The sequence below is a fragment of the Gossypium hirsutum genome, chromosome A09 (assembly GCF_007990345.1).
Source record: "Gossypium hirsutum isolate 1008001.06 chromosome A09, Gossypium_hirsutum_v2.1, whole genome shotgun sequence".
Taxonomy (NCBI): Eukaryota; Viridiplantae; Streptophyta; class Magnoliopsida; order Malvales; family Malvaceae; genus Gossypium; species Gossypium hirsutum.
In genome coordinates, this window is record NC_053432.1 from 61,130,490 (window position 1) to 61,202,578 (window position 72,089).

The following is a 72,089-nucleotide window of genomic DNA, read 5'->3' on the forward strand; positions in this document are numbered from 1 at the left end:
ATCCAACAGTAAAATTTCAAACTTCAAAGACGCCATTACCATGACTGAGATGAACAACCCGGAAGCTCGGATACCAATTTGAGAAAATAAAATAAAATAAAATAAAAATAAAATAAAGAACACACAAATTTTACATGGAAACCCTTTTGAGAAAAAAACCACGGGCAGATGAGAAGAAAAATCCACTATGTCGAATTCGAATAATTACAAGAGAAATAGACTATGTCTATTTATAGGCTTGTAAAGCCATATTCTAATAGGAGTGTAGTAAGATTGAAACATCTTATTCTAATCAATATAAAATGGATAATGTTCAATAAGGTTTAAAAAACTTTATTCTAAAATAAAATAAAAGAAGTGCAGTTCTATATGGATTTTACTTTTATTTTATTTTACCACTGTATTTTATTTAAATAAGGATTCGGGTCACTTAATTCTAACGGAAATATTTTGCTTTCATTACACGTGCGAACAAACAATTAAGCTGAGTAATAATTTTCTATCCCTACTTCACCAACAGGGTTGTATTAAACGTTGACAAATTCTTAAAACCCAACCCTCCCATCGTTTTGGGGATACACATATCACTCCACTTGCACCAGTGTATTCTTTTATTGGTTTTGGGATTACGCTACCAAAATTTACACATAATATTTTCAAGTTTATGGCAAAATGAAACTGGTAATTTAAAACATTGCATTGCATAGATCGGAATAGCTTGTAAAATGGATTTAAGAAATATCTATTTCCCCTCGGCCGATAAGTAGCGTACACTCCAGTTGTTCATCAGCTTGTTAAACCGTTCTTTAATCTCAATAAAAGCTTTTTTTCCTTCGACCAACCATTGTGGGTAGTCTAAATACTTTTTTGGATTATTAGAAATTCGTACTCCCAAAATATTACCCAATGTTCCTGTATTTCTTGCTCCACATTACCACTAAAGTAGATCAGAGATTTGTCAAAATTAACCATTTGTCCCGATATTGCTTCATACTTATTGATTACGTTTTTCATGATATTTGCACCTTCAGTCGATGCCTCTCCAAACAACACACTATCATCAGTAAAAAATAAATGTGTCACTGTAATATGACATCTCCCCATCCTTGCCCCTAAAAGCCTCCTCTCTTTCCTAGCCATGTCGATTAAACGTGAAAAGCTTTTGGCATAAATTAGAAATAAATACGGGCTTAGTGGATCTCCTTGCCTTAATCCTCTTGTAGGTTGAAACTCCTCCCCATTTTTTCCATTGATCACCACTGTATATGAAACACTAGTGATACACCTCATTATAAATGAAGTCCATTCCTCACAAAAACCCATTCTTGGCATCAGCCTCTCCACAAAATACCACTCGACCCTGTCATATGCATTGCTCATATCGAGTTTTAAAGTAAAACCTTTATTCAAATTCCCTCTTCTTTTCTTGAAAGAATGTAAAATTTCTTAAGCCACAAAAATGTTATTTGTTATTTGCCTTCCTATTATGAATGCCCATTGACTATCATCAATACAAAAATGAAGTGTTTGGCGAAATCTGATGACAATCACCTTCAAAATTATTTTATAAATCACATTGCAAAGATTAACGGGTCGAAACTGACTCATGTCCTTCGGTGAAATCACCTTAAGAATAAGAACTATGCTTGTATGACCTCCTCAATGTCTCGTCGACCATTAAAAACATCCAGGCAGTACCTAGTGATGTCAATCCCTACTATATGCCAATACTTTTGAAAAAAAAATTGCAGGAAAGCCTTCTTTGCTTGATGCTTTAAGAGAGGCTATAGATTTTATTGCTTCTACAATCTCTTCTCCTTGAAACTCCGTCATTAATTTCTCATTAAGCTCTTTTGTAATACATGGTGATATAGCTGAAATTAAATCGTCACTGTTTCTTACCTCTTTTGACGAAAACAAGTCTTTGAGATATCCTGTAGTTGTTTTAGAAATTTCTTCAGCATCAGTAACCCATCTCATGGAAGCATTCTCTAACCCCTTGATCATGTTTTTTTTCAAAAATAAGAAGCCTACCTATGAAAAAATGTCGTATTTCTATCCCCCATTTGAAGCCAATTGACTTGCGCCCGTTGTTCTTAAAAAAGTTTCTCCCTATCAGCTTTGAAATTCATCTCTAATTTAACCTCTGTAATTTCTATTAAAACCTCATCATTGATTTCTTCAGTACTTAATTCAACCATTTTAGAATTTAATTCTTTTGTTCGACGTTCTCGTAAGCCTTTCTCCTTTTTTGCCCATTTGTTCAATTTTACCTCCAACTCGTTTAGTTTCACCAAAATATCTTTCTCATTCAATAACCACCCATGTTTAACTTGCTTCTCGAAATCTTTATCCAGTACCCAATCAGCATTGAAACGGAATTGCCTTTGTCAGTCTCTAAATTGTATTCTCCCATCCACCTTCGTATCCACTAACACCGGACAATGATTAGAAAAACCATGTTGCAAATGATTCACTGAATACCTTGTAAAAATATCCCACCATTCTTGGTTAGCAACCCCTTTGTCTAATCTTTCCCTAATATTATTTCCAACCAACCTACTTCTTTCCCAAGTGTACCATTACCCAGAAAATCCTAAATCACTCAGTTCACAATCTTCTAGCACCTCCCGAAAAGCAACCATCTGTCTTTCCTTCCTTATTCTTCCCCCTTATTTTTAAAAAAAAAACAAAATTTCATTAAAATCTCCCAAAATTAGCCATGGCTTATTATTTCCATTCTCAGATACCATAATAAATTCCATGACTCCTTTCTATCATTCTCCACAGGCGCTTCATAGAAACCCGTGAATCTTCATACAATTTTTTTTGTTCCCTTCATCCACCTCTACATCAATATGAGATTTCGAAAAGCTTTTTAAAGTTGAATTAATTCCTTCTCTCCATCCTAATGGTAATCCACATGTTGTTCCTTCTGCTTCAACGTCAATTCCATGTTTAAATCCACACACCCTTTTTATTTTCTCTATACGCTTACTAGCAACCTTTGTTTCCAAAATATGGGGCTGAATGTGTCTCGACTTGTTTTTGAGACAACTGACTGCTCGTGGTTGCCCCAAACCACGAACATTCCAATTGGATATTTTCATTGTGCTTGGTCGGCCTGCTTGTTAGCTATCGCCAATATTGCATTTTCCAATCCTCCCTCTAGCAATCCCCTCCTGTTATCAGGACCATCCACTTCTAGATTAAATCTTTGTCTTTTCTTCCCATCCACAAATTCTACAAGCATATATTCTAACTCTGCTTCATTTCCCCTTCCTTCAATTTATCCCATATTATCTTCAATCCTCAAATCCATAGATTTTCTTGTATATCGCATAAACTGCCCCACCAAACTCGTGCCTCCTTTATGTTCACTTTGATTGGTTACATATCATCATTAAATCTTCTTGTTGTATTCTCCCTATCGATATCCATATTTGCCCACCTTTCATTTTCAGATTCCTCCCGCAACCATTTGCTCATCAATTGCCCTCCCCTTCTTGGTGTAGCCCTTAGAGATAGATCCCAACCAAAATCCACTTGTTGATCCCTTAAAGTTAATCGTACTGGGTAGAAACTCTCTCCATGACCAAGATGACAACATAAAAAACAAAATAACGACAATTTTTTATATTGAAACAATGCATATATGAATTTATTTTGCCCAATACCATTCTGTTTCTTCCTTTTAAGTGGGATCCTAGTATCCATTGTAACACAAATCCTCATATATTTACTAATCCCCATTGTGACCATCGACGTGTCATACTTCATAAATTTTCCAATAAAATCCCCTAATTGCCGCGCCATCCCTTCTATTATAAATCCAGCTAGTAAATTGTGGATTTGCACCTAGAAAACTGTATTCCATAACGGAACTGTTGATAGATCTTGACCCCTTATTAGCCTATGAAATGCTATCAAATGTCAGTTGAAAAAACATGGCATGCCATCCATAACCCGTTTTAAATCAATTTTACTATAGAACCGAAACAAAATACACTTATCTTCAATTTCCATAATAGATACTCCTCTTAGCAGATGCCACAAATCCACCAGCGTATTTTTTAAAGATGGAAAATTCACAATACTATCTGTGAGAACTCGCCAAACCAGACATAACCCATATCCTGGATCAGTATATATATCATCGCCTACCACCACCAAGGGATCTTCCTCCTTATCTATAATATTGAGATTTGCCAGATCTGCCCCACCATATTAAGATTAGCCATTACATACACCTGAATTTGAGATCTAACCTTTCTGCAGACGACGAACCCTAACAAAATAAACTCAATACGCAAACTTGTGCAACAAGGTAGGCAAAAAAACCCTAATACGTGCCACAAGGCAGACTAGTCATCTTAACATTTTTAATGATTACATATATACTACATTATTATAGATTTAATTTTTATGTGTTATAAATTATATAATATATAAAAATAACATAATATAAAATATTATAAACTTAAAAAATGGGTCAGACCAGGTCATGCTCGAGCATTGAATGTTCAAGCCACAAACTCGATCCTTATTATAAACAAGCCTAATTTTTTTTGTCAAAGTCTATTTTTCGAGCCTAATGTTTTTGCCTAAACCCTCTCAAATTTCGGGTGGACCTTCGGGTTTGGACGAGTAACCCGACCCATGTACATGTCTAAATTTCTTACATATTTAGTTTTAATTGATAGTATTTTCTTTAAATGTTAATATTTGTGGTATAAAAGATATATTGATTTATTCTTACATATACTCTTCAAGAATATTTAATATGTCTTATATTGCAATCGAGTCTTAACTCGATTGGCATCAATATAGTTGCCAGTGTAAGAAGATGTGAGTTCAAGTGCATTGAAACGTATTATCTTACTATTCAAGGGTTAGGGACGGGTTATGGATAATTTTAGGTATTGTATCAAAAAGAGTAAATATGATAATAACCTATTAATTTTAATGTAAAAAAAAGTATTATATTGCTAATTTTGTAGAAATTCATATTTTATTTTTAATATAAAATAATTAAAAAAGTATTGATATGTTTTTTTTCATTGAAAAAAATTCAAATTTAAAAAATTTAATAGAAGTAAAAAAAATCATCTTTGACGAAATTAATATATTTAGCAGGAACTTCCATTCTGGAGGAAACACATGTAATTTTCATTTATCACAAAAAAGGAAAAAATTGCAATATATTAAGGGTTAATTCTATTAACACCCTCAAACTATTATTGAAATTTTAAATTAATTCTCAAATTTCAAAACTTTCTAATAGAGTCCTTAATATCAATATTGCATCAACTAAATTATTTCATCAGCCCGCCATTAGCTTCGGGGTTAAGTGCATGCTCAAAAACATGGAATATATTTAAAACATATGAATTAAATTGCAAACACGTGTGTACTTATTATTTGAATAACTTGAATTTTATGTATTTAAAAAGAAATAACCCTATTAAATTTTAATAAAACTATTGTTTTTTAATACATTAAATCCAAATTATTTATGCAGACAAGTGTATATATATTTATAATTTAATTCTCGTATTTTAAAAATACTTCATATTAGATCTGAACTGTCATTTAACGCCTAAATTGACAACTTAACTAAAGAAAACACTTAATTAATAAAACACTAATATTTTGAGAACTCAATTAAGAAGCTGTGAATGAAAAATTCAGGGACCAATTTAGAATCCAAGCAATAGTTAGGGGACCATTGGTTGTACTAATTCGTATATTAATTATATGCCGCGACTTGACTCCTGAGTCAATTCTTAATAATCCGAAAGAACAGGGATAACCTTGTAATTTCGTAAAACCAATTTAATATATAAATCATAAAAAAGAATTTGTGTCTATTTCTTTCGTACACTTAAAAAAAGAAGCAGTGAGAGAGTAGCGAAGCGCCACCCTCCGCCTCCAGGTTATTTATCTTTATTTTTTTTCCTTCAATTTTTTATATATAAAATTTAATAGATTTAGTATTTGATTCTTGCTTTTTGATGTTCTAGCTTAGATTAAAAAATAGAAATTGAAAAAAAGGAAATAAATTGATGGAATTTTGAGCTTGTAGAAGAGGTAGGGGTTTCGATTTAAATTTCGAGGAATTTTAAGCTCCAAGCATCTAATTTCGAAACTTTTGGGATTCTTTGGCTAGTAACTGTATATTTTCTTTCATATATTGCAGATTATTAATTTTTTGTTTTTTTTAATCCTTGGAATTTATTTTCTAGGTTTTTTTTGGGTGAAAGATTGAACTGATTCTTTTTTTTTTTTATAATTAACATATTTATATTTGTAGGTTGAAGGTATGATGAAGGAGATAGTGTCTCCAGGATATCATTAGAAGATAGCGGCTGTGATCAATTTGTTGAGCACAAATTTACCTACCCGACACAAGCCAATCACCGTAAGGTTGGTGGATGATGAATAATTTTCAGATGAAATCTTTTTATGAGATTTTGTATCTATTTTATTTAAAATTGGACTCGGTTTTATTAGATTTTCGGTGTGTTTATTATATGGGGAGGATTTGTATAACTTTACAAATTAAATATAACTAAATTCAAACTCCTTAATTTTCTAAACCATAAATTTGAATTAATTCAAAATCTTGAATTTGAAATATTTTATTTACCGAACAAAGATTTTTAAATCCATGAATTTGAAATCCTAAACTTATCTTGAAGATTTCTAGTTAGAGTCATGAGATTTTGAGTTATGGCTCAGTTTGTGTTATCTGTTGTCTGCCTTTGAATAATTCTGGTATATTTGATTTTCTTTTTTTGATCCTACTGCTTGTTACTCTCTCTTATCTCAGACTCTTCTGTCTGATTACTGTTTTTAGAAGAATTATTTAAAAGGTTTTGGTTTAGAGGAAATAGTGGACCGTTACCTCTGTTATTATCCACTACATTGTCATTTGTGGTCACGATCCACCGCTATTGATGTGAAATTTGTTCACACCACTATTAATTTTGAGTTATGGCTCAGTTTGTGTTATCTGTTGTCTGCCTTTGAATAATTCTGGTATATTTGATTTTCTTTTTTCGATCCTACTGCTTGTTACTCTTTCCCATCTCAGACTCTTCTGTCTGATTATTGTTTTTAGAACAATTATTTAAAAGGTTTTGGTTTAGAGGAAATAGTGGACTGTTACCTCTGCTATTATCCTTTACATTGTCATTTGTGGCCACGATCCACCGCTATTGATGTGAAATTTGTTCACACCACTATTAAATTTGGTGGCAGACACTGCTATGCCACCGCCATTTGGAACCCTGGTAATTATAATGGGGTGCTTTCCATGTTCATTGTGCAGCATTTTTTTTTTCTAATTCATGTCAACATAATGTCTTGCATTGTTGTCATTTCTCTGATCAGAATAGTTCTAAAGGCTGGTTATGAAGAAATAAAGTCCTGCTCATTTTATAGGGAGTTGTCTTTTGTTGGAGGTGTCATAGTGTTAGGAGAGAGATATAGCCAGAATGTTACCTGGGGATTCCTCGCATCATTCGACATCTGATAGCGGGCCTTCTAGAAATTCTCAAGATAAGCAAGAGGAAGTCCGTCGTTGGTATTTTTCAAGAAAAGAAATAGAAGAAAATTCCCCATCAAGAATGGATGGTATTGATTTGAAGAAAGAGACATACTTGCGCAAGTCGTATTGTACATTTTTGCAGGATTTGGGCATGAGGCTGAAAGTGTAAGTTCATGGTCCACATTCGGATGCCAATGGGCTGATTTATCGTGTTGAATGTGAATATTGGGTTTCATTAGTTGCCATTCTGAACATCAAGCATCATTTATAATGGAAATAGAAAGTTAATGTAATTCGCTGCATGTTTTATGTGTAACGCACATGCATGTCTTTCCTGTTTATCGTCAATGTATGTATTTAATTTCTTCATAAAGTTTATAGCTTCAAAAAATGGAAGTAATACTAATGTTATATTAGGTAGAAGGTTTTTAAATTTGTTTATTCGACGTTATAATTCATTTTGCAAACATTGAGATGTTATTTACTGCAATTTGCTGGTTGTTTCAATGCTGGTATCTGGATTGAAAGTAGAATTTGAATTCACCATATCATAATTATAGAAATGAAATAAAGTTTTTAATGTTAGCATTTTTCTTTTTAAAGTATATATCTTTATTTTACTGTCTATAATGTAGATGTTTATAGCTGCTGTTACTAATAATTTTGGGCAACATTTCCTGGTTTGGATAGGATGCCTTTGGTGAGCGATTGTTGGATCTCTATGGCTTGCTGTGATGAAACTATAGAAGAATCTAGACAAGTGGTTGTTTGGGAGTAGAATGACGTAGGAAATGGTATTGTGCATGCATGTTGGCACTCATGCATGTGTGTGTCTGTAGTCTGTCAATTCTTTCTATTATTGGCGATCTTTTGACACTCTGTGTGGTTTAACTCGTAGTAAAAGCTACTCATGCACATATACGTGTAAATTGTGTGTGTCTATGAGTGTGAATATCTGTCATCCTTTTCCACCTTATATTTCTGGGAAAGGTGTCTATATCAGTTATAAAAAACTAAAGGGTGTTGTTCAAGGACGGCTTTTTCATATTTGACTAGGTTTGATCTATGGAGAGTTACAGTGTGACATTACTTGTATTGATAATATTTGGATCTTTGTTGGCTTTGATTGAATGAATTTGACTCCGTTTCTTATCTGATAAAGGCCTCAGGTAACAATAGCCACAGCAATAATCTTTTGTCACCGGTTCTTTATTCGACAATCACATGTGAAAAATGATAGAAGGGTGAGTTGTTATTCTCATTGTCCAGTTAATCTTTCTTAAACTTTATCAAGGTAATTGTATTTACTCTTTCCTTTTAAAATTCAAAGCTGTCCTCGTATTTTGGTTCCATTTCACTATGCATTTTTATTGGGTTGCCATTTCTTTTGGATGGTATAATGCTGGTATGCATGCTAGAATGACTGAGGGTTAAAACCATGAAAAGTGTTATTATACTAGCTGAAGATTTTTTTTTTGTTATGATCATATGCTTAACTTCATTTCCTTGCTTGGCAGACCATTGCTACTGTGTGTATGTTCCTAGCTGGGAAAGTTGAAGAGACACCTCGTCCGTTAAAGGATGTTATTCTTGTTTCCTATGAGATAATACACAAAAAAGATCCTGCTGCAGCTCAGAGGATCAAACAGAAGGTGTTCTTTAACTTAATGGTGCTTTCGCCAGTTTATATGTATTCCTCGTACTGATGCTTTGACCACTTTTCCTCCTTGTCGTGTATCTTGCTCCCTGACTTGTTCAGTAGTTCTTTTGCCTGTTCTTACTTGCCATTCATGATCTTTCTTATTCCATTTTTTCTCTTTCACTCGTTTTCTTATTCATCGGACATATAAGACTAACCCCATATTTTCTTCTTAGAAAGCCTAATGAGCTAAAATTCCCATGCACGGTTCGGTATGAGGACTTCACCTTTGAGATGTTAGGCACGTGTAATATTTGTCCAGTCTGTTGATTATTGTTTGATATATTGCCCATGAGTGTAAAATCGCAATCATGGTGTGTTTCTCTTTCCTTCTGTCTGTTCCTCTTGAAATCAAAATTCTTGCTCAGAATCCAATTTTTTCCTCCAACAGCTGTGTCCTTGGTAAAATATCTCCCTGCTACTTTTTTTTTTTTCTTTTAAATTATTGTTAAAATATAACATTTCTTTATGCCCTAGTTAATAATTTTTTGTTTTTAATTTTCTTTTGTTTGCATAATGTAGTTATTAGGCGTTGCTCATTAGCCTCAATATCTCTTGCAGGAAGTGTATGAACAACAAAAGGAGCTAATTTTAATTGGGGAGAGGGTTGTGCTTGCCACTTTGGGGTTTGACCTCAATGTTCACCATCCATATAAACCTCTTGTTGAGGCTATAAAGAAATTCAAGGTTGCTCAGAATGCTCTTGCCCAAGTTGCATGGAATTTTGTTAACGACGGGTATGTTTTCAAGCAGTGCTCCTTCAAGTTTGAAAACAATCACTTCTGTTTTTCTGACTCATTGTGAAGCACCTTGCAGGTTGAGGACGTCGCTCTGCCTCCAATTTAAGCCTCATCATATTGCAGCTGGTGCTATTTTCCTTGCTGCCAAGTTCCTCAAAGTAAAGCTTCCGTCAGACGGTGAGAAGGTCTGGTGGCAAGAATTTGACGTCACCCCACGCCAGTTGGAAGGTTGGTGTCCTCTCCATAAATTTGTTTTTCAATAACTTGTGGATATACTATGTTTTCTGGACTCAAGTGTGAGCGTCGGACACAGGTATGTTGTTCTTTTTTCTTCAGTATCTACATGTCTGGATATGCATCGAACATGATTATTTCCAGAAAAATGAATATTTAAAGTATTTGAAAGATGTTGTTTCTCTTAAATTTAACCCATTGGATGCAAAATGGTATCTATCTGTTACTTGCAATTCATTTGGTTTGGTAGGCAGTCTGTTTATTGCCGCGTCGTGTGAAATTCCGTGGATCCTGCTGTGGACGCATAGTTATCTTCTTTTTCTTTCCCTTTGTGTGTTTAGTTTGGATATCGTACTAAGTCAACCATGGTTATTTTATTTTGAAGAGGTTAGCAATCAAATGCTGGAGCTTTATGAGCAAAACCGAGTTCCCCCGTCTCAGGGTAGTGAAGTAGAAGGAGGTGGCGTTGGTGGTGATACATCTCATCGAACACCGGCTAAACATCCATCGGGAAGTGAGGAAAAACAAGTATCTTCACGGTCAGTGGCCGACCACTCATCTGTTGACAAACATGGTATGTCAACAAGGACTGCCCAAAATCAAAATAGTGCTAATGGTGAGATTGGAGGTGTTATTACTGATCACAAGTTGGATACTGAGACCAAGGATGGTAATCAACATCATGAGCTATTACCGCATAAGGAGCACATGAGGGAAGTTTCAAATAAATCTAGGTCTGGAATGGAGCGAACTGGGGGAGAAGACCTGGAAAGAACTGGTGGAAGAAATGACACTGCAGAAACCGGTGAATGGAGAGATGAGGGAGCATCACGTAAGGGTAGCAGTGTGATTGGGCGAAACTTGGATATTCGGGAAGGACCTGTTGGCCAGTCACCAAAAGAAGCTATTAAAATAGACAAAAATAAGTTGAAGGCCGCGCTTGAGAAAAGAAGGAAGTCGCGTGGGGAAACGATGAAGAAAAAGGATGTTATGGACGAAGACGATCTTATCGAGAGGGAGCTAGAGGATGGTGTTGAATTGGCTGTGGAAGATGAGAAAATCAAGCGAGAACGACAGAACTGGTCTAGAAATGAGAATCAAGATCATACTAAGGACCATGGGGAAATGGGAGAAGCGAACCACTACATTACAAAAGGGCAATCATCTCAAGGATTCGAAACAGAGGCTGCCGAAGAAGGAGAAATGCTGGATGATGCTTCTCCAAAAGTAAACCCCCGAAAGCGAAAAGGTGGAAGCCCGCCAGAGAGGCAATCTGAAGGGAAGAAACGTCATGAGTACACGTCAAGTTACAACCACGACAATGTAGAAGATGGGCCAAAAAGTGGTCGTAATAGTTATCCGGATAAAGAATATCGAAGGCATGCACATGAGAATCATTTCTGAGGCAGTATTAACAGTAAGTCCACGCATTTTGATTTATTAATGAGCGTATGATATCGGAAAACTGGTTTCTGACTGATTTTCGAACCTCGCTTTCCATGTACTAAAAATTAAATTCTAATTTTGATTGCCTACACTGGCTTTTATATCTTGACTGTAACAGAATGTTCGGAACGAGGATGCTTAGGCTTGAAGAAGAGAAAGTAAAAGAGGCAATTAATTTATTTACTTCATATGCATGGCTTAAAGTGCTTTGTGAGGTCCCAATAATCCCCTCGTTGAGTTAATTTTTACTATATAAAAAATGTCTTTGATATTTCTTTTTTCAATTGCTTTTAATTCCGAACAAAAAATTTAATTTACAAAATTATAAAAATAATTTTTTGAATGGTAAATTTTAACTGTATTCTAATTTAATTTTATTCGGTCTTTTTTAATAGTATGTGTATTAAATTGATCTATTTAATAATAGGGTAAACTATTAAAATATTTATTTTTGTTTATCTTGCATTACATTTTAGTCACTTATGTTTGAAATGTTATGTTTTAATTATTTACGCTATTATGTTGTAATATTTTAGTTAGTGAGTTGTTAATTGTTGTTAACGACGTAATAGTAAGCTAATGTGGCATGTAAAATTATCATTTCAAGTAAAAATTTTAAGTTACATTGTATAATTAGTTCTCATATTTTTTCGTTTTGAACAATTTAATTTTTTTAATGTTATTTTAACCTTTTTTTTTCCTTCTCTTTTGCTTATTCTGTTTTCTTACAATCTCTATTTCTTTTAAGGTATCAAATAACAAATAAATATCAAATAGGATGGTCTTAAAATACAATCTAAGCCATAATAATGTAAGCAGCACAAAATAACTCTCTAAATTTTGAAATGAAAATTTTGAAATGAAAATATATCTTAAATAATCTTAATGTGCCACAAAAAAAATCATAAAAAATTTATTAGTAAGGGTTTTGATATAGCAATCGACCATTTCCTGCATAATAGCTTATTAAGGTTTATCCATAACGATAAGTCAATGCTTATAATTACAACCGTTAAAAGAATATAAAAAAATAAAAATTAATTTGTCTAAAATTTTTAAAAAATAAAGATTAATTGTATGATTTAATTTAAAATTTTTGTTTAAAATGATGACGTAACATACCACATTATCGTTACATTGTCAACGGTAATTAACGACTTAGTGATTAAAATGTTACACTACAATAATTTAAATATAAGTGAATTAGAATATAATTTAAGGTAAACAAAAGTGACTATTTTTATAGTTTTTTTTAATAGTAAAGGAATTAATTTAATTAATTAGGTTTCAATAATAGAGGGATTTCTTTGGTACAACCGTTGTGCATGTTTTTGTTATTTTTATATATATTTTTTCATAATTTTGAGATTGTTATTTCAGTGAAAACTTCATTTATTTTTATGAATATATTTTTTACATAAACAATAGCTGTACTAGTAGACATCAAATTGCTTTCAACTCGGACTAAACCGATTCAGATAAAAAAAATTCAATAGAGTGTTGAGTAAATCACTCGAAAGCGATAAAAAAAACATTGATAATCTAGAGCTGATTTAAATTTTTAATTATTTAAACCGATAATCCAACTGTGGATCGATTCAACTATGGAGTCAGTTTCCTAAACTGCTCAAAATCCTATACAACAAATAACAAACACAAAAGTTATAATGAAAATACAAAATCCAAAAGAAAATAAAAAATAAAAATATAATCGATTTCTTTCGTGATATTTTTTTTGGGTTAGAGAATCATTCGTAAGAGCGTTTGGTTTTGATTTTGTTGGAAGGTTGATTGAGGAAAATAAAGATAAAAATAAAAATTTCCCTTTACATTGATTTTATGCTTCTTCATCAACCTTCTCAACAGTCCCACAACTCTCAATTTTTCTTCTTAATTTTTTTTCCCTAAAACGTTCCTACGTATATTTCTTGTCCTGTTATTATTTTTGGAGCTTAAAAATCTGATCATCATCATCATCGTCGAACCACCTCATGGCCACCACTGCAAACAAGACCATCAATGCTAAAATAGTCAGTTTCCTCTAAACCCTCCTTAAAAATTGTTATTGTCATTATCAGTAGAATTTTGTGCTTTGGGACTCGTTTAAATGCGGAGTTACGATCTGGTTCTTTGTAAATTATGCGTCATTGCATGTTTTTTATGTGAAATTTTTATATAGATTTGCATGTTCTTGCATTTTTATTTTTAAAAATCTTTGTAGGTTTTGCTTTGATTCTCGTCCCCCCCCCCTTTTATCTTATTGCTGAATTAATTTGTTAAGTTTCAAAAAAAAAAATTTATGCTCATTTTATGGTGATGAGGCGTGTTTATTGTTTTATTATAATGAATGATCATTAACTAATAAATAAGTGTTCTGATTGAAAATTACTAAAATTAAAATCAAGTAAAATTTATTTTCAGATCTTTAAAATAAAATCAAACTGGTTGAGGGGATTTCCGTGGAAGGTCGATAAACCCCTCAATAGGTCCGATATGAGGCTCGGGGTGTCTATGTTCGGCTGTCTTCCGACTTCACCAAAAGCTGCGAGGAGTCCATGGAGTGGGAGCACCAATACCAAACCTGTTGAGGGGATTCGTCCGCCGAAACTAAATATAAAACATATAAACAAATTTAAATATATAAGCACCATTGTTTTCCCCCTTTTAAGTTCTATGTTAGAGAAGTTTTAGAAAAAGAATGAACGCAATATTTTCTGTTTTCATAGCATGCATTATAGTTGTCAACTATGTTACTCGGAGTCTGGTATGGATGTTGCCATATGGGTAATTGGTTATGTGTTCAATACGAGTAGTTTTCAACCAATTTCTGTATATATGGAGAGTCCTTGAAGGGTTATTTTCTCAAATCATGTTTGAGAATGTGTCCGTATCAAGCATGAGTATCTAAAAAAAACAGAGTTAACATAAATTGTTGAAAATGTGTTGTGTTCCTCAGGTTCTACTTGGGGATGTTGGAACTGGAAAATCTAGTCTTGTGTTGCGCTTCGTTAGGGGCCAATTTGTCGAGTTTCAGGTTGGTGATGTTAAGTATTTTTGTTAGTAATTTTTATATGTGCGTACATACGAATGTATGTGACTGTACATACGTATATACATTTAGAGGCCAACTAGTTAGTAATATATATAGCTTGACATTTATCTTATGATGTAGGAATCAACTATTGGTGCTGCATTTTTCTCCCAGACGTTGGCAGTGGATGATGCAACCGTAAAGTTTGAGATTTGGGATACGGCCGGTAAAGAGCGGTACCATAGCTTGGCACCAATGTATTACAGAGGAGCTGCGGCTGCAATTATTGTTTACGATATAACAAATCTCGTAAGTTCATTATGAGTGTTGGATATGAATATGTTTGAATATTTTTGGTAAGGTTTTCCATTTCCCAGACTTATGTATCGGACATGAGTGTCAGATTAGGTCATTTCAACAGAAGCAAAAGTTTAAAATGTGAAACTGGGAAATAAAGCATTAAAGCTTTGGGATTCCCTAAACATTCCTGCAACTTTCTTGCCATCCTGCTCGGGTTTTTGTGTGAGTGTTAGATACGAGAGTACATATTTTTAGGAGTATACCTTTGTACCTAGGTATGTATGTCGAATATGAATATTTTAAAAAATACGAAAAAACGCCACCACATTAAAAGCTCACATTCATTCATAAAGATTTAAAATTCGAGAGTTAAATTTTGTTTTAGTTTGAAGTTTATAACAATATGTTAAATTTTGTTTTAGTTTGAAGTTTATAACAATATGTTCTTATTTTGTAGGCATCATTTGAGAGAGCTAAAAGATGGATTGAAGAACTTCAAGCACAAGGTAGACCACCCTTCTTTTTTTTTTTTTTACGGTTTTCAAATTCAAATGTGAGTGTCAAATGTGAATATATGTTCAACATGAGTACCTTTTATTTTATTTTATTTTATTTTTAAATTCATGTATTTGAAGGACTGTATTCTCATATCCATGTTTAGGAATGTGTCTAATACGAGTGCTTAGCACAGATTCTTTAAAAAAGATGAAGAATCGAAGCAATATAAATTATTGGTGAAAACACATTTCCCATACCTATCAATTTTGAAATTGAGCAAATTGGTCCCTCTAAAAATTTTGGGCTATTTAATCCCTATTAATTTTAAAAGTGGGCAAATAAGGACAATTAGTTATGACCTTAATTTTTTGCAAATAAGGACAATTAATTATGACGTTAATTTTTTTTCTGTCAATTGTACCTAATTTTGATTTGTATAATAACAAATTTTACCTTCAATGTTTACATATCTTATGTAAATGTTGACAGATGTGTAAATTTTGCAGGTTAAATTTGTTAAATCAGAATCAAGCTGACAGAATGTGTAAATGTTGCAGGTTAAATTTGTTAAATTAAAATTAAATTGACAAAATGTGTAAATTTTGAGGGCAAAATTTGTTATCATATCAATAAAATACTTGTACAATTGATGGAAAAACATTAACGTTATGATTAATTGTCCTTTATTGCTCACTTTTAAAATTGACAGGAGTCAATTTGCTCCAATTTCTTTTTTAAAGAGGCCGATTTACTTAATATAAAAATTAAGAGGGACCAAAGAAGTTTTTTTACCTAAATTTTTAGATGTTTTATTTACTCTTTTTTCTTTTCAATGTGAAGGCAATTCTGATATGGTAATGGCACTTGCTGTGAACAAAGCAGATTTACTGGATGCAAAGAATGTGGAAACCGAGGTAAGTTACCATTCTGTTACTCGGATTCGAGTGTGTGTTTAATATAAATACGTCTTTGATACGGGGTACATTCATCTTGTTCTTAGAAACGTTTTTCATGTATTTAGAGCGTCATTAGAGGAGGACCATATCTTTCGCATCCATATTGAAAATGTATCAGACATTTCAATTTTTCGACTAGATGTAGTCTAGTTTTTGACTGTTTTGACATTTCAAAACAACTCGTTATCTACATAGGATATGGAAAAGGATCATATAGTTCTGTGGTTCGTTTTGTTTCAACTCCAATGGTCGGTCCGATAGACCGACCAGCATGCGAATGTCCAATTTGACTTCTTATTCTCTTTGTTCTTTTCAGGAAGCAAAAACTTATGCTCAAGAGAACAGCCTTTTCTTCGTGGAAACTTCCGCCAAGACTTCGTACAACGTTAACAACATTTTCTACGAAATAGGTGTTTCATTTCTCATTTATGTTACTTAGAGTCGGGTGCGAGTGTCCAATACCGAAATGTTCAATAACAAAAAACGGTTTTTTCATATATTGGAAGGTTTTCGGAGGGATCATCTCTCAATATCCATGTTTGAAAATGTATCCGACACAAGGTTTTGTCATACAAGTCAGAGAATTGATTGATTTTTTTTTTTCATTTTCGAACAGTGAAAAGGATACCTCGAGTGCAGCCGTCACAAAATCCAGCCGGAATGGTTCTCATGGATAGATCTGCAGAGCAAACAACAAGGGCATCTTGTTGCTCGTATTAGGCGATGATTATCTACGCTACCCAAAGTCAAGATCGAGTATCATATATGAATATGCGTTCAACAAGGGTATGTTTAATTTTTAAAACTTTTATTTTCTTCCATATATTAAAGGCTTGTACTTCATACTCCAGTTTAAATATATGTGGGACACAAGTATTTTAGAGAAAATGAAAAGTCCGGATGACATGGTAGTGCTTATATATTTTGGTTTCTCATTTATGTACCGATTCATTTCGGAATTGTACATGATGCACGATGTCTAGAGGTTTTTGGGGTTGGAGAGTGGGTTTTCCTTGCAAGTTCCATATATTCCTGACTTACATATTCAAATAAGAAATGCCATTTTTCCTGTTTTTATAGCCAGTTTTGGTTGCTCATTTATAAGTCTTATTCATTGTTCAGAGATTGTATTTATTCCATCTTAATTTATGGTAAACATACTGTACAAGTCCTTGTATTATAGCACGAAATGCATTTTGATTCTTGTAATTTTAAAATGAGAAAACGGGGTAAAAATACCATCTTACTCAAAAAAATGATTAAATTAGTGTTTGTAGTTAGATTACAAGTTAGATTACAGAGAAAAATAATGACTGTTAAAAATTTGGCATGAGATACATATAGCACGTCATAAGGTACTATTTGGTTATTCCTTTCATACACTTAATTTTTAATTGTATAAATAGATGAAATTTTTGACAACAGATTTAATCTTGGATATAACATATAAGAATTAATTTATGTATTTTTTTTCTGATAAAGAGAGCAATCTACAATCTGATATTAATGTAAATGCCTTGGAGGTACTTTTACCGACAAACAGATATATGTACGTTATATGTTAGAAAAACAAGCAAAATAATATATTTTTCTTGTAACATTCATCATTTAAATGCAACAGTTGAAGGTTTTTAAGTGACTATAGATAAACTCAATTAACAATTTTTTTTGCATAAATATTTTAGGTTTAAATTCAATAACGTGAGCTATATTCAAATTTATTTTATATAAAATTACATATAATTATTTATTTAGTTTGTAATTATAATTATAATTATTCAGACATATATTTTTGAAATTATATTTTGACTTTTTTTATTTAAGCTCGAATCACATTAAGCTGATAGTTTATTTTACTTTTAAACAATATGAAGATTTTTATTTAATTTTGATTATTAAACTTGAAAAAAAAATACATATAAAGAATAAAAAATAAAAAGTTCTAAAAATTATAATTCAATTAATACCACATAAATAATGATTTAGGTATCCAAATTGCTAAGAAAAAAAAATTGAGGATTAGGGCTCTAATTGGATTAAGAAAATATTTTATATTTTTAATCTTCAAAAAATATTTTTTATTTTTAAGATTAAAAAATCTTTTTTCAAAAGTTAAAGTACGTAGTCAATCTATGTACTTGAGCAAAATTTGATATTTAATTAAAAATTAAATCCTATTATTCATTCCATTTAAAAATATTATTGTTAATATTTTCTGTCAATTTTGTCAAATTAAAATGTTAATTAAGTTATCTTTATACGTTATGGTATATTATTGATGTAAAATAAAAATGTTAAATTGATAAATTTTGATGGAAAATAGTAACAAAATAAATTATTATGATTGAACGAAGACTTTTAATCAAAAAAAGAATTTAATTTTTAAAACATAAGAACTAAATCTTAAACTTTGTCAAAGTATAGACACTAACAACATATTTTGACATTTACAAAGATAAAAATACAAAAAACAACCTATTTTCTCATAATATAATCATAAAAATTCGGTATTCAAAAATGGTTAAAAGAGAGAGAGAGAGAAGATTTTTACTTTTATTTAAACTTGAATTAATATTAATTCATTATCAATTTTTCTAGTTTTGTAAAAATATTTTTAGTCAAAATAATGATTATTTTATTTTATTTTCACAAAATCATCTTTAATTTTTCAATCATTTTTTAATATTTTTCATTTTCTAAAAAGAATAACACAAAAATGACCTTTATTTTTTTTTCTAAAATCAAACACAGTCTAAATATTTCTGAATTTTCCTATCTTGATAATGATATTATTATATTTTATTTATTTATTTGTTAATTTTATATTCATATTACTTTTCTATATTACTTTATAATAGTTTTAAACTATTTCTAATTATATAAATTTTCACAAAATAGTTTTCCATGCTATATAGTTTCATTTTTTTTTAAATTCAACTGAAAAAAGGTTTTAAGTATCTAAATGAGAAAAATAGTATATTTCAGGGACTACATAAAATATTAAACCTAAATAAACATATGAAAATATGAAAAATAAATTAAAATTTTAACGGAGTTAAACCCTAACGTAGGGTTTTATCAAAAAGGCAAAAAACAGGGCTCAAAATTCCATTAAAACTCCTCTGATATTCATCAAAATCCCAATTTTTCTCCGTTGTTCTTCATTTTAACCTAAAGAATCTTGTTTGGGGATAAACCTCTTTATCAGGTAAGTAACCCCAATTAGCTTCTTTTTGCCAATATTCTGCAAAATCCCCAATTTTCTTTTGGGCAAAAAAAAATGATAAAACCCGCCAATATTTTCCCTTTTTCCTCTCAGAAAACCAATTTCAGCTTATCTTTTTTGCTAAATTTTGTTTAGGGTTTATGCTGCGATGTTTATATGCAGAATCAGGAGAAAAGTCTCTAAGTTGTCTAAAATGATTGCTAATTTGGACAAGATTGTTGTTTTCTCTCATGTTGTCTATGATAAATCCGATGTTCAAAACCCATGTTCTGTTTCATTGAATGTTAGATCTTTTAGGAGTTCTAGGCTTCTCTGTGAGTCTGTAAAATCATCGAGTTCGGGTTTAGCGATTCAGATCTCGCGAACGGCTAAAACCGGGGCTCGAGATGTTTTATTCGAATACTTGCATTCCACTAGGGGCTTTAGTTTCATGGATGCTGAACTATAAGCAAGAACTCACCTCATTTTTTTGAAAAATTGTTGTCCAAGTTTGATCCTGAAGAAGATGTGGTGAAATCTTTGTCTAAATTCCTTAGATACAACCCTATTAACGAGTTTGAACCATTCCTCGAGAGTCTTGGGTTGAGCCCTGTGGAGATAAGGTCTCTCGTTCCGCAGAGATTGATGTTTTTAACTGATGATAGTGTCATGCTCGAGAATTTTCGTGTCTTACGGGATTATGGGATTCCTCGTATTAAGATGGGAAAGATGTACAAGGAGTTTAGGGAGATTTTCGAATATGATTATGGGATATTGACTTCGAAACTTAAGGCTTACGAAAATTTGGGTCTCAGCAAACCAATAATTATAAAGCTTGTTAGTTGTTGCCCGTCTCTTTTGGTCGGTGGTGTTGATGCGGAATTTGCTGCGGTTCTCGAGTGGTTTAAAGAATTAGGAATGGAGAAGGATGAGATTGGAGGGTTTGTATCGGGTAAGGGCATATATGATTGGGGTAGAATGCTCGACACACTCGATTTTCTCGATAGAGTGGGTTATACTGATGAGCAGTTACATAATTTGCTTAAAACAAATCCAGCATTGTTGTTTCAAGGTTCCGGGAAGAAGGTTTATGTACTATTTGGCCAGTTACTCAAATTAGGTCTCAAGATGAACGAGGTATATTCCTTGTTTATGCAGAATCCGCATATCTTGTTGGTTAAGTGCACCAAAAACTTTTTTAAGGCATTGGATTCTTGTTTGATATTGCGATGCAAACCGAAGATATTGTGCACATTGTATCTACACGCATGGAACTAATGGGTTCTTATTCATTGAAAGGACCTAAAACGGTTTGTAGAGAGTTAAACGTTAAGAGAGATGAATTATGCCAAATTATAAAGGAGGATCCGTTGAAATGGTTTGATGTGGCTTCAAAATCCAAGATTCAAAGCAGTATCCAGGTAGCTTCGAAAGATCCAAGTACATTCCTTGAGAAAACAGCTTTCTTATCAAGATTAGGCTATTTGGAAAACTCAGACGAGATGTTGAAAGCATTGAAGCAGTTCCAAGGCAGAGGGGATCAACTTCAGGAGAGATTCGATTGTTTGGTAAATGCAGGTTTGGACAGCAACATTGTCAAGAACCTAATCAAACAGGCTCCGATGGTGCTTAACCAGTCGAAGCACTTGCTTGAGAAGAAAATCGATTGCTTAACAAACTGGTTAGGGTACCCGCTTGAATCCGTGGTGGCATTCCCTGCATATTTATGTTACGACATGGAAAGAATTAATCAAAGGTTTTCGATGTATGCTTGGCTAAGGGAGAGAGGAGCCGCCAAGTTGATGTTGTCATTGAGTACCATACTTGCGTGTTCGGATGCTCGATTTGTCAAGTATTTCGTATTAGTCCATCCTGAAGGTCCAGCCAAATGGGATAGTCTAAAGAATTCATTGAATACAGCGTAAGTTAATTTCTTCTCATTATAGTGTATATATAATATACATACACATACATATATATATTTGGTGTTCTAATAAGAGGATTCATTGAGTTTTTGTTTTAATTCTTGATTTTAAACTTAATTTATTTAATTTTCACAATAAGTCTAATGGTTCAAATGTTGGAAATTTTGTGACTTCTTCCTTTTATTGCAATATTTGATCACTTTTCAAGGTCTTCAAGTCATTTCGAGCTTGAGCATGTTAGGGTTTAAGATATTTCCGAGGGAAGTGATTCACTTACTTTGGTATAACACTTAAGTGGTTTTACATTCTTCTGTAATTTATCATACGTGTAAATTTATTAATAATTTGTACTTATCATACATGTAAATTTTTGTATTGATCTGATATTATTATAAATTTAATGGGTGAATTTTTTTTATATGAAATTAGTAGTTATAAATTTTTAATTTATGCCAGACTTGGAATGCATGATTTACATAAATGGGGCATGAAATATGACCTTGGGATTGTGAAAATATTAATTGTGTAAAAAATTACGAAAAGGTGTAACACTATTAAGCTTTACACCGATGTAAATGGATCCCTCTATGATGTGTTTAACATTTTTGATGAAACTATATAAGGACATAAGTAAAGGGATACGAGCGAATTAGTATCATTCAAATACTTAGCTGTTGATGTTGTTTCGGAATGGTATGATCCTCGAAGATATTTTTGGTCATGTATATTGCTTTGGTGATCTATCATAAAAAAAAAGTGCTTGATGCCTTTAGATTTGTTTAAAGCTCAAGTTATCCATTCAAACTTGAAAAATTGTCCAATATTTGAGAAGATTTTAAGCAAAAAGCTAGATCCAACGTTAGCTAAATTTATATTAAATTTATACGCGGAAAATTATATATACAATATAATGTAAATATTTAAAAATATGTTGCATATATTTAAAATTTAATAAATAAAATTACTAAATTTGATATTAAATAAAAGCCTTCAGATTCCATAAAAAATAAAAAAATAAAATAAAAGAGTAATCTAATTTCTTATCCTTGAACTAGACAATTAAGTTTACTTCGGTACATGTTTTTTAGTCCATTTTAGCATTTGAACTTGACAATTAAGTTTATTTTTTTATCCAAATTTAAAAATAAAATTTTTATTTAATCGGTTCAATCTATTCAATTGTTGATTTTTGTCTCAATTTTCGATTTTTACCAATTTCAAACAGTTTTCAAGTCAATCGATTCAATTTCTTTGTTTGGTATGCTATATCGAGCAGTTCTCAATCCGTCTAATCCGAGCCTATTCTAGAATCACTAGTCACATAATAAAATCTTTGTAAAATCAAAGTCTAGGGACCAAAACAGATATAGTTGTCAAATTCAAAGGTTAAAGTAAAGAAAAAATTATAAATACCAAAATGGAACTACTTATCAAGTTCAAAATAATAATAAAAAAAGTTTATAAAAAATAAATAAAATTAAAAGAGCTTCAATTAATCATTTACAAATATGAATAAATTTAAATAAAATTTAGTACTCATATTTCAAACCAAATTAAATCCTTGTGATATTAATACCATGATCAAATTTGTGCTTGATTGGATGAAAATATAAAAAAATAAAAAGGAGGAATGAAAAAGTGAAAATAAAAGAAAATTGGACTATGCTTGGTTGAAATAAAGAGAATGAGAAAAATATATTTTATTTCAAAATTATATATTTTTCCATCTTTCCAACCTTTTGTCTTTCCTACCAAGCATAGGAAAAATTATGTTTTCCATCCTTTTAGTTTTCTACCTTTCAAGTTTTCATCCTTATAATTTTCCTTTCACCCTATCAAGCAAAGCCTACAAGAATACATTTAAAAAAACCATCTCTATAGACATTTTAATGGTTTGTTAAACAATTAAAAACATTAATTTCACAAAATATATAAAAAAAAACCCAGACTTCTTCATAATTTTTGGAGCTTATACCGACCGCCATCTTTTAAAGAAGACGACGACGACGAAGTTAAGCCGTTGCGGTTAAACTCGGCTTTGTCTTTATTAAATGCTTTCTGCACATCCTCCTTCAGCTCCCTGAAACGCGATCTCTTTAACTTTTGCTCCTCGAGGCTGCCCCGCTCGAGGTAAAACAAATCGGGAAGGTCGTCTTCCATGAACTTATCTAGCACTTCCGAGCAATGCGGGAAATAACGCCGACCCATTTCCACTGTGTAAAAACAAGCATATTGATTAAGAATCGCATGATTTAAACCGAACATGGCAATGGAAGATCCACATGTAAGGGTATTTCGATCACCTGTTTTCATAAGGGCTTCCATCCTCGCAAGAAGTCGTTTCTTCTGCATTACAGGCGTCTCGTTCAAGTCAACTTGACTTAAGTTCCCATTTGAACCTTTTGATGAGAGACCAGAAAACTCGGAGGTTCTCTCTGCATGTGCGATGTCCATGGCAAGTTTCGCTTCACTCGGGAAAAGTAACCTTGCAAATGCCACTGCAATAGACGACAATACTTAGAGCTAACCTTCTAAGAATATGGACTCGTAATGAATCAAATGCATTCTTGATCTGTAACCCGATGATTTCAAACGAGCAAAAACTATATCTTAAACCAAATTATCAAGGAGCATGCACAATAGAAGAGATAAAGAGCCTCGGGAGATCCCGACATAGACTAATACCTCGGTTCTCTAGGTATAGAAGTCGCATGTGCATATCATCAGCCATTGTATGGGAAGTAACTGAAACATCTCCGGCCATAGGATTTCTCCTCATTTCTCTCTCCAAAACATCGATGCATATCCGATCTTTATTTGTTTCCTTCCCTTGCTCCGTTTTCGCGTGATAATCCTTCGGCCTCGTCAATCTCTGGCAGATGTTAAAAGCACTTCGTCCATCCAACGTCAACTCCGAAGCAGATGCCCCTTTTGCTAAAAGTAACATTATCACCGACGGTTCTTTACGCATTGCAGCTATGTGAAGAACTGTATAACCACGAGAGTTTTGCCGATTGACATCAGCCAGACATAGGGCAAGAATCTCAGAAACAACCTTGGGATCACAATACGCTGCAGCGTAATGGAGGGCAGTGGCATCATCCAAAGTTACATCGGACTCGGTTAAAAGCAGTTTAACAAGCTCAACATCGTCGGAGTCTAAAGCTTTTTGTATTCTCCGGATTTGTTTCTCTCCCAAAGGAACAACCACTGCCTCACTATCTTCAGCTTCAGTAGGAGGCTTGCAGCGAAGTAACCGAATGCTCTCCGCAACTTCATAAGGAAGCTCTTTCTCGATGGAGATGCTATCAAGATCCGACCTTGTCACTCTTTCAACACATTGAGAAACAAGCTGACTGCATTGACAATGGAAAGCAACCACAAGGATCGGAATAATGTCTTCTACTAGAGCCTTATCCACGAAATTAAGAAGCCGTCGCTGCAAATATATACACAGATAGAAAATCAATATACATTCATTTGGCCTAATCAAGCTAAAAGTTTGCCAAAATTCATCCATGATTCTCCATTTCAGTTACTATATGAACTTAATAGCTTCCTATTAGGTCAAACATCCTCACAATGTGCACTTAGAAAGGGTTAATTGCAGCAACAGTCTCTAAACTACAACTCAAATTCTAAATTGGTCTCTAAACTCCAAAACTTTCTAATCAAGTCTCAAAGAGTCAGTATTATACCAATCAGGTCCTTCCATCAGCCTAACCATTGGTTTACACCTTAATTGCCGGTTTGGATTTGAGGAATATTTTGAACTACATGAAGCAAATTGTAAACACGCATGCGTAGCTTGGATAAAAAAGATGATGACTACAGTTTTAAAAAGTTTTTTTTTCTTCTAACACATTGAATCTAAGTTGTTCATTCATGTGCTTTAAATATACTCCATAACATATTTAAACTAATATCTAACACCCAAGTTTGTGACGAGGCTTACGGAAGTAGCTAGTGGACACGATATTGATACTTCAAGGACTCAATTAAAACATAGCCTGAGTTGTATTTTAAGACATCTAGTGCAACTAACATAAAAGTGCTAAATTTCAATACTTTAAAACATGATAAGTCATCATTTATAGTAAATGGGCTAAATTAGAGGGACTAATTAGCTTTCCAACCTATAGTATAAGGACTCCTCAAGGAATTTAACCCTGTCTATTAAGAACCCACAGGCAATAATCTGTTAAAGCATTCAACATATCAAAAAATTTCACGCATCTAAACATATATTTACTGCAATTATACACAAATTTGCTAAAAAAATGAACTAGAAAAACCCCCTTTACTGACCTGAAAAAGTGAAACCATCTCAGGTATTTGAAATATAGAAGAAGCATACATCAATTCCACAGCAAAATCGATGGCGGGTCGACAAGCATCATGTGCACAGTGTGTATCAACACAAGTGGAAACCTCCATGGGAGAAGCTTTAAGCTTCCCAGTATATAAATAACTCAAGAAAACTTGAAAAGCTTCAAGCCCAATCTTACCATAAGGCAAGAACTCATTCATGTTATAACTGGGTTTCCCTTCTTTTTCAACACACCCATTATTATTATTCTTTTTGTCAAAAAGCTCCTTAAAGAACTTACTTCGAACAGCTAATATGCATCTATGAACACCTACCGAAACATCTTCAACCACTACGTCGGCGTCGCTAAACGGAGGTGAATTGTCGGAAACGAGGTGTTCTAAGCTGGAACTAAGCTTGGTCAAGCTTATAACCTCGAGGGTAGCAGCAGCAGCACTGGTTTCATGAGTGATTGAACCATTTGAGAGATGAGATGATGAACTGAAGCTTAAAGATGATGATGGTTCAGATAAATTAGCCATTTAAAGATAAAAACAAAAGTAAATAAAATAAATTACTATTGATCTTTATATGGAAATTTGAAGAACCCAGATTGGATTTTTTGTTGGTATTACTATTTTGTAAAGAATCACATGATTGAAAATGATTATACTACGGGATTAAAAGATGAACTTGCTTGAATTTCCAGGACCTTTTGATCAACATAATAAGGAAAAAGAAAGGAAAAATATTTTTTTTTATAAAAAAAAGACAAGGATTTTAAAGAAAGGTTACGAATCAGATCCTGGAAAAAAAAAGAAAAACCCAGAAATTATTTAGAGAAATTAATTTATAAATTGCAAGAAAAAGAGGAACTTGGCAAAGATCAAAGATAGAATTTGATTTTTTTTTTTTTAATTTTGGTTGCTTTTTTTTTTGTGATAAATGTTAAGAGAACATGGAGAGAGAAGACTTGAGGAGAAAAGGAAGGGAGTCAATGGAAGAGGAAAAGAACAAATAAGGTTTTGGTTAAATTTTTCTATTAGTCCCTGTGAATTTAGTTTATGTATTTTTTGTGATCAAATAGTATCCGTAATTTTTTTCTTCAGAACCTTACATAGAAAATATATTATTAAATAAATAATGTCAACTTGCTATTTTTATATATTTATCACAAAAAAATTAATTATAAATTTAATTACAAACATTTTTGTTAGAACTAAAATTTTAAATTTTGAAAAGTATGAACTAATTTTAAGAGTATCAACCAAATCAATAATTTTACGATAAAATTAATAGAAAATTTTAGCTAAACTGATTTAACTGCTACATATTTGAGTCACAATTGAAGTTGCAAAATTTGAAAAATATATTATTAAAAGTAATTAAATTAAAATACATATAATACAAAGATTAATAACAGAATTTGACCCAAAGATTATTGGGTCAAATAGTTTCAAATTATGATCTAATTTTAAAATAGCCTTTGAATTTCAAAATATTCTAATTAAGTCCTCAAAGTACTTGTATTGTATCAGTCAGACTTTTTTGTCAACCTTAGCCATTAGCTTAAGCGTTAAATGCTAACTCAAATACAACAAATATATTTAAAAGATATGAATCAAATTATAAATATATTTGTACCTACTGCATAAACAATTTTGATCTACTATTTCTTTTTTAAAAAGTAGTCCTCCTAAATGTTATTGTACTATTTTTTTTTGATATGTTAGATTTAAGTTGTTCATACAATAAGTAAACACATGTTCACAATTTAATCCACGTGTTCAAAATATTCATGTACATTCTAAATCGACGTTTAATATGAAAATTGATGGCTAGACTGAAGAAAAGACATGATTAATATAATATTGATACTCTCAGGATTTAGTTAGAATATTTTGAAGTTTAAGGATCAATTTATAATCTAGATGATAGTTTAGGGACACATGGTGAAATTAATCCTATTATAATAAATAAAAATAATTGCAATTTTCGAAAATAATTAATAATAATAATTACGCGGAAATTTCTATATTTCGCTTTCGAAGGAGCGATGAAGTGGTGTGGATGACTTAGAAGATGACGTGGTCAATTGGAGCTGGGTTCCACTGACGTCACCCATGACGTCATCTCCATGAGGGGATAGACTCTGTTGTCAATTATCAACTGTCATCAATTTTTCTTTTTCTTTTTCTTTTCTTATTATATTAGAAGAAAAAATAATTTAAAACAAAATTAATTATATATTTATCATCTATATTATTTATATATTTTTAATTGAAATAATCACACTTTATAGATTTTTTAGGGAAAAAAAATAGAATGTCAATTTTTGGTGAAATTACTATGTCAAGTAATGGTTTAATGTAAAGTTGACAAGTGATAAATTAATATTATTATTTTTAAAATTTTAAATATGACACGTATCGCACACAAAACGAATATGCTATCTGACATGGTGGGATCACTTTTTGAAGGGAGAAAGTCTACCATTCTTCTCTAAATAATCTAAAATCATAACTTTTTTAAATATTTTTCAGTACTTCTATTTTTTTTTTAAATTCAACGTAAAAACTCTATAAAAATATTGTTTTAAAAAAATAGAAAAATATGGTGGTTTTTAAATGTCATATGCATCAAATGTATAGTGAATCCGTCATCTAATATAACAATATCACTTTTTGGAGAGGAAAATATAATCTAAATATTTTTTAAATACAATACTTTTATAATAATTTGTAAAATGTGATGATAATATTAAGTGAATAAAAATAATATAAAATTCAATTTTTGGCAGTACTTTACCGTCATTTATTATTTATCGAAATAAACACTGAATCAGTAAGCATTTATTATTTTAGTATACGTTTGGTGGTTTTTTTCTATTTCAGATTTGTTTAAGATTGGCATAAATTTATAAAAAAAAAGTTTATTTTATTTTTTATTTAATTTTTTATATTTTTTAATTTTTAAGTTTATATTTTTTGTTCAATTATTTTAAAATTGATGAAAAAATTAAGATATATTAACTTTATTGATCTGATATATATGTTGATAACATGTTAACATTTAATTAAATTTTTAAAAAAATTTAAGTTAAATTAAATGAATAGTTAAAATAATTTTTTTTGTGAAATTAGAAAATTAAATAAATTATTATTATTGTATTTAATTAGTAATAAGTATTGAAGGACAGCTTGGAAACAAACAAAAGTGGGCAGCTATAGCTACAGTAATTAAATAAAATAAAAATAATAAATATGAATTTTTAAAAAAAAATTTAAGGGAATCTGTTTGACTTATCCTCAAACTTAATTATTTGCAATTTGAAAAGAATAAATATTTTTAAATGAAATAAAAAAACAATATTTTTGTGCCACTTCACTTTGTCATTGAAAATTAAATATAAATTAATAAAAGTGATAGTTTTAGGTTTCTTTAATTATATAATTTGACTTTGTCAATATGTATCCACCCAGGGGAAGTGCTGAGGTCAATTTTTAATATTTTTATTTAAAAACCTGCAATATATATAAATTTTTTTGGTTCATCAAATTTTTTTAGATTTTTTTGAAAATGTTATAATTTCTTAAACAATGAAACTTCAATAATTATAAAATTTCTTCAACAGATAATTATTTTATTATAAAACTTTTATAGATTATTGATAAATTAGCTATTAAATGATATTTTCATAATAAAATTTTATCTAAATCCAGCTAAAATTTACATAGAAAAAAAATTGCAAAAAAGAATTTCTTGCTTAGTGAAATCTAACTTATTTGACATTTAACTAATTTAAATATTTGTGTTTTTTTTACATATAATTAAATGTGGGTAAATTTTGATTTAATTCGGAAAATTTAAAAAGTCTTGAATTTCGAATTATTCGAGTTTCAAGTTCAAATCAAGTTGAAGTTTATAATTCGAATAACTCTAATAATTTGAATAATAAATTAGTGTAAATACTCTTTTGGTCCCTGTCAAATTTGAAAATAAGTAAATTAGTCTCTCTCTCAATAAAAAATATAAAATAATCAAAATTTATATTTTTTTAAAAATTTATAAAAAATTCAAAAAATTTTAAAAAATATATAAAGAAAGTTAAAAAATTAAAAATTTTCTAGAATAATAATTTTGGACCTAAATAAGTTAATTAATTATTCAAGTTTATCATGCTAAAATATTTTTTTATTATTTTACTTTTAAAAACTTTCAAATATACATGATGTCAAAGTGCTCTAACATAGAATTAGTTATACTGTAACAAGATTTTAATTTGACATGTTTAATATTTTAATTTAACTAGAATAATTTCACTCGATTTGACTCAATTCAAAAAAATTTTAATTTTTTTAATTTAATTCGAATAAAATAGGACTCGTCAACTCGAAATTTTTTTACCAGATTCGATCGAACACTTAGTTTTTTTTCTCAAAGCATTTATTAGAGTGAGCCAGTAACTAATCTTCCACATTTTGTAAGCCCATTAAGGGGATAGATGTTGGCCACAAGTTTTAAAGCTACTCTATATTCAAGGCGAGAATCTCGACTATTAGTTAAAGTGGGAGATACCCTTATCATCTTGCCTAACTCCCATGTTTAGTATTATATATAATTATAAAAAATTAAAAATTTTACTTAATATATTCGTAAGTTCTATTTTTTATTAAATTTGAGCTAAAATCTGAGATTTAATTTAATTTATTTTAATTTGACATAGTTTAGATTTTTATTTTATTATAATATTTCCAGTAAATTCAAATCAATATTTGTTAACATGGTTAGTTGTTGTGGTTAAAAACAAATACGTGGATTTATTATTATTTAATTACACAATTAGACACACATGAAAATTGAATTTATCATGTTTAACAAGTCAATGAATTCTTATGATTTTTTTAGAAAAAAAAAATCCACATCACCACCACTTTGATGATAGCAAATGACAATATTATCTGGACCTACAAATAACATTAATAAAGAATATTTAATTTTTTCAAATTAAAGTAAAAAGGTTAAATTTTAAATTTTGGCATTATAAAAAGACTTAAACAAAATAAACCTTTTTTTACTATATTGTCTTTGCTGGTTTCTTAGATCCCTTGCCTCTACCGACACCAATGGGACAGGTTTATTTTTTTACATTCTCAAGTAAAATGACTTCAACAAATAAATAAAAAAACAATTTTATTTAATTATTCAATTCAACACGTATCAATAATTTTAATTATTTTTAAAAACTAATATGTCATTTGATATTCGAGTTTGGTATCAATGTTTAATTTTTTTAATTTAGTACTTAATTTTTTGTCTCAATTTGATACATGAGTTTAGCTTTAATATTTAATTTGGTATCTAAATCGAACAATATCATGTGGCCTAATGAATGTTTGACACTTATACTTTAATAAAAATAAGCATAGATACTTAATTGCAACAAAAAAAAATTTAAGTACTAAATTGGATAGTCAAGTTAAACTCAAGTACTTAACTGGGTTAATAAAAAACTAAAAGTATCAAATTACAAAAAAGTAAAAATTATCAATACCAAATTGAACATTAAACCAAACTCATGTAGTAAATGACAAATTAACCCAAATTTTAAAACCATCCATAGACTTGATTGATAGGGTCCTAAGACCCTAGTTTTATAGATATTAGAAAATTATGTTTTGTTTACTATTGAATATCTTTGACTTCTCCACAATATAAGGGTTAAAATACCAACACTTGTGTCCCAAAATCACATGGATTATGATATAGATGCATGCACCTTTATTTTCCCCCTTTTCCTTTTTATTAGCATATATGTACAAACCAAAGATTCTCATCTAGGTAAAGAGAAAGTTCAAGAAAATTTATTTATTATTCTTTTAGGATAATCTTTAGTTTGTAACCCAATCTTTTGTTTAATTATGTGGATGCCCCCTTGTTTTATGAAGCAAATCAATTTCAATGCTAAAAGATAAGTAATAAAGTTAGGAAAATTATTTAGTGGAGCCAACTCAAGCAACAGATACATTAATTGAAGTGAGTCATGTCTACAAATTTATCTGTATAGTAGTATAGTGAGTGTGTTTTAATTTGTATTGTATCAAAACAAAAACTTCATAAGCAGGAATGAAATATGGTCGTGTGCGTTTAGGTAATATTAAAAGGAAAAATATTTAGTATATTGTGAGTAAAATTTTTAAATTTCATGAATAGGGTTGGAATGATGACAAGTGTCTTATAGAGTATAATAAAAAATAAATATATAAAAGAAATGAGTCAAATGAAAATTGTGAAGTTAAAAATGTACATTGTTAGTGTGTCAAATATTAATCCATATTAAAAAAATTAAAATAGGAGAAAATATTTGGTACATTACCAATGACGTTTTTAAACCCCATAAGCAAGGTTAAGAGTTGACAAGTGTTTTATAAGAATATAGTTAAATATTAAAAAAGAAAAGAAAAGAGAGAGACATGTGGCTACTTATGGAATAAAAAGAAGTATATTGTCAATGTACCAAATATATATACCAACAAGTATTGAATGCAGTTGTAAGGCACATTATATTCTGAAGAAAAGTACTCATATTGGAATCTTGAAGATAACGTTGTTGGAATAGTAATTACAAACCTTAAGCACGGACCATAAAACGAATATGAAGAATAACTAAAATAAAAATCAAATTATTACAATTAAAATAAAATAAACAAATGAATAAATAATGAAGACAACCTAGAGCACGTTAAGAATATGATTACTTCAGTAGATTCCAAATATGTCATTATAACTTTTAAATAAAAATAAAGTAAAAAGGAAACAATAAAAAGAAAGTGGGTAAAAATAAATATGCTCCCATTGCAATTCTAATAAAAAGGAATTGCTTAAAATGATTAATCTAGAACCATTATGCTAAGCATGTTAATTAAATATTCTTAACTATCCTCTTCTTATTTGATAAGGGAATATTCTTTTTAATAAATTATGAACAAATTCTATTCAATTCGATGAATTATATTAAAAAATAATTGATAAATTAAATGTTCATGAATATGTTAAAATGTATGTCAAGTTAATTGCTTTTAAAAGTTAATAAAATATATAAAATTAATAAGTATTTAAGTAAAAAACATAGTTATAAAAAATAAAAAATATTATATACATATTTAAATGAACTCGGCATAAATATAATCGGTTTAGAATAAATTTGAGATTTATATTTTGAGTCGAGCTAAGTGTAAATAATTATGTACCTTGATAATAAAGGCTTGATCTAATAAGTAATAATAGGAAATAAAACGACCTTTTCAAGATTGGACCTGAGCTGAATGGCTAAGATGTTCCATGAGATGCGTAGAAAAATTGGACTAAACCATACACTACTCGCTACTATCTACCATACTTTTATTTTTCATTTCACTTGTTTGAAACTTTATGTTATGGTTGATTAATAGTTTGGTTTGGTTTTTGAATCCAGCACAACTAATGCGATTATGGTTGTGAAGTATTAACGAAAAAAATTTTAAACCCTAAATCTTAAGTTTTGTTATATCTCTTCGTTAGACACATTGGGAATTCATCGCATTTTAAACACCATGTTCAATGCCCTACATAACTCTTTGCTTGGAAACACCTTGCAAAACAGCGCTCGACAAGTGAGAGCATACCTCACCTGAAAAGATTCCTAATAAAATCTCTATCCACATCAAGTGGGCCCCAAGCACAAATAATCTTATCCAATCCAAAGAGTTTTATACATGTCATAGCTCCAAGGGCGAAGCTAGAAAATTTTTTTAAGGAGGGTCGAATGAAATTTTAATTTTTTATAGTTTATATTTTTATAATTTGTAAATGATTAAATCAAATTTTTATAATTTTAGAGGATCAAAATGTAATTTTACCTTTATTAATTTAAATTTTTTAAAAAATTTTAAAGACCAAATTATAACTTTACATTTTAAGAGGGGCCGGGTCCATGCCAACCCCTGGCTTCGCCCCTGCATAGCTCCACCCTACTTGGACTTGTTAATACGGACTACCAGCTCACATAAACCTAATCATAACACAAAACATATTGCTTTGAGATAAGAAAAGCCTGCATATAAAAGATAAGGCCCAATGAGAGAGGCTAAGGGACCAACTACTGAGAACCTTCTCGCCAAAAACCCAATCAACTCAAATCAGGGGCGAATTTGAGGGAGATAAAAATGAAAAATTGCTATTTAAGTTCCTATAAAATGATTAAATTAAAAATTAATTTTTAATAAAATTACACTTTACCCCTCCCAAAATAAAGAAAACTATGTTTAATCCATTAAAAATGATTAAAGATAAATTAATACATTATAAAATTATATTTTGATCTAAAAAGAGTTATTACTTAATTCTGGTTCTAAAAAAAATATTCTAGATTTGTCCCTGCCTCAAGCTATACTAGACCCTAACATTATCTTTGACTGCCACACAACACCACGTTCATCCTGATTATGGACCGAATGAACCGTCGTGACACACCCCAAACTCCTCTGTGTATAAATAATCCCAAAAATCCATTGCTGTGTACTAGAAAGCAAAGGGAAAGGTATGAAAAATGAAGTTTGTGAAGCCTTAGATTCAGGCACAAACACTAGTGGATTTGGATTGGAACTTAAAAGTGTTGGCTTCAAAAAAACAAAAGGACATGACAGACGAACATTTCTGAATTATTTGCATCTCGGAAACCAAAAACAAAACATCAACTTTTATCAACTTTATGACAAGACTTGAAAGCTTCATTTTCTCCATCCACAGCTCGAAATATGGACCAGGCCAGGCTTTAATATTACCCAGCTTTGCTGTTTTTCAAGTTTATAATATATATATATATATATAAATAATCTATATGATATGAAAATAGTTGAAAAAGTCTTAATTTGATTAATATTGATATTGTTACTAGTACATGAGAATGTTGGTTCAAATGCGTCGAAATGTATTATCCTTCTACTTAAGGGTTGGGGTGTATAAAAAAAAACATATATGATCATGGGTGAAACTAAGGGGCTGGCAAAGGCATGACCCTTTTAAAATGAAAAATTCATTTAGGTCATTCAAAATTTTATTTTAAATTAGTAAAAATAAAATTATATTTTTGCTATCGTAAAAATTATAATTTAATTTCGGCCTGCCCTAAAAGAATTTTATGGTTTTACCCCTAGATATGATAAGAACCTATAATGTGATTAAAGTTAACAAAATTAATAAAAGAAAAAATATACAATAACAGTAAAAGATATAATATAATTATTAAATATGAAATAAAAATAACTATTTTTATAAATTAAAAAATATATGAGTACTAAATAAATTTGAGTTAACCAAATACAAGTGAATTTGGGAAAAATTAATTTTAAACTTAGGCAATTATACATGATATTGTCTCATACATAAATTCGACTCGAACTCGACTCGACCTGACCCGACCCGACCGGACCCGATCCAACCCAACTCAATCCATAAATGCTTCTAAAGTCTAAGACCGTTGAATAAAAAATTTAGTGATAACCTAAAATTTGTACGTCAATTTGATTAAACTTGTAATATGGTACATAAAGTTTGATTTTTATGTTAATTGAACCCAATATTTATACCCGAATTATAGATGCATATCTTAAAAAATTTGTGTAAATAAAAATAGAGCTCAGAGATTGACCATTTTATTTAGGGTTTTCAGACAAATTTCTGTTGATCCAGCCCACTTACTATGATGGGTCTCACGACTTTTATTTCACTATTTCGGCCATTAGGGGAGAAATTGAAAATATTTTTTTGAAAAGGTTAGATTTGAATTGTAAATTATTCACCGAGTTAAAATATGATTTTATTATTTTATTTACATAAAATTTTATATTTTTATAAAATTAAATTATAAAATTTTGAAGGACCAAAAAATTAAATTTTAAATTTTAAAAAGAGCAAAATAAAATTTTACCATTACGGGTCAAGTTCCTATCTATCCCTCTATCATGGCCTCTACTAGCAATGCAAATGCTTTAGCTTTACCAATATAACTAAGGATGGGTTTGGGGCGGCGGTGCGGTGCGGTGCGTTTAGCTTACTTTTTGTCTCACGCTACAGTATCGCTACAATATCTAATCTCACCGCCACCGTTATTTTTACACTAACCGCAGGTAAACACACCGCCCATCCAAACTCACCCTAATTCTAAAACTCATGCTATGTATGACGTAGGAGTGATATCAATTGGTTAAGTTTTTCATCATAATTCAATTTATTTCAGTTTGATTCGGTTTTCGATTTTTTCGTATTAATTTTTAATTTTGAATTTTAGCAAAATAAATTTTGTTTTATGGCTTTTAAATATTATTTGATAAATTTTTAATGTCTTTTCTATAAATATTTTTTAAAAACAATAAATTTTAAATTACTTTTACTATTTTAAATATAAAATATTTATTTGTATATAATAAAAATTAAATTAATTATATATTAAATAAAAAATAGAATTCGATTCAATTTCAAGTATCGCAATTTTTAAACTTGCATTCCATAAACTGTCCAAATACTTCGATTTGGATTGATTCTCAATTTTTTTTCCTGTTCTGTCTTAATATGAGGCACTCTATTTGATAAAAATATATATATTAGACGAATAAATTTAATATTTTTATTATTATTGGATGATATATTTTTTGCAAAATATTTTGTTAATATAAAATGTTAAAATGCAATTCTATAAATTATTTATATATTTTAAAATATTATTTATGTCACGCACCAAAGTATAGAGGGTTAGTTGAAATAATTACCTAAGTAAATGAATGGATTTGATGGATAAGTAATTAGTATATCTCTTAGAGCTTTTAAGTTCAAGTCACTCCTCTCTTATTTCTTTACTTTTAATTTTCAGCGGATGAAAAATCACACAAAAATAAATATTATTTGGAGTAAAATTTATTAAGAAATGGGTAGTAGTTTAATGGTTAAATATTTGCTCCTTCCCCTTATTGAACCATGTTCAAGCCACCCCATTTTTAAGGTTCTTTCAATTTTATTTCGACAAAATAAAGGGAAATTACCATGCAACCTCAAAGTTTGAAAATCCTAACTATTTAGTCTATTTTCCCTAACTACATCTAGATCTAACGTTTAGACCCTAAATTTCGTAAAACTTCTATTCGGCATTAATCTTTCAAATCAATTAGTCAATCTTTCACAATTCTTGCAAGTGCAATAGACCAGGTTTGAACATAAGGGACGTTGTTCAAGATCTCAATTAAAAGTGTGTGTTCTTTTACAAGCGAATTGGGCCAAATCGTGCCTCGAAATAAGGCCAAATGACCTCTCACATAAAAATGTCCCCTTTAAAACCCTAGGCTAGTTTGTAAATTTTGCAAATTTCCACAAGGCCACAGTCTGCTGCATGGCCTAACCATACGACTGTGTAACCCTTCCACACGACCATGTGCCCCCTGTTTTACAGTTTTGCCAACAAATTTATGTTTTGTTCACTTTAGTCTCTGCTTGATCCCTGAATTGTTCCTAAATGTTTTTGTGCATTTAATTGATCTTTGCATTAGTGTTTATACAGAAATTCACGATTTATATGTCTGAATTGTTATTGTTATAATATGTTTATTGATATTGATTACTGAACCACTACGGTGATATGAATAAATATGTGATATTAATCATGCCTACTACTAAGTGTTATTGATAAATTGTGAGTGTTAACACTATTGTCGCCCCGCTGAATACATGAGGAGCATGTCTATTGCTAGTGTTGAACAGAATAAGTGTTAAGCATAGCTACAGATTTTTGCATTATTATGTTATAAGGTATGCCATATAGGATTGCATGGGGTGGGATAATTTGTACGGAGGAAGAGTGACAGTTTAATCTGCTAACAAGTTGTGGCTTGTCCACAAACCTAGTGGCAGTTTATTTAATCTGCAAATATGTTGTGTGCTCACAATAAATTATAGTAACTGCAAATTTTGGTTCGATCTCGAATCAAATGGTAGCTCAGCTGCAAATATTTTTATCTAAAAATCCTGGTTTTTTTCCTACAATTTTTACAAACCTAGTGACAACTTTTATCTGCAATTACGTTGTGTATCCACAAAAAATGGCAGTTATTTGCAAATCAACGGTGGTTCATCCACAACCCGAAGTGATATGATAGATGAGGTTTGGGGAACTCATAAGTGAGGTGTGTAACGGAGTTGGGTAGGCCTTTTCTAATAAATTGAACTTGTATTGCCATACATTAACATATGCATTTGAAACTGTGTTTTCTGAAATAATGTAGTGAAGTGGCTATATGATAAATCGTTAGTCTAAAGTGCTTTATGATTGTGATTATTATCAGAATTGCTAACCTTTGTGCTTTGCCTACGGTTTTGTTTCAGTTTTCTTATGAACAAACTCACACTGAGTTTCATAGCTCAGTCATCTTCACTTTACATTTTTACAGATAACCCACCAGGTTAGGAAATGGAATCGCTAAATCAGAGGGCTCGGCTCGGATTGAAGTTTTATTAATATTTTTATTTTTACCCATTATTATTTATAGTTCCTGTTATTTAAGAATGGTAACCCTGTATTTAAACTGTGGCACAAGACTTAGTTTCAATTTTATTTAGGGCATGCATGGTATTTATAGGCTATTAAAACACGAGTTTTCATTTTATGTTATAATACATGAAGCATGGTTTCATTAAAACTATGTTTTCATCATTTTTTCACTGCAATGTTGAATAATGACTTTTTAAACGAATAGATAATTTATAAATCAACCGGTTTTGGATTAACTGTATTATCTTGTGAGATGGGAGGTAAAACGCTAAATTTTTTTAAAAATAGACTAAGTTTTCTCTAAAGATAAACAAATGTTTTAAAACGACTATTTTATAAACTTCGCTAGCTTATTGGGCAATTTCAGTGGTCAATTTAATTTTTCGAATTTGGATCTAATGTCCAGGCCGGGTTGGGAGGTTATAATTTGTGTAAAATGTGTATATAATAAATTTAAAAAAAGGGGAAAAATATAGAGTAAAAAAGAATGGTTTGAAATATGTACGAACAAATATGGATTCAATAGCTATAAATAGTTTTTATACAAAATAAAAATCGATTGCTTAATGTAGCAAAAGGTTTTGAAGTCACAGGGACGTATTTAGTTCCAATCTTAAAAAAGTAAGAGTTAATTGCATGATAGATCCTTGAATTATGACATTTATTTTAAATTTGTCTTGAAACTTCAAAACATTCTACTTATATCTTTAAATTATTAATATTATATTAATCATGTCCTTCTATTATTAAGATTGTTAATTAAATCATTAAATGACATGTAAAATCTTATGTAATATAATTTAAAATAATTTTAAAAAAAATTAAAATATTGTCACATAACTTTTTAAATTTAAAAATAAAAATAAAATAAAACCGAAAAAAGGAGATAAACAATAGTTTGAGTAAAGATTAAAATACATAATACAATACTTAATTTTTATTTAATACTTTAATTTAATTAGGTGTTTTTATATTAAAATTAAAATATATAATTCAAAAATTAAATTTTATTAGAAAAAATACAATAGAATTAAGGATAAAAATAAAAAATGAATAGTTTCCAAAAATTAATGTTTACATTCACACTTGATTTTTTTAGTACTATACCAAACCATTTTTATAATTCAAATTCAGTAACTATTAAATTCGATATTAATTTTTCAACATTTAATTTTTTTAATTTATCAAATAACACATTAATTCCATAATAATCTTGATTCTTCACCAACATTCGAAGTCTGTACATTTTTTTCTAACTTTTCAATTAGAACTTCCCATTTTATTTTTTTTTAAAAAATATCTTTATAATTAAATTTAAATAAAATAAATTTATTGATAAAATTCAATCCAAACAAACTCTAATTATAAAAATTTCCAACTCAACCTGATCTAAATGAAATTGGACGAATAGAATAGAATTTTTAATCTTCCATATACAAGAGTCAAGTTTGATATATATGTAATGTGCACCCACTTGAACAACATCAATGGAGTATCACAATCTCTTATGTTTATCCTCTCTATATATATAATGAGAAAAAAAGACATCCACTATATAACCATTAATGTTGGGTAGTTGAGTTATGTTTGTCACAAAGTACTTTAATGTTTGAAAAAGAAACTTTAAAAAGATATGACATAAAATCGACCTAACCAAGATGGGTGTTGAGTTGATTTTGCACTAAAACACATTTGATGTTGTAATCTTCAAAGGAAATGAAAATGACCCAAAAGGTTATTTATAGGTTAGGAATCATTTATAAATTTTTTAATTTGAAAATGAGTTGGATTCATAGTTAGATGTTTAAAAGTTTTAAAACCTCAACATTACTGATATAACTAAAGTTTCATTCACAAATCACTCTATTATTAATAAAAATGATCATGAAAAATCTTTGTTAACAAAAATATTTGCTGGACAAACTGAGTAGGAGTCGTGTTAGGTCTTTGTATGTTATTATATTTATTTAAATTTAGTCTTTCATATTTCTCTATATACACATTAATTGTTTTTAAAAAATGATAATTTTTTTCCATATTATGAGTAAGAATGAATCATGGACTACTAATATATTTTTACACTTTAATACTACTTTTATTGATCCCCTCTTTCAGTTTCATCCTTGGTAGGTTTTGATTGACTCAACCATGGAACTAGCTTCAATTCTACTCCCACTGATATATACATACACATATATATATACATATGTATATATATTCTCCAAATCCATATGCATGTGTAAACCAATGGCAACCCTCAAATTTCCCAAATAGAGGGATATGCATTGAGTTACGAAAGTTTGCAAATATCAACTTTATATATATAATAAATTTAATTACATTTATTATTTACTATAATAAAAAGTTAATCTAAATTAAAAATGGTTTAATTTAGTTAAGGTTTATTAAGTTTTAATTGTTAAATATGCCGTAATTAATTTTGAATTGATGATGGATTGATTAGAAATGAAAGTTAGCATACAAAAGTTATATATCAAGGTTATAATTCTTAAATTATACATACTCTGACATCTCATCTTTAAAAAAATAAATATTTACTTTCTCTAAAATACTTATATATTGATTTAAAAAATCAAAACCATAAAATTTGAAAATTTCAAGATATCAATGAATTCAAATACACTTCCTTATCTAATTCTTTTTATTTATTTATTTATTCTTGATAATTTAACTTAACGGGTTTTTATATTTTTTTTTTGTGGTCTTAACAATCGACACATGATTCTCTTTATATCACTATATATCACAACTTGCTTTCATATTTCATGGGTTTCTTGGTGGAACAAAAGCAAAGTAACAAGTGTTGGGTACAATGGTAAGATACATTGTATTTCTAAAGGAAGACACAAGTTCAAATCTTATAGACGACATTATTGGAAGAGACAACCATAAACCCCGAATATGAACCATAAAACAGATATAAATATATATATAAAAGAAAAAAAAAAGAAAAAACAAAATCATATAGGGTGGTTAATGTGTCATGTTCATACTTGTTTGATAGTAACATAGGGCTGGCAAAACATGTGAGATGATGAACTAATGGGGTTGTCTTGATAGCCTATAATGTCACTTTGTTGTTGACATATGTGGCCATATTTGTCCAAAAACAAAAAATAAGTAAATAAATAAATAAAACAGAGAGAGAGATGAGCCCTATTCTCTTTTATGTCAAAGTTGTGAAAGCATCTATCTTTTTTAGTAAATGGGACAATACACCAATATGCATCTCTCCCACCCTCCATTACCACCCTAAGACATTGATTGGGTGATGTGACTTTTCATAGATAATATTTGGTTAATTGTAAAAAATGTCCTCAAGGTTCAAATTTTAAAGGTATAATGGTAAAATTGGTCCCTAATGTTTATATGTTTTTGTCAATTTAGTCTTTTTTTCCTTTTTTTTATTGTTTTGGCTCTCGACTTTCAAATTTTAGTCAATTTGTTTTCTTTTGGACAAAAAAACTGGCTGAATTATTAAAATTTTAACAGTATTGATGTGGCCACTCATGTGACCGTCCACATATAATTCATAAAAATTCAAAAATTAATTAAAGTATTTAAAAGTTCAACAAATTCCAAAAAAATTCAAAAAACTTATTCACATTAACAATTAAGTATATGCAGATTACCACGTAAGATGTCACGTCAATGTCATCATAATTTCAACGATTTAAATTATTTTTTTGTCTGAAATAAGGCAATTTAATTGAATTTTCAAGGTTAAGGACAAAGTGATCTAAAAAGAATAAGGGTCAAAATGAAAAATTAAGTAATGTTAGGAGCTAAATTTATACTTACGCCAATTTTAAATCAAGTTTTAAATTTCAATATGTTCTATCAATCATATCAATTCTATAAGCATAACACTTAAACATAAATGCTCAAATTTAATGTGTTTATTTAAAACACGTTGATCAAATCCTAAGCATGTCTACACTTAACATATAAACAGTTTAAATATGATATGTTTAAATAAAAATAGTGTTATTGAAATTTAAAAATGTTTCTCTTTTTATAGTAACACATGAGATCCAAGTTGTTTATATAATAAGTATAGACATATTTAAAAAGTAAAACATGTTTAAAATATTTTCAATGTCAAATCTGAGCTAATATTTAATACTGAAGCTAACGACAAGACCCAATTGATATAATAATGATAATTTGAGGATATAATTAAAGTGTTTTAAAGTTCAGTAACTAATTTAAAATCTGGATCATAATTTAAAGACCATAATGGAATTAACCCATCTTTTATACTATATATAATGTGCTTAGTTGAGAAATGACTAAAAAACTCTTCTTTTTAAAAAGTAATAAATATTATTTTAAATGTGTTTTTGTCTTTTTATATTTTATATAAAATTATAAAAAATCATTAAAACAAAACATAAAATGTATTTGCATTTAATATAATTTTTTATAAATATAATTATTACAAAATTTGTATAACATGGTGGTGGATGCGGAATATATCTCAAATAATAGAAAGAATTGTGTTTGTTTTTATTTTTATGATACTTAAAATTCGAGTCTTTCTTAAGAAATATCAACATTCTTACTATTTAATCTTTGGCTTTTCGATATTTAGTAATCCATTAACCTTAGACGGAATTGGAAGAAATTCATTCAATGTTAATTTTTAGTCCAAAAAATTTAAACTCACGTGATTATATTAGTAAAAATTTAGTTTCATGACAAGTTAACATGAACACTAGCATTGGTAATAAAATGACAGACGGGGCAAGTTCCAACCATGGCGGATCCACATATCCTACAGACACAAAGATGTCTGCATGGCAGCAACACCACACTCGCCTCTCCCTCCCCACACTTCTTACACTTTCTCATCACCGCCGCCCCCGACGGTGGCACCACCACCTCGCGCCATCCTTCATCGCTGCTTCCACAACAACTAGACTCCCCGCCGTCATCCGCTGCCGCGCTCATCCCACGGCGCAGTTCCTCGCCGGCGTGCGCCAGGACTCGTTCCAAGTCGGTTCGTAATGAATTGGCCGCCGCTTCGTTTGTTCGCGCCAAATCTCGCCACCGTTGGCTCTCGACGCATAGGCATTTCACCCTTTGTTGAAGAACCCAATTTATTTTCCCCATTCTTTGAATCTCTTCATCTTTTGCCTTTAATTGCTTTAAAACCCTTTCTTGGATTAATGTGATCAATGTTCTCCATTGATTCTCCCTTTGTTCTTCAACTTCAAATCTCACTTTTTCAGCCTGCAAATTCAATAATTTATTTTTATTTTAGTCCCTTTACTATGCTAGAATTTAAAAGATTTAATCCTTTTAGTTTGACATAATTTGCTCATCTATCCTATAGTTACGTGATCTGCAGAGGTCTAAAATGGTAAATTTCTAGTTTATCCCCTTTAGAATTTGCAAAATTTTAAATTAATATAATGAAAATAAAATGCATTTTGGCATCCAAAATTTATATTTCAATTTTGCCTCATCCCAAAAATGCACTTCGAATTCGATATGATATTTTTTTTTATTTCTTTTTTTTTTCAAAACATTAGATTATGTATCGAAAGAGTAGTATGAGAGAAATGACATTTCCAATTTTATCTTAGCTTTCGTGGGCCCATCTCAACGTCACAAACTTTTTTTCTTTTCACACCAGAACCTAAACCTGTGCTCGAAAGATAGCTGTCCATACACTGATAAGGGATGTATAGATTATCGAGAAGAGAGAAGCCGTGGTGGTCCCCCGGCGATTTGACAACAAAAGCAATAAGAAATCTAATATAGAATATTATTTCCAGTGCGACAGGATATGATTGATTAGCTAATGTTTCAAAATTTAATGTTAGTTCAATGGTAAATTTATAGTTTAAATCCTATAAAAATTGTAAAATTTTAAGTTAATACATTGATAAAATTACATTTTAACTCTTTCAAAAATTTATAATTCAATTCTACCCTCTTAGTAAAAATTTTAGCTTCATCCCACATATCAACTGTTTTTTTTTTTTTAAAAAAAACTTAACAACTTATTCAAAAAAAAATCAACAACTTAGATATTATCAGCTTAGACCTATTAATAACATTTTATTTTAAAAGTAAGTAAATAACAAATTATACTAAATTAAAGAGATAAAATTCAAATTTGAGCAAGTAGAGGGACTAAAACCACAATTAAACCTCCACTTTGTTTTCTCTTCATTGAAACTTGTTGAAAAAACTTACATGTATACTTAGGTATTATCAGCTTAGCATTATAAGAGTAAGTAAATAACCAAAGATCAAGTCCAAATTTCAACAAGTAGAGGGACTAAAACGATAATTAAATCACTCTTATTTTCTTCGTTGAAAAAACTTACATGTTGAGCAATGAATCCATCAAGTTGATGTAGTTGGATGTGATCCATTGATGAACCAAAGGCATTATTGATGAATGAATCTTTGGGTCTTCTCCTCATTCCCATATCATCAATTGAATTTGAGGCTAAAATTGGATCAAAAAGCTTTGCAAATGAAGCTTGTTGCAAAGGAACACAAGAATCCATCAAATTATCTTTGTACATTCCTTCATTTGTTTTCATGAAATATCTGCTCAAAAAGGAGAGAAAAAATAAATAAATAAAACCCAATTTTTTAAAATAGAGGACAAAAGAAGAAGAAGAAAGGAGATGGGTTATTTTTGAAGCATTTACCTATTCATGATTAATTGAGGAGGCAAATTTTGATTCATGTGTTGGGATTCAATTGCCATTGGAACAAGGTTTTTGGGTGTTTTTTTTGCTTTGCTTTGATAAGAGAAAGATGAATATGATATGAACTAAGGGGGTTTGTCCCTCAATGGATTGGGATTTTATACTAGATGGGGAAAGTGAATTTGTATAATTATATATGGTAGAGTATTTATAAATATATATATATATATAAATTAAATATGATTTTAATTAAAATAATAGTAATTACTTCGTAAAAATAAATTTTTGGAGTAATTTCTCAATTGAATTAGAATCTAATTGATGGTAACATCAACTCAACAAAGAATTTAATATATAATTGAGATATTACATTGGGGGTAAAAAAATTATATAAAACATATATTTATAGAAAAATGATGTAAAGAAATGATGGTTGGAGACAATAATATATTAGGTTCAAGTCTCACTCTGTGTGGATATTTCTCTTAATTTAAATAATTTTTTATAACGTTTATATAAAAATATAAAAATAGACTTTTAGTTCTTTCCCAATTAAATTAATGTTTAAATGAAAATCATATCTCTCTATATCAATAATTAATTAACAATGTAATTTATAATTTGATTAAAGAAATTTGATAATAAATAATTAATTTAAATTTGAATCTAAAATCTAGTTTTGAATTTAAATTTTTATGAGACTCATTAATGTATATTCAAACATAAACTTCTTTTTAAAAAAATTAAAATATATATTAAATTAAATTATTGTAAACCCACATTTAAATGAAAAATATATGTTTTAAAGTTTTATGTAAAAATGAAATAATATTTGGTTAAGATAATAAGATTAAATATTTTAAAAATTAAAATATGGTTAGGTCTTTTCGTATTTAAAATTTAATTCTCCAATTTTATATAAAACTTTAGTCACGTGTGTTTTTGTGGGGCATTAATGAAAATTTGTGGTATTACCTTTGGGGTGTATCAAACGAGGTGGCTGTGATTTGAATCAAAGTAACAGACAAGCGGCATATCTGCCACGTATAAGCTCATGATTTTATATACTGCCACCTAATCCTATAATCACCAACCCCATGAACCAAAAAGAATGAAAAATATATTTAATTTGTGCAAATTGATTCTATCCAATATTTTATCCCAACAACTGTTTAAATAAATTGATATATTAATAATCATTCTGGCAAGATAATGTGCATATGAATTTAATTTTATTTAATTTTCACAAATCAGATTATATTACAATTGGATGAAAATATCAAATTATATCATTTTTAAATATAAATATTAAATCTTACATTCAAACATAATTGAGGAATTATAATCATAATTTGATTTAAAAACAATTTAACCAATCAATTTGTTATTTGATTTAATAAAAAATTCATTTTCTACCCTTGTTTTTAATTTAATTGATATAAGTGTGTGTTTATCCCAAGTGAAAGTATATACTATAAAAAAGAAAAAGAAAAACAAATTATATTATACAATTTTCAAAACATTAATGTATGTAAGTATACACAGCTTTATTACAAGCATTCAACAAACCAACACAAAAATATAAATAAATAAAAAGAATTCCCCTTTGAATAGCAACAAATGCGCATTTTGGGAAACACCTGTCGTCGGGTCGGTTACGAGGAGCCTGCCGCAGCTGCAATTCGTTTAAGATAAACAATGAGAGATGATCATTTCCTATGTATTACCAGGACTCGAGTATTGAAGTAACTGATGCAAGTATATGTTCAGTCCTAAAGATATTGTTGAGGGGATTTTGACCTCTTGAGGCCATTGGACCCTCTCAACAGGTCAGTATTGTCCCCGAGTCAAGCTGAGATTATCTTCTGGCTCAAGGGAAAGCTCGAGTGCCTTGAGAGGCAATGGTTTCACAGAGCAGGAGTGCCTCGTCAAGATAGACCATGCAGGACAAGTGGCCAACTACAATGGAAATAGTGGACATTTGCCATTTGTAGGGCTTGAACCCCCCCCCCCCCAAAAAAAAAAAATGGTCCATCCCAACGAGAAACTGAGTTCACCGTCTCTCAAGGCACTTGAGCTCTCCACAAAGTCGGGAGACAAAGTCCCGACTAAACCCGGGAAAAATACTGACATGTTGAGGAGGTTTGACAGCCCCAAAAGGTCAAAATCCACTCAACAGATACATATTTGAAAGAACATACCCTCGTATTCATCTTTGAATATGCGTGGAAAACAAGTATATAACATAAAGTGCTTAAGGAAAAAAAATGAAGAATTCAGATAGAACGAGTAATTAACAATTCGAAAGAGATTCACGTATTCTATGCTACTCCTTTCATTTTCCTAAAGTACCAGTGTCCAACATACACAGAAGCGGTACAAACATATGGCCAACAATTACACCAAAATATGATTCTTTATACTTACCACTGTTTTCGCCCGATTTTCCTTCAGAGGTCGTATCCCAAATAATATCTTTTAGTCCAGTGGAGAGATTATTATAGAACTGTAGAATCAAGATTAAGAAATGTGATGGTGAATACATGGTAATTTAAAGCCAAGAGGGGGAAAAAGAACAAGGGAACAGAAAACAATATAGAACTCGAGGGTAATTGCAATCAATGGAACACCAATTGACATGCTTAGCATGATAAAAGTGACCATGGTCTTCAACCACGGGTGTTAACCTATATTACGCATTTTGCTTTATGTACCCATATCCAACACACATTCAGACATTGGTGGGTAAAAGTACCATGGAAGCCCCTATACTTGGAGTCGGATTGCATTTTGCCCTCTTTACTGAAAAAATGGACCAATTAATTTTTATATGTTAGATCAAAAAGCAAACTGGTCCTTTTGTTAAAAATTCTATCCATTTCTAGTGTTAAAAACTGATCCTCATACTTCAGCATGAGGTCCATGTGGCACGCCACTGTTATTGTTTGGCTATTCCATCAATCACGCCAGTTTTTAACAATAAAAATGGATGAAAATTGTAACAGAAAAGAACATTTTGCTCTTTGATTTAACATACAAGGGCTAATTTACTTATTTTTTGAGTAGAAAGGCAAAATGCAATCTGACTCCTAGTACAGGGGCCTCCATAGTACTTTTACCCACATTGGTGTGTGAATAATATCCTCCAAATACATGGAAAATCTTATCGACATATACCCGTATTCAACTCTCATCCCTAAGTCCAAGTAACATAGGCACTAACAACCTAAAGAACTAGAATTTATATTCAATTGGAGAGGATTTTCGTAAGTAAATAATACGGCAGCACATTAACATTTGGTGCATACCTTGTGAAATTCCAGGGTATCCCCTCCAGATTTTCGAAGTTCAACCATGCAAAGGGAAGGAGCGACCTGAAAAACCTGGAAAAGGAAAAAAAAAAAAGCAATGTCGGGGGAGATACGGAACCCAATTATCAACAACCATGTTTAAACAACTTTAAATTAAGGTGAAACTTAAACTACACTCAGAGGTACCTCTGTTGTAACAGCTAAATGACCCTTGCGTCCAGTTTTCTCTCCACGAAGCTTCATCTGAGAATGGGTAAAAAGAAAGGGAATTCATCAGAAATAGAGAATGACTTAACTTCCGATGATATGAAGAGATTATATGTCATATTAATTTGTTTACATATGAATCTTTCTTTCTCAGCCAACAAGGCACAAAGAAATTTGAAGCTATGTTGCTCCGACACAAGGGTATGGATATATGGCTTCCAAGGATCCTCCAAATATATGGAAAAAATCAAGCCATATCCGTGTCAAACACATAACCTGTATACAACACTCACTCGAATCCAAGTAGGTAAAATATATGGAAATTTAGTCCTACTTCTATTTTAAAGAATTCAGTTCCTCTACTTTTCATATTTAAAAATGTAGGTCCAATGTTAATACAGTAAAAATTGTTTTGTCAAATTCAGGTTCATTACTACAATTTTTTTTAATTACATAGCTACCAAGTGAGTGTTTTTTTTATTTCAAAATGTTACACCATCAAATTTAACAGAAAAAAGTTTAATGGCATTAATCATTGGACTTGAATTTTGAAAACAGAAAAGTAGAGGGGCTAATTGCAAGAAAAAAAAAGTATAGGGAATAAATTCCAAATTTACAAAAGAGTACAAGGACTTATAGCATATTTTAACCATCCAAGTAACATAGATCTTAAGTGCTTAATGCAGATCCAATGAGAAAGAACTTGGCATCAAAACAATCATTACCAAATGAAGTTGGTAACAAGCACCAATCACAACTGAATCTAGTTCAATCAGTGTCCATCAAATATAGGACCATGGCTAACACTGAAAAGGTAACAAAGTTATTAAGAAATGATAAAATCTGATAAGGAAGCAAGAAGAATGCTAATTCTTTTCATTTAAACATTGACCACAAATTTGTACATCTAAATTTCTTGGGAAGATTAGTAGTAAAAAATGCAGAGATTGGCAAGAGATCAAACCTTGTGGTTATTTTTCTTCACATCAAAACCCAAGGGCATAGCAGCTCTCTCTATTTGCGAGATTATCTCATTAGCAGGACGTTTTGATGTAAATCTTGTTTCCCTTTTAACAAGGCCCTGCAATCGGAAGAAATTGCAACCATTATCTTTCAAGGTTCCATAACAAGATGACAAATAACATTCCAAGACATACCCAAATTATGCAATTACATTGCATATCCAATCAGATATTCAACACCTTTTTTATTAGTGAATATAACAAATAGAGAAAGGAGCAATAAACAAATAGTGAATATAACAAGATGCATCCTCCAGAACTAAATTTTCAGTAGAAGCTAGAAAGGAGCAATAAACAAAGAAAATGACAGATAAATATGTACTGCATGCTTTAAAATGGTTAAAATCATTTACGGACAACTCTCAAGTTGAAGAAAATTATTTGAGGAATTTTTTAATGTCACTACCAACCAAGGGACCTTCACTACACGAGGTAAATCAAAATATTATCACAAAATAAGTCGGATATAAATGGCTATTACATACCATTTGCTTCTCAAACAGACTACTGAGGTTGAGACCCTGAGATGTTGAGATAAGATCAAAGGCATTCATGGTAGCAGGTAGTACAGGCCCTTCTTCTCGCCGTTCGACAACAAGGTTTCGAGAATCCTACTAGCAAAATCATGTGCACTGACTCATCTGATTCCAACAACACCACGAAACCACTTCCCAAAAACGAAAAACACAATTCTTACCCCTGATTCATCGAAAATGGCATCCACATCATCAAGAGTAGCATCAACTTGCTCAAACCTAGTTGGTATATAACCTTTCTTAAACCACTCATTCTGATGAAGCTCGGCAATGGTTATCCTCTGGTTTAATCACAAATAATAGAGTGAAAACTGTATCCAAAACCAAACAACTAAAACAACCCCAGCTAGCTTCAGGCACAAATTGTATTTCAAAAAATACCATCAGGAAAAAAAAAAAAGGAAGAACTAAAGAATGCACAAGCAAAGGGGAAGAGACAAGAATTTACTGTCAAAGGATTAGGGTCTAGGATTCTCTTAATTAATTTCTTGGCATTTGAGGAGAACCATGGAGGACAGCTGAAGTCAGCCTTAGATATCTGCAGTCACATTAGAAACCCATTTAGAGAAAGAACTTTAAATTTAAAAGTCACAAAAGGTTAACTACAAATTAACCGATCAGCAGCATGAGAGCATTTTTATACATAGATACAAACATGACAAGCATCGTTCTTTCGTGCATATTTATTTTCTGATCGACATTTCCCTTGGTACTGTCCTACCTGCTACAAGTTACAACTACCACAATGCAATCACCAATAACTAAGATTATAATCTCTTAATTTAAACATTTAAATAACACTGTTGATTGAAGAAATGGAGATTGGAGAATGGCTAACAATAGGATCCAGATTAATCTTTATTAGGCGAAATTTGATGATTTCCAGAATATGAACACATTTGATTCTTTGATACCTAACATATGCAAATGATGACGTAATAAGCTAATAACACATTACAGTTGATACGCAAATGTGTTAATTCTGAAGTACAAGGAAAAAAGAATTTTAAAAAATGGAAACAGACAGAACAAACACCTTTTTATACAGAGAGACTAAATTGGAGTCCTCAAAAGGCAAGTAACCAGCCATTAAGACAAAGAGAATCACACCACATGACCACAAATCTGCCTTAGCTCCATCATAGCCTTTATTGTCGATCACCTGAAAATAGATATCACAAAAACAATAAAGAAAAGCTAATGGATCATAAAGAAGAAGAATCTCTTTTGCAACAAAAGCAGTGTACCTCTGGAGCAACATAGTTTGGTGTTCCACATGTTGTGTGAAGTAATCCATCCTCCTATATGAAAAGGGTAAGGTAATCACTTCTGAAATATTTTATCAGCATATTATGAAAAGTTGCCCAATAAGTAGCCCACCACCAATGTGGTAGGCCAAATATTATGAAATTATGGGATTCTGATACCAACAAAATTCAAGCACCCAAGGAAGACTAAAACCACACACATACAAAGTGGGGACAAAGTCATCTTTCACTAAAGTGAAAAAGGGAATAGGACAGAGCAAGCAGTCATAAAAGCACTCCATAATGAATACAAGATCTTGGGTAAAGATTATCATTGAGAGAGAGAGAGAGAGATTTCATAAGACAAACTCACTCGAACTTGCTGAGGTAAAGCACTCAAACCAAAATCCGAAACTTTAAGAACTCCATTACCATCTAGCAGCAAATTCTCAGGCTGTAAGTTACACAACACAGTTATGTTTATCCAAGAAATTTATATATTTAACGTTTATGGGCAAGAAGCTAATCAACACAAAATATATACCGTACCTTGAGGTCTCGATGGTAAACACCCCTGCTATGGCAGTAATCCACAGCATTAATAAGCTGCTGAAAATACTTTCTAGCTTCATCTTCTTTCAACCTTCCTTTGCTTGCCTGGCAGAGGAAGATATCAAGACAATGAAAACCAGATTAATATATAGTACTAAAACGTTGATACACAACTGAGATTTGATTCCTGAAGCACTTTTACATTCCAAGAGTAAACACAAATTTCTTACAATTTTGTCAAAAAGTTCACCACCAGTCACAAGTTCCAGAACAATGTATATTTTCGTCTTGCTAGCCATCACCTGTATCAAGAATATTGCTAGAAGTTACCAAGAAATATAGCCTTACCATACTTAAAATAATTTTTAAAAGCCAAGTGGAGTCTTCTTCTGACAAAATGCAAGTCAGATTTGAAAGAGAGCAAACGAGAAGCAAGGAAGAAATGCATGGACATCAACAAAGTAACTAAACTAGTAAAACTTCGTGCCAAACCTCATATAAGCGGATGACATTTGGGTGTATGATGAGTTTCATTGTTGAAATTTCTCTTTTAATCTGCAAAGGAAAAGAGAAAAGAAAAAATGTAGCATGCATAAGGTAAAACATAAATAAGATTCATAAGGTAAAAAAAATCCATCGCTTAATACTATTTTGAAGAATAGTTTTCTTCTTTTTGGGTAAAACATTAAGCAACCAAATGAGAGAAATTCAAATAAGTTAATCTCAATTCAGGATTAAGTCAAGCTCACAAATAAAACATGTATAATTGCCACCAAACTGGAGGACATGTTATCCGGACTCTTCATTTTCCTTAAAATAAAGCATACCACACATGTGCTCAACAAATATTCAGAAATGAGTATGGGGGATTGATCCTCCACTTAAACAAAGGAACTTAGAAAAAGTTTAGCAAACCCATGTCGGACTCATACCCATATCTGAAACTCACCATAGAGTTGAGTAACATAGCATTGAGGGGAATAGAACCCGATAAAGAAAAGAAGAAAAGAAATAAACTAAATTATCTTGTATTGACTAAGTTGAATTATACCTTCTTTTGCAAGCTAATTTCTATTCCGCAAAAACTCTACGAAACGTGCAGAATTTTAAACAATCAATCAGTTTTTTTAATAGTTCAAAAATATAAAACACTGGGCACAAATTAAGTTGACTCTGGTTTTTTTTTTTCCTTTTTTGAATTAAAAGCTCCATTGTTTTGTTTTTAATGCATTGTCCGTTCCTCAATCAACCAATCACTAAATCATCATATTCCTCACAATTCATAATTCAGTCACAAGAAAAAAAAAGAAATAAGGATAAAAAATCAAACAAATAAGAAATCACCAATCAAAATGAAAATTACAAAAATCATTCTAAGTAACTGATAAAGAGTGATTTTGTTAAATTATCTAGAAATCCCTAAACCCTAATTAATCTAATAACATTCAATTTCAAATAAAGAGATTTATTACTGGAATTATTTTTTTTTTTTTAAAAAAGAGTACCTGAGCAATCATCTTATGTTTCAAAACTTTCTCTTTATCAAGAATCTTAATTGCTACATTCTCTCCCGTCTCTAAATGCCTTGCGAATTTCACCTTCGCGAAAGTTCCTTCTCCCAACGTTCTCCCTAACTCATATTTCCCCACACACGTCCGACTCGAACCGCTACTGCGAGTCGCCATCGTTGTCTCTCCAAATCCTTTTTATTATTATTTAATTTTTTTCCCTATATTCCCCCACTTCCTAAAGCTTGCTATTGATAAAATACCTCTTCTTCTTGCATGGCTGCCATACCCGAGATTTAGCCACCATTTTTTTAAAGAAAAAAAATCAAAATCCTAATATAAATGAAACAAATTTATAGCATGGAACGAAAGAAATCAAATTTGGTAGCCATGGGATCAGATACGGTGCCCATGAAATCGAAGAAATCGAAAAAGAAAAAAAAAAGGGTAAGAAATTAGGGATTTTGATTTTGCACGGAATTCAAGGTGGGAGATTAGATTGTAAACAGAGAGTGGATCTAGTCCATGGTTTTTGTCTGGGTTTGAGTTAATAATTTATTGATAAAAAAATATAAAATTATTTGATATTTATTGGGAAAATAACAAATTATTAAAAGATAAAGACTTTTCTAAAATAATACCCAATGTTAGGTATAGTTCTATAGAAGGAATATAACCACGTGTTCAAATTCTAAATTAATTGATATGATTTTTTTACAATAAAATAAAAAGAAAATAAATAGGAAATTAGGAATGGAGCTAAAGAAAGACAGCTTAATATGAAATATTTTATATATATTGTTTAAATTTTTAGGTTAGTATTTTTGTCAATATTAATATATTTTAAAATTAGGTAAACTATAAAAATAGTCATTTTTGTTTGTCTCAAATTATATTTTAGTTATTTACGTTATGTTTAAGTCACTTATGTTATCATGTTGTAACATTTTAGTCACTAAGCTATTAATTGTTGTCAATAGTGTAACGGTAAGTTAAATTAGCACGTTAAATTATCATTTCAAACAAAAAATTTAGGTTAAATTTTACAATTGGTCTTTATATTTTTTTGAGCAATTTAATTTTTTTTTTACGTTCTTTTAACTTTTTTTTATTATCTTTTACTTCTCCCTTTGTATTCTTTCCTTTTTCATTTTTTTAATGTAGTTTTTTTATGATTTCTATTTGTTAAAACTATTTTTTTTACATTTTCATCCAAAATCGGTATAATATGATAACAATAATATATATTTACTCAAAAAATTATCTTTTAAAATAAATAAAAATAAAAATTATATTTAAAATATAATTCTCAGCCAATTCATACATCAATAGTTTTTGTATTAAACTATTTAACATAAAAAATTGTTATAATTAGAGAGTATATAAATATACATTAAATAAATAATCTCTATGACGATATAACAATATTTTATATTTAAATTTAAAAAAGTAAAAATTCGAGTGCCACACTCAAACTCGATAAATCCACGTATGTAAATTCACTATTAATCATTAAAAAAGGTAAGAAACTTTATGTTTGTTGAAAAGTAAAAAGTTGTTTAGACTTTGTGCTCGTAATAACCAGTTGAATAATAAAAAAAAAGTTAAATAGAGATTTTAAGAGTAAATATTTTTTTTATTTTTAAGTAAATAAATATATATATGAATGAAGGAACAACCGATATAGGGTAGCATGCCACATGTTGGGACTTGTAAAATTTTAAATAAATTATAAAATATTGAAAAGCTATCATTGTAGTAGTATAATTCTTATCATATCGGTATAGTTGGAATATTTAGTGATTGAACTTTTTTGTGGTGAAAGTTTCGTCAGAAAATTTGTCAACATTTTAAACGTCACTTTGTCCTTATTTTTTCCATGGGATAAATGTAATGAAAAAATAGACATAATAATAAATTTGGTTATTAGCATTTATATGTTTTGTCAAAATAGTCATAATTATATTTTTTAACTTTTTGGTCATCAACTTTTTTTTCTAACAAATTTGATGAAAGTATCGTTAAAAAATTTAATGAGAACGATGTGAAATATATTTAATGAGATATAATTTATTACTTAAGTAATCTAATAAGATAATTACATGTAAAAAATGATAAATTAAATAATCATACATTAAATTTAAAAAATAATACTTAATTTAAAAAAAATAAACTTAACTATCTAAAAAAAATATTTCAAAATGAATGCATATTTTGTTTACTGAGAAGTTTCAAAAGTATAATTAATAAATCAAACCGAAAATACTGAATTTGTGCATCCATTTTGAATTTTTCTTTTAGATAATTATGTTCATTTTCTTTAAATTAATAGCTACTTTTTTAACTTCATGAATATTTTATTTTAATATTTTCTACATGTAATTATTGTCGAAACTATTTTTTTTTGAAAACGAGAATCAACTTTGTTTGAAAGCGAAGATTAAAACGGGAGTTGTCACTGATCTTTATTAGGTTTGATCGGATCACCTTTATTTTAATAAAACATTTTAGTTTACTAAAACGGTATTTTTGGTCTACGAAACTCGAAAGAGCAGGTTTGGGAGTCAGTTACGTGCTAGGAATGATTAGCACCCTCGATACGCCCAAAAATTGGTACCAAATTGATTAGTTAAAGCCTCAATGTTGAAAGTTGAAAATCGGGAACGGATTTAAAATACGATCCTTTTTTGTTAATGTCGATTTTAAAAACGATTGCTAAAGATTTCTTCGTTTCGAGATATCGGAGTATCACATCCCGTAAGTTAGGACACAATACCATGAACTCCCGAGCGCAAGTTTATCTTTAATTTTAATTGGAATTCCGTGTATTTTAAAACTCAAAAGGATATTTGGCTATTTAGAACCAACGAGAAAATCGAAACCCCGTAAGTTAGGACACAATTTCTCGATGTTCCAAAACGCGAAACATTACCTTATTTTGAAATTTTTGTTTTTGAATAATAGCGAATACGATATTTAAACGACGTACGTTATTTGTTTGAGTTAAGATAAAACGATTTATTGGATGAATGTAAAGAGGCTTGATTCATGGGGCGATAATATGAAATAAAAGTATAGTGCGACATGGAACAATGATACATGCATAAAATATTCCACAAGCGAATAGCAATAATATGAACACGAGTAAGCAAATTAATGTACATGCAATAGCAATGATATCACAATATGAACTCTATAAAAACTAATCATTAATCAAGAACAAATGAATTAAATGATACAAAAAAAATAATTAAATAATTAAAAGCAAACTAAAATAACTATTGCAAGATGAATTTTAAATGACCATGAATGAATATAAAATAAATAATGTAAAAAAAAAAGTAAAACTCGACAATATACAAAACGTTTTTTTGAAAGAAAGAATGATGCATACATATGTAGATCTTTTAAAAATAGATAATACATATATATATATATATATACAAAAGTATGAAACAATGTATAAAAAGAATTGAAGTAAATAATAATAACAAAACATTTTAAAATAAATAAATAGGGTCCAAAATAAGGTATGTAAAACAATTTTTAAAAAAATATAGATAAAAGTTTAAAATAAAAGGGAGCTTTAAAGAAATAATATACAAAATAGTTTTTTTTAAAATAATATGTATAAAAACAATTTGAAATAAACTATATAGATGACATGTGAAAAGAATCAGAAATATATAATATAACAAAATAGTTTAGTACACATAATGTATAAAAAAACAATTTACAATAGATAATTATACAATTTTAAATAATTAGTATGTTAAAACAAGTTAAAATAAATCATGTACATAAATAATATAAACGTAAACAGCATGTAAAATATTTAAAATAACACATAATAAAACATTTTAAAATAAATAAATAAATAAATGAAATAAAAGGATTCAGGACATGATTGAAAATAGACTAGAATTCAGGGTACCAATTACAAATAAAAGAGAAGGCCACCAGGGACTAAATCAAAACACGCTTAAATTCGCGAGGACAAAATAGAGTAATATTCCAAGTCCTAATGCGCTGCACTTCAACCGTCCAGGCCAAGGATCGAATTGGAAATAGAATAAAATAATAGGGTGAGATTTAAAAAAAGAAGAAAGCAAAATGAGACTAAATAATGGGACAGAAAAGGTGGAGGGACCAAAGTAGATATTTTCCCACTTAAAGGAAATGCGCGGACCCCCTGGAGGGGGTCGGGTCGCGCACGGACATACTCCAAACGACGCCGTTTCGGCGTTAGAAACCCAGGTGCAAAACGACACCGTTTTTCCCTTCATATTTAAGTCAGTTTTTTTTATTTTTTTCATTTGCTTCCCTTTTTTTTTTTAAAAAAATTCAGAGAAAACCCCCACCTCATTTTCATCTCTTCTCTACTAGGGTTATATGCCCATCATCGCTGCCATCTGACCGCCGCACCACCACCGTATCTGGTGGCCGGCGATGCGTCAAAATAGGCCCTTTTTTAGCCCCCGTTTGGAGCACCCTTGAAGGCCACGATACCAACACCTGTAGGTGCCGAAGGGAGGAGACTCTCAGCCCCCTTTTGAGCTCGACCTCGGCGACGGAGAAGAGTTCCCCGATGATGCGGTCGCGAGGTGTCTCCGGTGAACCCCCCCACTTTTCTCTCTTTTATTATTATCACCTAAATATTTATGCAAGAATGAAGAAAAAATAAAATAAAAAGGAACAAAGAAAGAATCTAAAACGAAAATAAAGATGAAAATCACCTTCTGAAGTTTTTCTTTTTTGTTATTTCTATTTTCTGATGTTTGTCAAAAAAAACTACAAAGATGAAATCGTGGCTTTTAAAGCCGTTTACAAAACGATTAAATCCTATCTTTTTGTCATTTTCTCCATTATTTGCCTTTGTCTTGCGTGTGAACCTTCGTTTTGCAGGTGTCAGAGGCGTGGGTGAGTGGTGGTTGGCTCGCGAGGAGGCGAGGCGGCGCGCGTGGTGGCCAAGGCTGAGGGGGTAGCGGCTGCTGAAAACTTTGGTGGCTAGGGTTTGCTGTAATGTTTTGTGTAGTTAGGCTAGGGTTTAATTTAGGCCTTGTAAATTGGGTAGGATAGGTTTGGGTATGTTATTGGGTTTTGGGTATTTTTTCATTTGGGTCATTTTAATGTGTAAATGGACTGTTAATAAATATTTGGATTTTTACTTATTTTTGGTTTATTTGTTTTATAGACATGGACTAAAATTGGCTATTACAATTATTTTATTGGGTTATCTAAGTAATAAATTATATCTCTTTAAAAATATTCTACATATGAAATTTCACATCGTCCAATTAAACTTTTAATGTACTTTCATCAAATTTGTTAAAAAGAAAGACAATTTGAAAAAAAATGAATAAAGGTTGATGGTAAAAAAAGAGTAAAAAATACAATTAAGTCTATTTTAACAAAACATGTAAATATTAGTGGCTAAATTTATCATTAAGTCATATAACTATTTTGATGAGAAAACCATAATTCTATAACTATTTTGCAACTTCTATGAAATTAGAAGTTACACAAAGTAACTTCCAAATAAAAAAATTAAAGAAAATCTGAGTAATTTTGAAATCAAAATGTAGTTGATTTTTCTTCTTTCATCTATACATAATTAATTAAAAAAATAAGATAATTAATTATATAAAAATAAATTTATTTATACATAAAAACAAATAATAAACATAATAAAAATTAAAATTTATAAATAAACTCTTTTTTTTTTGGTTTTGCTTGCATGACCAAGATAACCTATACATAATCAACTAAAAAATAATTATTTATTTATTTATTTATAAATTAAATAAAAATAAAAAATATTAAAATTTAATTGAAATTTAAAATTTAATTAATTAACTGTTTTTTTTGTAAAATTTCTAAATAACCCTTGTTAAGTCCTAATGTCTAAATTATCCACATTGATTTTCTGTACTACCTAAAATACCGTTATTAACTCCTATGGCACCCTTAAGAGTTAGTTTTATATAATATATAAATAAAGGAAGGTAACTTGAGAAATCAAAAATAAATAAATAAGGGAAGGTAGGACTGGCCTAACAGATTTTGGGATTTAAAGAATTTAGATGTTTCCGGAATAATTCATCTTTGTGATTTGATTAATTTAATTGGCGGTTCGATTTTTATTAAATAAATTATTAAAGTTTTATAAAAAATTTAAAATATATATTAAAAATTATAAAACTCAGTTTAATCGTCCATTCAACTAATATTTTTTTATTCTGAATTGTATAAATTTATAAATTAACTATTTTTTTCCCTTAATCCAAACAGGTGTACCAATCAATTTCTAATCCAACCAACCAATTCTTACTTATAATTTACAATGTTGAATAATTTCTACCGAATAACTTAAAATGTTTATATACTAAGTCAAATTTAGTCTAATTTATAGTTTACATTTGAAATCTGGAGATAAAAAATTTCATTACTAATCCTATAAATGCCTAAATTCCTTTATCCAATCTATTGAATTAAAAAAAAAAGAAGATTAATTTTGGTATTGAAAATTCAATAAACAAATTTTGAATATTCAATTTTTGAAATACAATTTTACAATACGAAATTTTCCCATTAATTTAATTTTTCCTCCTTCCATTCCATAAGGTCCAATTCACCTTTTATTTATTATAAATATATATAAATAATATAATACTTAAATAATATTAAAATTTTATTTGGAAATATTTTCTATATTATGTAAAATATTTTTAAGTTTTGATTATTTCTCTCAATAATATTATCTCTAATATTTGAACTTAATTTCTTTTCTTAAATATGTAATATATTTCATCACTATTCTTAATATTGAATGGAATTTTTTTTGACTTTAGAAAAAAATTAAAAAAAAATTACTAGAGATATCTTTGAACTTGACTAGTCTATGATTTCTTTTCAAAATTAAAGACATGATTGTCACAACATATCTTTATTTATTTAACTAGGTAAATTTTTTTATTAAGTTACGATTTTAAAAGTCAATGATGAAATTTTATTAGGTTAAAATATGTCTTAGGTTCTTATACTTTTCATAAATTTGTATTGAATTTTTATATTTTTATTTTTAGGAATTTAATTCCTCTACTTTTCAATTTTTAAAATTAAGGTCAAATTGTTAACTTTTTTTTTGTTAAATTTATTGATGTGACATTTTAAAATTAAAAAAAATACTCATTTAATAGCAATGTAACTAAAAAGTGGCATTAAGATGAACTTGAATTTAGCAAAATAATTTTAACTATGTTAACAATTGAATCTAAATTTTGAAATATGAAAAGTGTAGAGATTAAATTCTTAGAAATAAAAGTACAGGGACTATAACACCCCAAACCCGTCCTAGACGTTATGGCCGAATCTAGAGGGTTACAATAATACGTTGAAATCTTTACTTTCCAAAACGTGGCTTGATACAAAACCGAAAATCAAAGTTTTATAAAACCAATTTCAAATTTGCAGTGGAAAATCCTTAGCTTGTTTTAGTTTTGAAAACCAAAATCTAATTTGTTAACTCGTGTGATTTGCAGTTTTATGCTTGAAAATATTAAATACCAACGAATAAAGCAAAACCAAAACAAAGCCCAAAAACAAAACCAAATATGAAAACGTAGTCTGGAAATCTATATTAACTAACCAAAATAGACCATTTTATATGAAAACCAATCCTAGCTCTTGCATGCCGTCCGATCCTATGTCGAAAGTTCACCTAAAACGTATCAAACAAACGAGTGAGTTAGACGCCCTGTGTGTAACTCGGCCCATAAGCAGAATTTTATTTAACAAGCACATATGTAAATGTCATCACAAAATTTTACTTATAATGTACAAATATCATATTAGAATGTTGTATTACTAGAAACATATATAAGATCATTACAACATATTTCCAGAACATATTTCGGATTGAAATATCATATTTTCATAAACATATATCAGACTAGATTGTCAAATTTTTAGAAACACATATATCATATCATACCAGAACAAATGTAGATATAGATCCTACCTCCATCCGCTACACACTAACTCCGTCCAACCAATCTGTAACAGCCCAGTTTTAGCTAAATCGGATCAATGGTTTTGGAACCACAAATTCGAAGTCGTAAAATTATTTTAATATTATTTTGGTGTTTACAGTATGTTAATTGATATGTGTGAAAGTTTCGTGTGAAAATTTTATTGTTTAAGTGGTTAATTTGACTAAAGGACTAAATCGCGTAAAATGCAAAAGTTGCATTCTATTAGTTAAAAGTGTCTATTTGTTATGAGGCATTAAATGGAAGGTCCTTATGTTGATATTAGACCATTAATAGCTTGAGTGAACCATTATGGACATGAATTAGTAAATTTTCATGTTATTAATAAAGGTTAATTTGGTAATTTGAAGTTTAAGTTAATATTAATTAAAAGAAACATTCAGGTGGCCATTTTATCATCTTTTCTAACTGATTATGAAGTGAATAAGAATCCATTTTAGGGCTTTGATATTCGGCTAGCATAATCTTTGATTGAGGTACGTTCTTTGCTCGATTTTTGATGATTTTTACGTTTTTGTGATCGTTGCTTCATGTACTAGCTAGCCCGTACCCTAATTTCAAAAAATTTTGATGATTTTTTGAAGTTCCATTGATGAGTTCTTGAGATTTTGAATGTTTTATGATGGAAAATGAATAATTGTTAATAGTTTTACATGTTTTGTAAAGTGATTTTGAGTAAAAATGTCAATTAGGGATTAAATTGAGAAAAGTGTAAATAAAGGGGTCAAAATGTAAAATAAATGAAATATATGGGCTAATATGAACTAAGGGAATATTTGGCCAAGCATGTGTATAAGGAAATTATGTATATTTTGTGTTTTGTGAAATAAGGACTAAAATATCAAAGTGTGAAATTATAAGGGTCAAAGTGTAAAAAGGCCTAATTATGTATTTTTGGATTGATTTGATTAAATTTGTGATTAAATTAGTGAAATTTGTATTAATTTAGATCAAGAAAAGAGGAAATCAGATTTGGATCGGGGGAAATCAAAAGTTGTCGAGTAGTCGTTCTGTCCGTTTATTTCGACTACGCGGTAAGTTCATATGCAAATAAATGTCTTTAAATTGAATTATATGTGTTTAATTGCCATTGAATTATTATAAATGTTGAACAAGTACTTACGAGAAAAAATCGATAGAGTTTCGACATCCGAAAGTCCCGTACGAACCTTAGAAATAATATAGGATATAAATGTCATGACATTAGGTTATCGAGATGTGATCACATGTAAGACCATGTCTGGGACATTGGCATTGTATTGAGATTACGTGTAAGACCATGTCTGGGACATTGTTATCGTTAATTAATTTCGTGTAAGACCCTGTATGGGACAGTGGCATCAATATGTGGTAACATGTAAGACCATATCTAGGATATGGCATTGTATGAGCTTACGTGATTTCGAGCATCCTTAACGATTTTGAATCGTTCAACGGGCAAAGACAAGTCAATAAAGAATGTGTTAATGAGTTAAACGACTCAGGTACATACGAGATTTATAAGATTATTGGAAAGTGATGTAATTGATGAGTTTATATGAGGAAATGAATATGTATTAATGGAGAAAGGTTTGTGTATCTAAATGTATTTACTTGTACTTGGTTTAATGATAGAAATGCTGTGATCCATATGATGATTTTATTTGTATATGACTTACTAAGCTTTTAAAGCTTACTGTGTGTGTTCTTTCCATGTTTTATAGATCATCGAAGCTAGCTCAAACTCGGGAATCGTTGGGAAACGTCATCACACTATCAAACATCTCGTTAGCATTTTTGGTATATGGCATGTATAGGCTAGTGTCATTGTAACACCCTTAACTCGTATCCGACGTTGAAATAGGGTTTCGGGGCATTACTAAAATTTGCAGATCACTTAAGAAAAAAAATTCAATTAAATACTTACCGATTCAATGTATCATATAAATAAATATATTACCATTCAATCAACAGCTTGGCACTTGTATAAGCATCAAACAGCGATATTGTAGTATACTAGTACATATTTCATATAAATTCAACATTGATATACTTATTTTCTCGACATGTCACACTTGAGTTTAATAATTGTCTTTACCTACATAATTTTCTTGTATCAACATATCAAAGATAATCATATATGTACATGTCATGAAACATATCATTCTCTTACCATTTCTTCATAAGTATATATCATTCATTTCATTATATCAATATTTCATGCTCCATCATTTTCATATATTTTATGTATATTTATTCCGGTAATAGTTTATATCAAACTTAACATAAATTATATTCCATGTACTTGTTTCGTTTATCTATCTTCATAATTATTTCATACAACTATTTTGCACATATATTTCTATATGACCAGTTCTTGTAAACATTTTACACAACCATTTCATATAACCATTCGTCATCTGATACATATTACCTGAATATCAATTGTTCAACAGATGTCATAGTGTCTCCCATCCACGGTCTTATTTATCTTTGACATGATGCCATAGTGTCTTTCAACTATGGTCTTACTCATTTTCTGTCGTGTTGCCATGGTATCTTTCAACCATGGTCTTATTCTTTTCATGTCACGTTGCCATGGTATCTTTCAACCATGGTCTTACACATTTCATATCATGTTGCCATGGTATCTTTCAACCATGGTCTTATACATTTCATTTCAAAGAGCACACTCCCGCGAACCTCGTCCTTACAGCAGGATTACCAGTCCAGGCTAAATTCCCTATAATATAAACTCATAGAGTATTGCCGGGATTACCAGTCCAGGTTAAATCCCCTGCAACGACAATTACTCTGATGAGCTTGGATCTGAATTACCAGTCCAGGCTAAATTCAGACCCTAATTTGGATTACCCGTCCGGGCTAAATCTATTTTACACATATTCTTCAAGAGGGCTATATCAGGATAGGATCACCCATCCGGGCTAGATCTTTTTTTACGGTCAATTCCTTTTCAGAGATCCATCGAATTTTCCTTTCATTCAACCGGGATTTCTTTCCCTTTTTATCAAATATATCAATGTTTCATCAATTTTCATACAATAAACATTCAAATCATATTCACATCAATAACATACATTTCAAGCATTTAAGAATATAATTCAAGTTACATGAACTTACCTGGCGAAATTACAAAAATATTAAGATTCAGGGGCATTTTGGTAATTTACCATTTTCCCAATTTTCACCCAATCTTAAATTGATAATTTCATTCAATTTATTAATTTAAATGATAAAACAATTCATTCCCTTCAATTTGGTCATTTTTGACATTTTTACAAAATTGCCTCCTGAGGTTTTACTTTTATTCAATTTAGTCCCTAAGCCGAAAACATGCAAATTAGCCATCCTAGCTGAATATTCATATATATTTTTCTCCTCCTCCTCTCCATTCCACATCCTTAATATATATAACACACTTGTAAGTAACATTATCTATAATTTTTATTATTTACTTTTATGAATATTCAAGCTGTCCATTTATGTCATAGTCACTAAATTATTTATATCTGGATCTATAGAACTCCAAATTAATATCTGATAATTTTCCCTGAAATTATACTCATATATCTTCTTACCATAAAATTTTCAGAATTTTTGGTTTAGCCAATAGGTACAGTTTATTCTTTAAAGTTACCCCTGTTCTGCTGTTTGACAGTTCTAACCCTTCTTTACTAAAAATTAATTATCTCATCGTAAAGAATTTTAATGATGTTCCTGTTTATTTATATTGAAAATATACTCATTAAATATTCTAAACATATAAATTTAAGCCCATAATTATTTTTATCCAATTTTTTATGATTTTCCAAAGTGAGAACAGAGGAACCCGAAATCATTCTGACCTTGTCTCAAAAATTTATTATATCTCATGATTTTCAATTCCATTGCTTACATAATTTCTTCTATAAGAAACTAGACTCAATAAGTTTTAATTTAATATTTTATTCATCCTATAATTCGATTTCTACAATTTTTGGTGATTTTTCAAAGTTAGACTATTGCTGCTGCCCAAAACTGTTTTAGTGCAAGATATTAATTACCATGTTTATAACACTCTTATTTTCTTTTTCTACACTATTTCTCATCACTTTCTCTTATTTTCTCTTCAATAACATATCAAGAACATAGGACCATATGTAAGGAAACTCTACATTAACATTAATCCCATGCTTTTTCAATAATATCAAACTTAAAAATATATTGAAATCATGATGTTCTTACCTTGTTCTATTGATTTCAATATTCATCTTGATTTTCTCTCTCCTTCAGTTTCCATTTCTTGAATCCAACTTGATATTCTAACTTCCCATAGTCTCCTTAACATTTTACTCTCTTTGTAGCTATGAAAATTCTTTTGATTTTTGGGTGGAAATGGTGAATTTTTGGTAAAAAGACCAAATTGTAAAGAAATGAAAACTTCTTTTCTTCTTTCTTGTTCTTCTCACGTTGGTTTTGCATGGGAAAAATGGATGAGAATTCCTCATCTTTCTTTCTTTATATACTAATAAAATAATAATAAAATAATGAAATATCTTACTAAAATATTAATAAAATAATATTTATCTAATTAAATAATTATAAAATATCAAAATATCTCTAGCATCATTATTACTTTCTAGATTTCTCTCTCTTCCAATGGACCATTTTTCCCTTTATTATCTTTTAAAATTCCATCCTTGAGTCATCATTTAATTTGGTAAAATTGTAATTTAGTCCCTCATAGTTCTTCACCTATTCAATTTGGTCCTAATTCATCCATTTTCCTTAGTTTCTAGATCATTCCACCCTTAAAATATTTACACTATTGGTCCTTCAACTTTTTTATTTTTACACTTTAACCCCTCAAATTTTGAGTATTTACTCTTGTGCAACAAAACTTTTCTCTCTTTTACAATTTAGTCCTTTCTTGAATTAATATATCATAATATACTTCCCAATATTGACATAACTCAAAATTTCCATTTTATCACTTTATTTTCTTATTTTACTATATCAAGGATAATATCTTACTGTAAAAATTTTCGGGGTATTACAGTCATCTTGATATGTTTTGAATTGTGAATTTAGCCATGTGATTTGGCTTGTAAATGTTGATACATAGCCATTTAAGTTGGCTTGAATTATATGTTTGATAATGGTACATGTGATGTATACAATTTTCCAAATGTTGGCTTGTTTTGGCATGTTTGCCAAATGGTTGTTTATTTGATAAGTTGGTAATTGATGTACTAATGCTTGAAAATTGGTATATTGTGGTTTGATTTGAGATTTTAATATGGTAAATTATGTGACTTGAGATATAGGATATGTTGATGAGTTGATACATTTGGAAATTAGATAAGTTGTGAAGATTATGACATAATGATTTAGTATGTTTTGAATGTGAAATTAAGTAATTGAAATGGTTGATGATAGATGATATGAATTATATGTGATTTGGTACGTTTTGGCTGCCCATATATGTCATGAAATGTTACCATTTTGATGGCTAGGTGAACATGAAATAGGGTGGCAAATTGGCTTTGCAAATATCCTATTTTTGTCCACACGGGTAGGGACACGGGCGTGTGTCTCAGCCGTGTGTGACACACGGTCATGTACACGGTTGTGTGTCCCTTGGAGTACCATTCAAATTAAAGTCAGTATACTCTACAGTTTTGACACGGTTTAGACACAGGGGCATGTTTACTGGCCGTGTGTGGCACACGAGATGGCACAAAGGCATGTGATCAGCCGTGTGACCCAAGTCAATAACCTCCCTTAGATTTCACACGGCCTGACACACGGACGTGTCCTCGGCCGTGTGGTACAAGTCAGTATGTATGCCCTGTTTTCACACAGCCTGTGCCACGGGCGTGTCTGATGGACGTGTGAGGCATATGGCTGGTTCACACGGGCGTGTGACCTATGATTTCATGAAAATTTTCTAAGTGTTTGGAAATTTTTATTTGTGATCGGTTAGTCCCAAACCACTCTTAAACATGTTTTAAGGTTTCGTAGAACCTTATAAGGGACAGTGCGAATGATGTGAATAGTTTATAATAATGAATGCATTAATGTATTTGAATGATGTGTATTATCCGGTAATGCCTCGGACCCTATTTCGACGACGGATACGGGTTAGGGGTGTTACACAATCACACCAGTTAGGACTACAAGAGTCCATCCATCCAATCACACTAGGTCGTGGTGTGTGCCACTCATAATGGTGTAGCTGAGCTGCCAAACATATATTGCGGAATGCAGTATTACTGCCAGAAAACACTTCCTTCATCAAATCAGAGCCCACCCCAATACATATGCAAAATCATGTTAACATACATACATATCACATAGGTCGCATGGCATGCATACGTAAACAGATATTATACGGAGCATAACACAACACATAACTTATACATATCATAGCATATCATATTGCTTATACTAACAGTTATTTTTACTTACAGGTGCCATACACGTATTTACACGTAATTATACTTTCAGAGTTATCAAAACACAAGTCATACATAAGTTTTTCACCTACCTTAACCAAAGCACATACAAACATATCTTAGCAGATGTCACGTTTCGAGTCTTATTTAAGCCAAATGGTCCTTACGGAAGGTCAATTACGCATTTCTAGGTCAAACGGGCCTAAGTGGAAAATTTTTAAAAATGGGCCCACATGGCCTATCAACACGGGCTACAAAATCACACACGGCACACGGCCTACCACATGGCCATGTGATGCACACGGCCTGTCACATGGTTGTGTGATGCTAGGCAGTTTCGAGAAATAACCCTGTTCTACGATTTTTCCAAATTTTTGATGAGTTTTTTGAGGTAGATCACACACTTGATAGCGAAATCGATTGATCACACAACTAGGAACTTACGATACCTACATTCAATTATCAAATTGAACCAACTACTTGTCAAAAATCCATCCAAATTGGCATTCTTTTACCAAAAATTCAGTCCCTAAAACAAAATTCGTATACTTACTACTAAAAAACAACACCAAAGACGAGAACTATTCTGCTGGAGGAAGTTGATTCTCTCACCCTTCGCCTAAAAATAAACCCATGAGAACACTTATCACAACATAGCATTAAAACACCAACAACTCAATTCTTGCTCAAGAGCAATTTAAAGCTAAAATAACAGAAAAATAATTTAATGAACTTACACCACACTTGAACTACAATCGAAGTGCGAATATCACACATGAACACAAAAGAAAACAGACCGGCAGCAAACAAAAATCAAAGAATAAGGAAAAAAGAAAACAAAAGAAAGAAGAAAAATGGAGAAGCGGGGGAGAGAAGAACGTGAGAACGAGAAGTGGGAGAGATAATTTGGGATGATTTCATAACTACCCACATCCCATTAAATCCCATTAATTAACCACCCACCAGATTCCCTCATGGTTCCAAACAAAAACAATTTCCACTTTGTACACACGAGGACTAAAACACGAGACCAAAGGATAAGCTAAAGGCTTACTACTAAACCAACAAGCTCATTCTATCATAACTTGCACAAAAATAAGATTTAAGTCAAAAAACCAGGGATAAGAATTGAGCTAAAAATTAACAAAAATTCAAAAGATCGAATTTGAACTTAGGGCCTTACACACACATACAAGGCACACAACCTTTAAACCACATGGAATTACTTGTCATAATTTTCACAACCTTAATCCAAAATAGGGCGTGACCTCTCTTGGTTTCACTAACCTAATTTCTTCTAACCCGGTTTTCTGGATGTGACAGGGACTAAATTTTAAATTTATGAAGAGTACAATGATTTATGACATATTTTAACCAATTTATTTCTCCTTCAATGTTGATCCCTTTATAATTTTTTTTCAAAAAAAAAATCTTTTACCTTACACTATGACTATTTCAAATTTTAAATAATGTGTTATAAAAATTTATCATACCACTAAAATTAAAAGTATAATACTCTATCATCACACCACTCGGCTAATACTTGGTTATGTATATTTTACTTTCCAATAAAAACGACGCAATATTTGAAAATCACATTTGCCAATTATTTCTAAGTCGGTTTAGTTCAGACTCTAAATCATGGGAAAACTTATAACACCCAACCCAGTCACGAAGTCTAAGCTATGGGATGCCAGTATGGTTACTAGAGCAACTATAGTCACATACACAACATACAATCATTTACACATGCAATTAAGTATATTTCACATTCATTTTATGCTATATAATTATTTATGGGTTCTATAAGAGCTTACAAAAGCTCTTTTGCTAACCCAATGTTGAATTAAGACCAAATTGTGAAGTTTACAAAGTTTTGGACCGACGTCATGACATAATGACTTCCACATCGTGATATCGTCAATCAGTGAGTTACATCGCGACTTCAAGCATCTTGACATTGCAATGTCACTCACTGTCGATCTATGTCACGACGTCGGGGACTCAAGGTCGCCACGCTACCCTTGTTTTGGCAAAGAGTACATTTGATGTAAAATTCATGCTTTCAATCCAACACTTATTCATACCACTTTTCACAATCCATATCAATCCATACTAATTCAAGTCTATGAACAAGTGAAATCAAACATTCAAGATAACATTAAACCAACATTTATCATTTAAGAAAATTCATTCCTTTAGCAAATAGTTATACCAATTTGTTACATTTTCCAATTCAAACATACCATACTTGAAAAATTTAGGATCCAAGCACTTAAATGGCCCTAACATGAATCAAACAAAGTATACATTCAATTATATCTCATACTTAACATTCAAATATACCATTTCTCAAGCCATTCATCAATTTAGCCATTCCAACTAGCTTACTTGCAACCTTTAACATGCCAAACCATACAAGTTTAAGATCATCATCCTTAATAGCATAAACTTGACCAAATCATGCATCATTTGACTATATGTCATCTTAAACATTCAAGTTCAACCATCACCATATTTACCATATAGCTATCAACTCAAGAATGACCATTTACACACCTAGGTACCCTTATATACATGCCATAATATTTGTGTAACACCCTAAAATTTGTTACATTATGAAAGTAGTGAAAAATCGAGAATTTGTCATTGATGAAGTGAAATAAGGAAATAAAAGTGACAAAAGGAGAAAGTTGGGTAATGTCAAAGAAAAATTTAATTAAGAGGTATGTTAAGATACATTAATTTAAAGTAAGGACTAGATCATAAATATAAGAAAGGTTTGTGACTCAAGTGTAAATATTTAAAATTTCAGGGATTGAAGTGTAAAAATGAAAAAGTTAAAGGAAAAATAGTGAAAATAGCCCAATTTATTATGACATGGAATTGGCATGTAGGGACCAATATGAGTAAGTGGAGAATTATGAGGGACTAAATTAAGTGATGATTCAATGATGGAATTTTGATAGATCATAAAAGGAAAAATGATCAATTAGTAAAAGAGAGAATTCTAGAATGTAATGATTATGTTAATGGTATTTTAAATTAATTAATTAGATAACATTATTTTGATAACATTATTTTATTAATATTTTAATAAGATATTTTTGAATATTTTATTTAATTAAGGCTAATATAAAAAGAAAGAAAGATGAAAAAAATTCTTCATTTTTCATCCAAGGCTTCCAACGTCTATGAAGAGAGAAAGAAAGAAAGTTTTGCTTTTTTTATAATTTGGTCCTTCCACAAAAAATCTACTATTTCACCTAGAAATCAAAAGAATTTCCTTAACCAATTAGAGAGAAAAATCATAAGGAGACTATGGAGAGCAAGAATATCAATTTAGATTCAAGAAAATAGAAGTTGGAGGAGAGAGAAAATCAAGTTAAAGCTTAGTTTCAAGAGAACAATGTATGGATGTTAAAGTTTAATGTTCTTTTCAAGTTTAATAGTGTTAGAAAAGTATAAAGATGATGCTAAAGTAAAGATTGTACCCTTGATTTTCATTGTTATTTGAGGATTAAAATGTGAACTTAGTAAAATATGTAGTAAGCTAGTAAAAAATGTTTGAAATAATTTAACATGTGAAGTAGGAAATTATAGTAAAAGCATAATAGATGTGTTATGTGATGATGAAAAATGCACAAAACATTGAATAAGTGAAATTATGGAAAATATGGAATTTTTTATGATAACAAGTACTAAATTGTAAGACTTGAGAAAATATGTGGTTGAAATAATATAAATGAAATACATAGAAATTATAAGCACATACTATTCCATACTCTACACATTTTCAAGCTTTACCATTTCATTATTATAATATATTGCCCAATGAAACTTTAGTAAAACGGACTTGGATACATAGGTGAATTAAGTTTCTCATCTGAGCTGAATTACATCAGGTTACCCATCCGGGCCAAACCCATGTCATATATTACCCGAAAATCCACAAAAAAGGTTAGATCTCATTATAATCCGAGAATCTGCAACAATGCTAGATCTCATTATGTTACTCAAGAATCTACAACAAATACTAGATCTCGTTATAATC

At 30.2% G+C, this 72,089-nt stretch overlaps 5 protein-coding genes, 1 long non-coding RNA gene and 1 pseudogene across 14 annotated transcripts; 4 read left to right on the top strand and 3 right to left on the bottom strand.

Annotated features, from left to right (window-relative positions):
- The first annotated feature begins 5,857 nt into the window (after window positions 1–5,857).
- Window positions 5,858–11,859, top strand: LOC121203043 (cyclin-T1-5). Of its 8 annotated transcripts, XM_041076298.1 has the most exons (9): window positions 5,858–5,935; window positions 6,314–6,426; window positions 7,447–7,717; window positions 8,715–8,796; window positions 9,070–9,204; window positions 9,813–9,988; window positions 10,068–10,219; window positions 10,611–11,642; window positions 11,790–11,859. In XM_041076298.1, exons 3-8 carry the CDS (start codon window positions 7,500–7,502, stop codon window positions 11,627–11,629), a joined length of 1,782 nt encoding a protein of 593 aa, XP_040932232.1. In that variant the 5' UTR covers window positions 5,858–5,935; window positions 6,314–6,426; window positions 7,447–7,499; the 3' UTR covers window positions 11,630–11,642; window positions 11,790–11,859. The 8 variants fall into 8 exon arrangements, with proteins under 8 accessions (XP_040932232.1, XP_016672125.2, XP_016672129.2 ...); XM_016816636.2 differs by having other exon boundaries at window positions 7,396–7,717; window positions 10,611–11,859; XM_016816640.2 differs by having other exon boundaries at window positions 7,401–7,717; window positions 10,611–11,859.
- Window positions 11,860–13,137: 1,278 nt separating this feature from the next.
- On the top strand, window positions 13,138–17,533 carry LOC121206083 (ras-related protein RABF2b). The gene is made up of 7 exons (XM_041076301.1): window positions 13,138–13,701; window positions 14,628–14,705; window positions 14,844–15,011; window positions 15,460–15,508; window positions 16,341–16,414; window positions 16,773–16,866; window positions 17,073–17,533. The coding sequence occupies exons 1-7, from the start codon at window positions 13,663–13,665 to the stop codon at window positions 17,174–17,176; spliced, it is 606 nt and encodes a 201-aa protein (XP_040932235.1). The 5' UTR covers window positions 13,138–13,662; the 3' UTR covers window positions 17,177–17,533.
- A 1,996-nt stretch (window positions 17,534–19,529) lies between these two features.
- On the top strand, window positions 19,530–22,004 carry LOC121206082 (transcription termination factor MTEF18, mitochondrial-like; annotated as a pseudogene).
- A 1,441-nt stretch (window positions 22,005–23,445) lies between these two features.
- Window positions 23,446–26,863, bottom strand: LOC107891749 (BTB/POZ domain and ankyrin repeat-containing protein NPR1). Its single transcript, XM_016816633.2, has 4 exons — window positions 25,895–26,863; window positions 24,272–25,025; window positions 23,890–24,084; window positions 23,446–23,799 (listed from the first exon to the last, which is right to left on the bottom strand). The coding sequence occupies exons 1-4, from the start codon at window positions 26,435–26,437 to the stop codon at window positions 23,540–23,542; spliced, it is 1,752 nt and encodes a 583-aa protein (XP_016672122.2). The 5' UTR covers window positions 26,438–26,863; the 3' UTR covers window positions 23,446–23,539.
- A 16,285-nt stretch (window positions 26,864–43,148) lies between these two features.
- Window positions 43,149–45,616, bottom strand: LOC107891747 (E3 ubiquitin-protein ligase BOI). Its single transcript, XM_041076302.1, has 3 exons — window positions 45,165–45,616; window positions 44,832–45,060; window positions 43,149–43,725 (listed from the first exon to the last, which is right to left on the bottom strand). The coding sequence occupies exons 1-3, from the start codon at window positions 45,221–45,223 to the stop codon at window positions 43,186–43,188; spliced, it is 828 nt and encodes a 275-aa protein (XP_040932236.1). The 5' UTR covers window positions 45,224–45,616; the 3' UTR covers window positions 43,149–43,185.
- A 1,030-nt stretch (window positions 45,617–46,646) lies between these two features.
- LOC121206084 (CBL-interacting serine/threonine-protein kinase 23) lies at window positions 46,647–54,183 on the bottom strand. 2 transcript variants are annotated; one of them, XM_041076303.1, is made up of 15 exons: window positions 53,545–54,183; window positions 52,532–52,594; window positions 52,270–52,341; window positions 52,037–52,144; window positions 51,861–51,941; window positions 51,488–51,541; window positions 51,277–51,402; window positions 50,689–50,778; window positions 50,402–50,521; window positions 50,190–50,315; window positions 49,647–49,763; window positions 48,662–48,718; window positions 48,473–48,547; window positions 47,592–47,670; window positions 46,647–46,839 (listed from the first exon to the last, which is right to left on the bottom strand). In XM_041076303.1, the coding sequence occupies exons 1-15, from the start codon at window positions 53,722–53,724 to the stop codon at window positions 46,820–46,822; spliced, it is 1,368 nt and encodes a 455-aa protein (XP_040932237.1). In that variant the 5' UTR covers window positions 53,725–54,183; the 3' UTR covers window positions 46,647–46,819. The 2 variants fall into 2 exon arrangements, 1 of the variants encoding a protein (XP_040932237.1); XR_005901066.1 differs by lacking the exons at window positions 46,647–46,839; window positions 47,592–47,670 and adding an exon at window positions 49,408–49,488 and having other exon boundaries at window positions 53,545–54,105.
- A 3,249-nt stretch (window positions 54,184–57,432) lies between these two features.
- Window positions 57,433–58,718, top strand: LOC121206085 (uncharacterized). The gene is made up of 2 exons (XR_005901067.1): window positions 57,433–58,160; window positions 58,453–58,718. It is a non-coding gene; the product is annotated as an uncharacterized lncRNA (long non-coding RNA).
- The last annotated feature ends 13,371 nt before the right edge of the window (window positions 58,719–72,089 follow it).

Bases quoted from the DNA above. Each gene is read 5' to 3' on its own strand.
- LOC121203043 (XM_016816636.2), top strand. From the start codon at position 7,500: ATGTTACCTGGGGATTCCTCGCATCATTCGACATCTGATAGCGGGCCT. The intron at 7,718-8,714 runs GTAAGTTCATGG...TATCTGATAAAG, and splicing joins TTGGGCATGAGGCTGAAAGT to GCCTCAGGTAACAATAGCCA. The intron at 9,205-9,812 runs GTGTTCTTTAAC...TATCTCTTGCAG, and splicing joins CTCAGAGGATCAAACAGAAG to GAAGTGTATGAACAACAAAA.
- LOC121206083 (XM_041076301.1), top strand. From the start codon at position 13,663: ATGGCCACCACTGCAAACAAGACCATCAATGCTAAAATA. The intron at 15,509-16,340 runs GTAGACCACCCT...TTCAATGTGAAG, and splicing joins TGAAGAACTTCAAGCACAAG to GCAATTCTGATATGGTAATG. The intron at 16,867-17,072 runs GTGTTTCATTTC...ATTTTCGAACAG, and splicing joins CAACATTTTCTACGAAATAG to TGAAAAGGATACCTCGAGTG.
- LOC107891749 (XM_016816633.2), bottom strand. From the start codon at position 26,437: ATGGCTAATTTATCTGAACCATCATCATCTTTAAGCTTCAGTTCATCA. The intron at 25,026-25,894 runs GTCAGTAAAGGG...ATATATTTGCAG, and splicing joins AGATGGTTTCACTTTTTCAG to CGACGGCTTCTTAATTTCGT. The intron at 23,800-23,889 runs GTGATCGAAATA...GTTTTTACACAG, and splicing joins GGAAGCCCTTATGAAAACAG to TGGAAATGGGTCGGCGTTAT.
- LOC107891747 (XM_041076302.1), bottom strand. From the start codon at position 45,223: ATGGCAATTGAATCCCAACACATGAATCAAAATTTGCCTCCTCAATTA. The intron at 45,061-45,164 runs GTAAATGCTTCA...CTTTTTGAGCAG, and splicing joins CCTCAATTAATCATGAATAG to ATATTTCATGAAAACAAATG. The intron at 43,726-44,831 runs GTAAGTTTTTTC...TTGAATTTGCAG, and splicing joins ATGGATTCATTGCTCAACAT to GCTGAAAAAGTGAGATTTGA.
- LOC121206084 (XM_041076303.1), bottom strand. From the start codon at position 53,724: ATGGCGACTCGCAGTAGCGGTTCGAGTCGGACGTGTGTGGGGAAATAT. The intron at 51,403-51,487 runs GTACACTGCTTT...ATCTATTTTCAG, and splicing joins CAAACTATGTTGCTCCAGAG to GTGATCGACAATAAAGGCTA. The intron at 47,671-48,472 runs GTATGCACCAAA...TTGATTCTACAG, and splicing joins ATACCCTGGAATTTCACAAG to TTCTATAATAATCTCTCCAC.